The sequence below is a fragment of the Anabrus simplex genome, chromosome 4, assembly GCF_040414725.1.
Source record: "Anabrus simplex isolate iqAnaSimp1 chromosome 4, ASM4041472v1, whole genome shotgun sequence".
Classification (NCBI taxonomy): domain Eukaryota; kingdom Metazoa; phylum Arthropoda; class Insecta; order Orthoptera; family Tettigoniidae; genus Anabrus; species Anabrus simplex.
In genome coordinates, this window is record NC_090268.1 from 185,088,535 (window position 1) to 185,160,623 (window position 72,089).

Sequence of the window (72,089 nt, forward strand, 5' to 3'; positions counted from 1 at the left end):
GCTGCACTGAGTGGTAGCTGGCGCCCTTCAAATAACGTATGTGTAAGTAAGCAGGTAAGGAGTAAGTGTGAATCCAGGGCTCGACGATTGTGTATTTTATTTAATGAATATTAATTGTCATAATTTCCAATATAAATGCAGATATTTCAGAATTTCATATTTTTCATGTTAAATGCAGATTTATATGTTTCAAAAGATAGTCAGCGAGTCACGAAGATGTTTACAATGTGTCGACGCAACGTGGGACTCGAATAAATTCAGAATTTGTTCGGAATGACAGCATACCATAGGTTCATTTTGGGAAGAGTATGCACATTTAAGCCGACGCAATTATTACCGGTAAATGTCAGGAGTGTAATTTTGTGATATATATTTGTATTTTGGGGATATGTCAAGGAATTTGAAGAGGGAAATTAATTTGAGATCGCGTACTATCACTAGTGAACCAAAGATGGACAAGGGAGACAATAACAAGTCATGTGACGACGAGGTTGTTGCTTCTGCGGACATCCAAGGTGAAATTCAGAGTAGGGAGCAGGTGAATACGATGGAAGCTTCTGAGGTAATTCAGGAAAGTGCAGAAATTGAGAAGCACACTGAAACTCAGAAGGAAATCGCGGGGGGGATGAACCAAGATACTCTAAATTTGCTGATGGCCAAATTTACCGAGTTCAGTAGTAGAATGGAGGAAAAGATTGATACTAATAATGAAAATAGTAATGAACGGATGGAAAAAATGACCGAGCTCAGTGAAAAGAACAGTGAAAATAATAAGAAAGAGATGAAAGAATTTTTTAGTAGTAGTAGTAGTGAAAATAATAAAGAGATGAAAGAATTAATTAGTACTAATAATGAAAATTGTAATAAACAGATTAACTCTCTAAGTAGTAAAATCGAAGAATTGATTAATGGTAACAGTGCGATTAATGATAAAATAGATGGGCTAAGTGAATCACTAATTCACTAAATTCTAAAATAGATACTAAGATAGTAGAGGTAACTAGTCAAATATCTAAGTTTGAAAATAAGGTAAATAAAGTGTGTGTTAACCTTAGAGGAGAAATGGAGTCGAGTCGGAGCGATCTTCATACTCAAATTGAGCATGTCAAAGGAACTTATACAGAGAATATCAAAGAGTTAAGTAATAAAATTTCTAGTAATCGGGAAGAAATTCACGAGATTGTAGACAAAGGACTAGACAAGATCCATAATGCAGTGGGGCAAGATATGAGGGAATGTGTCAGTAAGGTAGAAACGTTTGAAAAAGAGCTTGGGCAGGTCAGAGAACTAAAGAATAAACAAGAAACTTTGTCGCAGAAGGTTACAGAGAAAGAGGAAAAACTACAGGAAGAATTGAGAATAATGAAAGAGAATGCGGAGAGAGTGGCGGAAGAAAAAGTTTTGAATTGCCAGAGGGTACTACGGCAAGAAATGAGAGGAGGTCAGATTACAAGAGAAATAGTAGTAACGAGTGGTTTATACAATAGGTACCAAGATTTGCCTAAGTTTACTGGAAAACAATTTAATCCTATGGAATTTGTAACATTAGTTGATAAAAGATTTGCAAATAAGTTGAGGGATAATATTATCGAATGGGAATACGTGTTAGAGATCTTGTCTAATTCCTTCATCGGTGAAAGTAAAACCTGGTTTCAAGTGTACCGTAATAATATGTCTAATTTGGAAGAATTTAAAGAGAAGTTTATTAATAAGTTATGGGATGAGAATGTCCAGGGTCGTGAGAGAGAACGGATTATGCTTGGTAAATATAGACAACAGCAGGGAGTGTCTATGACAGAATACTTTCTGGCACACGTGCTTATCTGGAAAAATCTTAATAGTATTGGTTCAGAAGTTGATATCGTAAGGATTATGTTAAAACATTATTGTGATAGGATTAGGGAAGCTGCGTGTATGCAGAAAGTTAGTACTATCAAAGAAATGGAGGTATTGTTAGATAGTTTTGATTCTCTGAATAGTAGCATAGGTGGTAATTGACCGCAAAGTAGAACTGTAGAGGGAGCGGGAAACAGGTCAGATAATTATCAGAGGAGAGGTAACAATTATGATCAGACGAGGGTTAATAGGAATTTCAATAGTGATAGAGGTCAACAGAGTTACCCGAGGCAATCCGACAATGGGAGGCGTGGGGATTTGAGTCATAAAGATGAAAATAGGCCTAACACGAATGTTATTCAGGATCCATCATTGAGCCAGCGCACTTTAAACTCCCAGCGGACTGCATAAACAGGTTACGAGAACAGTCCGAAGGTAAGAGTTGTCAAAAACAGGTAGGTAGTGTAGATAGTTATGTAGTGAAAGTAGATTTAAGAGTACAGTGTGATTGTGACATAAGTTGTGTTAAGTGAGGTATTTAAGTAATGACGTAGTCGTAGGTAATGAAGTAATTAATAGTATTAGTAAGGTAGACGTAAGAAGTGTTCTGTTAAGTGATGTAAGTACTTACAATACTGAGAATATGATGTAAGTAGTGAAGTAGTAACTCCGATGATAGAAACTGTGATATGAAGAAGGTAAGTGAAGGTACTATTAGATATTATAACAGCCGTTGGGTAAGTCATAGTGAGCAAAGAAGGTGATAGCGGTACCAATCAAGATTAAGATAATTGTAAGTTTCAGTTATGCCTTGTTGTACCAAAACGTGTGTATTCAGTTGCTTTAGGGGCTGACTTGGTTGCAAATCATGGAAGTAGAATAGACTTCGATTTAGGTAGTGTGTGTTTGTTCTATGAGGAAACTAGCAAAGAAGTGCGCATTAATTATGATGGTCTGAGGTAAGTGTTTGGTAACGTGTGTTCTTTAAAGATATATAAGAGGTAAGTGAAGGTGTTCCTAGTGAGAAGACATGTGTTGAAGTGTGTTACGTGTCTATTGTCGTGTGTCTTCGCGCTCCTCGCTCTGCGCCGCCTGCTCCGCGCACGCAACAGCCTGGATTGTTCTCGACTCTACGAGACGTCTGCACTGCGCTTGCCTGTTACATCAGCCAGCTATATAAAGGCGCTGCCTTCCAGCCACAAGCGAGGACTTACCAGTGCCCAGCACCAGATTACGCCGAATGTCGAACACGGAGGCTATCCCTCTTAAAAAGGTGTCTCGAATAGGTGGAATGATTCTGAGTGTTTGAGGTTTCACCTCGGGTTACTGCCTCCGCTCCCGTTTCCTGCAGCCACGTCGAGCCCGATAACAGTATTCCCTCAGTCCCACCTAGGCTCAAACCCATCAATTAGTATTCTACTAATTATGCATTTCAATGTCAGTTCCTGACAAGTTACAGAAACAACTAATATTCTATTAGTGCAAACTTTCGCTACTGTTTACACTTGTGACGGTATAGAGCAGATACTTTTCAACTATCAAGAACTCTAGCTTTTCAATGAACTTTCGCATCAAGATAGATTCATGTATATATGTGTATAAAGTGTACATTTTTTGGAATGTCAGTTGCGCTTTTCTCTCATTGACTTCATTTTAGTTTGTGTTGCGCATTTTAATATGTTATTTTAACCTCTAACGTAAATTATGTGTTAATATCTGTACTACTGGGCAATGCCTTATTCCTTCGATTTCCTGTACTTCCTCTTCTTTTAAGAGAACATAAAACATTGCGTATTAGATCCACTGATTGTTTTAATCTCACCCTCATTTTTCTTCATCACCACTCTTTTTTAACTCTAGTCAGTGGATACGTTTTAAAATTTTAACTTCATGTCTCATGTCATTCATGTCGTTCCATTAGGGGCCGATGACCTTCGATGTTAGGCACCTTAAAACAACAAGCATCATCATCATCAACCATCCATGTGTATGTAAAAACATTCTCTTTTGTCAACCTGACGTGCGAGGTACCCCTCACAATGGTAATATTATAGGTGTACAATTGGCGACTACAATATGCAATTTGATCTAGAACTTTTGGATTCACAAGATTCTTTTGGCAGTCGAATGAAAAGATTGCCATGCTGTCTCTTTCTTCTTGGACTTTTTGACACACACACAAAAAAAACTGCAGGCCTTAGTTCGTGTACTCTAAGTTCTAAGATTAAATCATTCTTCAGTGATACCTTCGAACTTTCAAGTTTAATTCTCTCCTTGAGCTCTAAGCACTTTGAGCAAGTGTCAGTAACTGGTGTTCCGAATCGTATGTTGTAGCAACGCGTAAAATTCTCACAGAAGAATCACCACTTCACCCTGAGTTTTTCAGGCGATTTGTTGTTATACATTTTGTATAGCTTCGCGATGCTTAAATTTCCGGGTAGATACTGTCTGACAGGTGACTTTCCGCGGCAATTGTGACTTTCACAACACTGCAAACTTTCAATGAAACGTTTCACAGAGTGCCTCTTTTCAGTGTACTCTGGTTTGATCCTAGCTCCTCCCCTCTTTTCTGTTGGAAGTTTCCCTGCCGTGAAGTGATTTCCAGCAATTCTCTGAACCCGATCTTTTCTGACATGCAATGCATTAAAGAATGTCTTTTGGCAGACTGAATGTGAAACTGTTCTGTATTAGCAAGTTTTATATAGTACTGACCACTGACATCATTTCTTGAACTTCGTTTCTTTACAGTTCTTTCTCTTTTGGGCTTCTGTACACTCAGATACTTTAAAATGAATGTATCTCGTTGAACCTTATTGTTACATTCATGAAAGTTTCCATCAAACTGCTGAATGTCAGTCATCCGCAATTTACGACATTTGAAGGTTTTGACTACATTGTGGGGTAGTCTGGAGGATTAGTAGGCCCATGCTTGCAATGAAAATGAATGATTTCTCATCAAGGTACTGTACATCGCAAAATTCCTGATGTTTAAGATTTCATAATACAATAGTATGCTACTTCTCATTACAGTGAAACCTCGTTCCTTCCTCATACGTTTTATTGCTTAGTATGATCACATTTTACGCGGTCCTGAAAGCATTCTTTGTCCATCCCTTGAGGAATGTGAACCTCCCTTGATCACTTGTCTAGGCCATAACACGGGCGAAGTTTGTGAGATAACAAGCAGGTAGCTTGACCTTGAAGCTCGTCGAGTTTGTGAATACTATAGACCTCGTGCGCTTGGGCGGTGCTACGCTCGGGCGGCAAGTCACGTAATCAGTCAGGGGGAGTCGCAGTCGAGTAGTGTTGGTTACTGAATGCATGATTCGAAGCAGTGTATCGATTAATTCAAGTGTCCGAGTGAATCGACTCACAGGAACGGCGAGCTCACGGCACACGATTCAGCTTACTCCCAGCGGACAGTGCTGAGTGGCGCACTCACGGCTCACTAGCAGGAGACTGGACGTTGGCGGGAGCCGAGCTTCCGCTGCAGCGAGACATACAGTGAGCCATAGCACACTGAAATAATCGTGAACGAGCACGGCTCACTGAGACACAAGATACACACGGCTCCTTATCGGCACACTGGACACTGGCGTAGGGTTGGGCAGACTGGAACATTCAGTTGTTCCGCAACATTAGGAGCTTGGAGGCGGAGCGTTTCGGTACAGAGTGCCGCCACATGGGACGCGGGACTGTAACTGCATAGTAGAGAGAGAGAGAGAGAGAGAGGGGCAACATGACATGCTCCGCGTCAGCTGGAACGTGCCTGTACCGAACGTGTTGTCGAAGGCCGCACTAGATAAACCAGTTGGCCTTGGCTGTGTGCAGTGGACACTTGGGACACGGGGCTGTTAACTGCGCAGTAGAGAGAACTTCGAGAGGCAACATTACATGCTCCGGGCCAGCGGGAATATGCCTGTATCGAACTTGCTGTGTGTAGTTCCTAGTTATGGCCATGGCCAGCATAAAGCTGCACGAAACGTGAACGAACAGTTGGAACACAAATTCGCGCCCAATAATCTCGTTTAAAGGCTGCGTTTAGGTTGAGATTTTTTCGGTCAATACGAAATACAGATAACACAGTTACAATGGCAGTACAGGTGTTTTAAAGTAACTAATCCAAGGATACTTCCACCAGTTGAATGTATCGGCAGGTATTGTAATTAGGGCCAGGATAAAACTCCACGGCACGTGAAAAACCAGTCGAAAATCTTAAATATACACCCGGAAATATCATGTATAAAATGTTTTTAGGATAAGAACGTTTTCATTCATTCTGAAATACACCTGTCATAATTACACTGGCAGTAGATGTGCTACAAATGTCACTATGTTATTTTCACTAATTAAACATATACTCGCACAATTGAAGAGATATTCGTCAGTACCGGTACTCTATTTATGTACACGATATTAAAGCAGAACACTAAAATGCAAATTAAACAGTATATACTGTACAAAGAGAAATGGAAATTAGAAAATTAAACACTATACTGTACACGGAGAACACGAAAAAAAAAATTAACACTATATACTATACAAGGAGAACACGAAAATAAAAATTAAACACTCTATTATACTGTACCAGGAGAACAAGAAAATAAAAATTAAACACTATGTAACGTTCCAGACGTTACAGTGTAATTATGTTAATTTTATTATGTGTAATTAATTCAGGAATTTAACGTCATGATATTTATTTGGTATGTAATTGTATTATAATTCATGTTTAATCATTTGCTCACTATCATTTCATTACTTTGTAACTACGACTTATAAACGAGGGCTGAATATCCTAATATTCACTTAGATTCTTGCGACAGTTGGTTAAAATTAACTTGCAGTAGATTTCAGTTATCTTGCCACATCACCGAGGATGAAGGAAGGATAAATTTAGACACCAAGTTCTGAGAAAAGCGAGCACGTGTTCACGCGTCCTAACGTAAGCTACCGTATTTCGACCAGAATTATTCGAACTGATCAACGCCTATATTTTCAAAGGAGCGTCATGTTGCCATGGATACTGAGTGAAAGGACGAATAGAAGAACAGTTGATATCATGGATATGGCCCGTCAACTCTAATTTCTAGAGTGGGGAGAGAAGTGTCATCTGATTGGACCACGTGTAGCGGCCTGTAATTAGCGCGAGAGAAGGTGATAAAAGGACGTGTTGGAGCTCCTGGAGGGTCTCTCTACAACGTCTTATTCGCTTCTGCGAGTCTCTCTACATTATTCTACGATCTTCTACGAGGCTTCTACTTGATTTTCTACTTGATTCTGCGTCTCGATACTTAGAAATTCTGAATGAGGGGTGTATAGCCACTCTCATGAGGAAGTACGTACAGCACGGCTACAAGACCGGTTTGAACCAGTCTAAGTCAATAGATAGTTTTAATCTAGATAGAAATGAAACTTCAGAGAACATTATCAGTAAAGTTGGAAGGATTCTTAATTGAGTATCCTCTCCATATAACCCAAGGTGGTTCTTCTAACTGTGACATAGGGCTTATCTCCAATCTATGGGATAAAGCATAATAGGGAGTGTTAGTTTTGAAGTCATCTTCCAATTAGTGGTGGGTGCAATTTGTAAGGCAGGAATGGTACTGAGCTGCAGATGAAGAGATATCAAAGACGACCGGTGATGTTCCAGCTGCAAGGATGGAAGCTTCCCAAGGACCAGCAGAACGAGACTAAATGGTGAGCAAGCGAGTTAAAGATATTGCAAGTTTTCGCGAAGTAGAGTCATTCAATTTTCTGTTAAATTCATTTTTTAATTTAAATTCAGTTCTCGTTAAACCGTCGTCATTTATAGTAAATATAATAAATAGTATTTCTCTAGTTCATTGTAGTCAATCTGCCTTACTTAGCCTTTTGATTTCTAATTCTCCTACTTAATGATTAGTGTACTATCACCTCACCCCTGTGATAAGAGTCTGTCCAAGCTTGATTATAAATTTTATCTTTAAGTCCTCAACTTAAAGATTGGCGCCCTTTGCTTGCTTGGTTGCATTTCTCGTTTGATGATTGTTCTCCGAGAGGGGAAGTCACAACTATATACTGTACAAGGAGAACACGAAAAAAATTATACACTATATAATGTATAAGGAGAACACTAAAATAAAAATTAAACACTATATACTGTACAAGGAGAACACGAAAATAAAAACTAAACACTATATACTGTTCAAGGAGAACACGAAAATAAAAATTAAACACTATATACTGTTCAAGGAGAACACGAAAATAAAAATTAAACACTATATACTGTACAAGGAGAACACGAAAATAAAAATTAAACACTGTATAATGTATAAGGAGAACACTAAAATACAAATTAAACACTATATACTGTACTAGGAGAACACGAAAATAAAAATTAAACACTATATATTGTACAAGGAGAACACGAAAATAAAAATTAAACACTGTATACTGTACAAGGAGAGCACGAAAATAAAAATTAAGTGAAACTACCGACAAATGTTAATCTTCCAATAGGGAACATGCATGATCCGGGGTTTTAATTAAAAATATGCTAATCTGATACAAAATTGCATGCAGAATTCAAAAATGTGATCAGAATGTACAAATAATAACTCCAAACATGATAAAAATCTACGAAAATGTCACGTCACGCAAGTACGCGATCTCATTGGCCTGACGTCATCGTACAGGTTGACTGAATTAGCAGACGAAATAACACGCAGTGTGCTGTGAGAAGCAGGATACACTTCGCGTATTTCTACTTTACGTTGGTGTCTAGTATGGTTAAATTCGAGGTCTATACATTGGATAATAATCTGAGTGGTATATTTTAGACTTAAAATGAATCCTGTGCAGACAGTGAGGCAGAAAACGTATAAATGGTGTAGAGTTCCGATGTGCAATAGCACATCGCATACCATCCCAAACAAATTGTTTATAAACGTTCCAAAGACGCTAAAACTAGGGAGAAATGGATTTTGGCGAGCTGCAGAAATGCTGGTGATATATCGGAAAAGTCTACAGTTTATTTTTTTGAAAATTTTAACGTAAGATGAATTTGTTTGAATTTTCAAATCACTTTTCCATGTCAGCTGTTCTAGTGGTAAAACTTTAAATTTTAATGTATGATGCTTTATTTAAATGCTTCAATTACATCTTGGAATATGAAAGTAATAAACGGTGCATTAAATAATGCTGATTATTAAAGTATTCTCCAAACCTAACCTATGTTTTGGGTGATCCATGTCAAGATAATAAATCAAAGGGGTTATGAACCATTTTGACAGCTCTAATTCTACCAATATATCTTGGCATGGGAGAGTTATGTATGTCTTTATTGAAGAGCTTAATTGGTAAAGAAATTCAGGCTATATCTAAATACCCTATAATGTAGCAAAGAATAGGCGTGTACATCATGAAAGGAAACGACGTGAATTTAACAAATGTATAACTCTACACAAAACCAATGCTTGTCTGTTGGAGTCTTATAAGTTAACAATGCTCAATTATAATAATTATCATAATATTAATGAAATAAATAACATAATTGCACACAGGTGAAAATAGTGATGTAGGTGTTTAAAATATAATCCAACTTAGCCTAAGTTTTAGGTTATACAAGCCAAGTCAATAAACCGAAGGGTAAAAATACCGCGCGAGTTGGCCGTGCGGTTAGGAGCGCGCAGCTGTGAGCTCGCATCCGGGAGATAGTGGGTTTTGAACCCCACTGCCGGCAGCCCTGAAGATGGTTTTCCGTGGTTTCCCATTTTCACACCAGGCAAATGTTGAGGCTGTACCTAAGGCCACGGCCGCTTTGTTCCCATTCCTAGGCCTTTCCTGTCCCATCGTCGCCATTATGTGACGGTGTGACGTAAAGCAAACAGAAAAAAAATTAAAGTCACAGCACCCAAAGACATTCCTGTATTGAACGACTAAAATGTCACCAGGACACTTTTCTTTCCTGATATGCTCAGCTTGTTAAAAGCCAAATGTAATTAATGTTATTGGCTTCACGCCCCGCTAGCTACTTCTACGATTTTCGGAGACGCCGATGTGCAGGAATTTAGTCCTGCAGGAGTTATTTTACGTGCCATTAAATCTACCGACACGAGGCTGACGTATTTGAGCACCTTCAACTACCACCGGACTGAACCAGGATCGAACCTGCCAAGTTGGGGTCAGAAGGCCAGCACCTCAACAGTCTGAACCACTCAGCCCGACTTGTGAAAACTAGATGAAGTCATATTTACCTTTATCATGTTTAACTTTTTCCCTCCACAAAGATATTTAATTCTATTTCATGGGCCCCGGAAGTGGGTAGGCCAGTTGTCCCAACCATAAATATATATTTTTTGGGGAATGATAGATTATAGCCCTATAGTACTATGATCTTTCTTTCTTTCCTTCTTTCTTTCTTTCTTAATCAGTTTATCCTTCAGGGTTGGTTTTCTCTCGGACTCAGCGAGGGATTTCACCTCTACCACTTCAAGGGCAGTGTCCTGGAACGTGAGACTTTGAGTATGGTGATGCAGCTGGTGAGGAGGGCCATTACCTCGCCCAGGAGGCCTCACCTGTTATGCTCAACAGGGGCCTTGTTGGAGGATGGGAGGATCGGAAGGGATAGACAAGGAAGAGGGAAGGAAACGGCTGTGGCCTTAGGTGCCTGGAGGAGAAGTAGGAAAATACGAAAAACCACTTCGAGGATGGCTGAGGTGGGATTCGAAACCCTTCTACTCAGTTGACCTCCCGAGGCTGAGTAGACCCCGTTCCAGCCCTCGTACTATTTGTTTTCAACTTTCATGGCAGAGCCGGGAATCGAAACCGGGCCTCCGGGAATGGCACACATTAACCACTACACCACAGAAGCGGACTAGTACTATAATGCTACCTATATGTTTATGTTAGTGCTGAAATCCGATTTCTTACTTTACTAATGCTGAAAGCCCGAAAATGTAATGTTATTCTTTAATAGGGGAATCAGTCTAGAAGGAAATGTTGAAAGTGATGTGATATCTATCCAGGTTCAGTTGTTATCCTAATACTATGGGTTACAGTACATTGCACGTATATAAAAGATGCCACTTACAAACTTGCTTTTTATCCGCGAAATTCTGCGGCCACAAAAGTCACTATTTTTCAAGAATGATGACATCTACACATGATAGATTGTCTGATTGTGCTGTTTTGAACCTTTCTTCTGTCATTCTGAAGTTATTCGCGATCATGAATAATAAACAATCGGCTTTAGCAACGGCTGATGCACAACGGCTGGTAGAGCTCCATGCGATACGGGATCGTGACGTCACAGCGCGCCGCTTACGTCAGAGGCCGTTTCACTCGCCTTGCGGAAAGGCACTATTAAATATTTTTTTAATGGTAGAAAACAAGGCAACATACCACAATGTAATACGTTTACGTACTATTTCATTGGTGTACTTTTCAAAAAAAAATATTTTTGAAAATGATGCATGTTCCCAATAGGCTACAACACTTTAAATGGTGCTCAAAAAAGTTCACGACATATTTGCATTCAGGAACATGATTTTAGAAACTTTGTCACTTTTTAGACGTGTACGGTTTCCTGTGATGGTCTGTCCCTGTTTTGAGAACACTCGTTGCCACGCTCCCCTCAGAAGGCGACCATCGGCCATCCACACAACTCCTTACATCAAACACTATCCGAATACTGGTCTACTTTTGACCCGGACCAACCTGACTATCCGCAGAACTACGAGAACTTCACTCCCACGGCGCCTATAATCCGAGATGACTGGATTATACCACGGGACTCCAGCCCATGGGATATTATGGACGACGATGGCCGCCCTTCATCCCCGCCGGATGAAGCCGGTTCTGACGATCCCATCTCTCAGACCACACCAGAGGACGAAGACGACGACAGCGAGGACTACGACACTTGGGAGGACGGAGGAAGTTTCTACCGACCACCCAAGCAGCCCCTCCTACCGCCGGATCCAGCTTGGCCTCCTTTGGACCACCTACCAGACTTCCAGCCAGTACGCCGGAAACCCAGCTCATATCGGTCCGTCGCTGTCCCTCTAGCAGCACCAGTCCCTTATATGGACAATGCTATCGGACGATACGCCGAGCACATTCTGGAGCACGGAGTTAGTCTTCCTCGGCCGGCCTCTGCTCCACACATCTTTGCCCCTACTAGGCCCTCGCCCTTGATGGACATGGTTATCTCGGACTTACGGCGACATCAGATCCTGATCGATGCGGACATCACCGAGGCGCATCCTTTGTTCCTTGTGTCAAAACCCGACGGCAACGCCAGAGTGATTCACGACTTGAGTGCCTGGACAGCGCATTACACCATTCCAAAGTTCTCGCTGGCCACACCGGCTCAAGCACTACGTCACATTCCTCCAAACTCCCTACTCATCAAAATTGATTTGAAGTCGGGATTCTACCAGATACCCATCGATCCACGCCACCGACATCTATATGGAGTTTACTACCGCCGGCAGAAGCTCGCCTTCACACGCCTCCCAATGGGGCATACACTTGCCCCATCAGTGATGCAGCGATGGGCCATCGCCGCTACCCAAGTGCTTTGTGATCAGTTTTCCGTACATGCAGTGTGTTATTTCGATGATTGGTTGTTCTATGGGGAGGACATTCCAGTGGACGACATCCTATTGTATATGGATCTTGTTCTTGGTATTACAATTAACCCCTCCAAATCAGTGTTACAACCTACAACTAGTTTAACTTACTTGGGAGTGAACATCGACACTCAACGACAACAGCTCACGCTAACACCAGCAGTACAACAACATTTGTTATGCTTTTGTGGGCTTTTAGGCCTAAGTGTATAGTCCAAAGTAAATAATTAACCATGTGAACCTCTCTTAGGGGAGGACTTTCTAAGGTGGAATTGTAAAATTTAAATATGATTAATAAAAGCACTGGCAGGTCACTCTTTTAGGGCCTGTCGCTTTTGCCTTCGCTGGCTCGCGGGCTGCGCCCAGTGCTCCTCAAATTACACGCGATACCCGCTCAGGCTATAAAAGCCGGGGGGTACAGGAGCTCTGGGACAGTCATGAGCCAGGGAAGGCAGAGGCAACAAATGTTAATCTTCCAATCTTCCAATAGGCTACAACACTTTAAATGGTGCTCAAAAAAGTTCACGACATATTTGCATTCAGGAACATGATTTTAGAAACTTTGTCACTTTTTAGACGTGTACGGTTTCCTGTGATGGTCTGTCCCTGTTTTGAGAACACTCGTTCACAGTGAACTGATGTCGCCATAATGCAAAGTCTCTTGTTCATTAAGTCGTCGAGGGCTGGCAAGGTATCTTTGTTGTCATTCCACCATTGAAGAGGACTCTCTAGCCTATGCAGAAGAGGCATATTTAAATACTTGTCCATCTGTATGATACTTGCTGCTTTTGGATTAACAGTTGGCTCTTTAACGAGCTCTTCAACGGCTGCATCAAAGTTTTTCCATAGTATGCTCGAAAATGATACTGTAGACCCATATGCCTGATTCTCATTTGATGAGGCCTCTTGTGTTCCACTTGATGTGTTAACAGCTGTCTGTTGGTGTGCAGTGCCAATAACGGTAGCGGCATCATTAATAAGTTTTCCTTTATTTAAGTTTGCTTTCATCCTTCATAAAACCATACGTCTTAAATCGTGGATCTAAAAGTGTTGCTTCCCACAATATATTTATATTGCGGTACTTGTTGCAAATTTTACTTGCCAGTTCTTCATATATCTTGCCAAGGAGTCGAGAAATGGCCGGACTGTCATATTCCATCTCTCGCAGCTGTTGGTAATGAGTTCGAAGGTTCCTACTCATCAATCCAATTTTTGAAAGGGTAACGTGCTTTTCACTGCTGACTTCCCTCGTCATTTCATCGAAGCACCGTAGAATTTCAACTGATTTCTCAATTATGTACCAGTCTTCATTGTTTAAAACTTCCACAGAATTATTGTCCATTATTGCAAGAGTACTTTGTAGCAGTGGCGGTTCGTGACATTTTACTCTGACAGGGCTGTGCGTCATCTCCTCCCCCCCACCCCTTCCTCTCCAACGGCTCAGTTTTCACTGGCCAGCGCTACGATAATTGTAGATGAAATATAATAATGGTAATAATAAAAATAATAATAATAATAATAATTCCTAGTGAACGACTTAATCCTTTTCAGCGTACAGAAGCACCTTTCATTTTCTGACGTTGTCATCGGAATTGTACAAACATTAGCCGGTTAACAGCTACTGCAATCACGGCTACTCCTGTTTCACTGATCACAAACGACAATGACATTCACGAGAACAATGCACGCCCGAGTTCCTGTCGGCTCCCTCAAATCTCAAAGCAATGTGACCAACGTACAAATAGTGCCATCACCTTATGATTAGATTTTAAATCTTTATTTTAGCTTATTTTTAGAACGGAATTGTTTAAATAGTCAGTCTAATGGAATTCATTGTTTTGTAAACAGTTTTGGAATTAACCTCTAACAACAGTTAACGTAAGACGTGTGGGAAAAGGCCTAGGTACATTGTAAAGTGGTTGGCGGCGTTGCTACGGGCTCTGCCGGACAGACCAAGTATTAAATGCTCTAAGCATACACGCCCCCTGCACTCTTCCTTCCCCTGACAAGCCCAAATCGTCTTCCAAGGCTCCTCCCGCACCCCTCGCTCTTGTTAAACTCTAGGAACTTACTGGGGGCTCTCCTGCCAGCACCCGACCGCCTAATGTCTAAAGAGAAAACATCGTGTTGGACCAAAATGAAAACATCGTGCTTGCTGAACGGATGCCACGGTCAGACAGCCTTTGCCATGTCTTTGAAAATAAAAAAGTGAAACGTTTACAGCCAAAACAATAAAGATAACATTGACTAACTGAATAACGCACTACCATAAGTTAGACTTTGCTACATTTGTCCATCTCTTTATATAATCAGCTACGGAGTGAAATTATGTTACGTGTTTCAGTAAAGGCGGCGGGGCGGCGCCGAAAAACCCTTCATGCACGAACCGCCACTGCTTTGTAGTGGTTCTTTCGTCTGTATGACTCTATTCATCATCTCGTATGTAGAGTTCCACCGTGTTGGACAGTCCTGCTTTAGAGTCAGAACAGGATAGCCCATCTGTTTTTGAGTGCTGTGAAGTTTCTCCAGGGATTGTGGGCTCCCTTTAAAGAATTCGACAACACGTTTTACCTTCTCTCTCGTTGGCTTTATTTCTTCCAGGCTTGATTGTGCTACTAGATTCAAACTATGCGCCAAACACGGTATGTGCCACCAGTTGCACTTCTGAACCGCACTAACCATATTTGAAGCATTATCTGTTGTGCACGCCACGATTTTGTCCTGAAGATCCCATTCTATTACCACTTTCTCGAGTTCTTCGGCAATGTTGTCAGCTGTGTGTCTTCCTACAAACTTCGAGCAGGACAGAAGCTTTGAAGTGAGTGTGCCATCCCTTTTTCACATGAAATGAGCGGTAACTGCTATATAGTTTTCATTTTTCAATGAAGTCCACCCATGTGTTGTGAGGGCTACATATGAAGCATTTTCTGACATGTTAGCCTTGACATTTTGCGATGTTGTGTCATAGAGTTTATTCAAGAGACTATTCGAAAGTGTTCTACGGCTTGGGATACTATAATTAGGATTCAACATCGATAAAAACTTCTGAAACTCCCCAGCCTCAACTGTATTGAAAGGTAAAAAATCTTTTGCAATCCATTTCAACAACTGTTCGTCAAGTTTCTCTTTCTTAGTTGTTGACATAGTGTACCTTCCCTCTGCTTAATGTGCGTAACTCGAGTGTATGATCGGACGTACCTATAATAGTAGTAGTAGTGTTGGTGGTAGATGGTGATGAAACAGATTCCATTAGCGGCACAGGATGATGGGTTTGTCCAGTTATTACTTGAACAGATGTGGCAGGCACAGGACTTGAAGCTTCAGTTGTTGCCTTTTCGTCTTCTTAGTTGATGCACCGATACGCACCCACTTTGATAAATGTCTGTAGTGGGATGTTTAAGTCTGAAATGTCTCGTCATTGTGCCGGTTGAAGATCCTTTTGCGCACAAAATAGAAAAACATATATTGCATTTCACTCTGTCGGGTTTTATTCTAGTAAAAGAAGTCCCAAACGGGACTCCGGTGCGACATAATGGAAAGTTCACCGTCTTTTGTACGGTATATATTCCGAAGCTTCAATGAAAACACTCTTATAGAACAGTTGAACACAAAACAGAACACACTAAGTTATTCGCATGTACCGATTTACTATCGAAGGCCAGTGGCCGGCGCAACGGAACTCACAGAACAAAGAGGATATGACAGAACACGGAACACTCCAACACGAGCAGCACGTGGCAGGACTGGCGGCGGCACGGGCACACTGCACTTCCGTCTAGCGCCTGACATTCAGGAGCCGTCATCGGCTATATTCGCTGTCGCTCGGCTCATGGTGCCGAACGCATCCTGTCGTCACAAGTCACGCTTACCTTTGATTACTTGCGAGTCTTGAAGTGAAACCAATTAAACTAGTGTATTATTTAATTGTAAAATAGCCAAGAATAACTTCGTGGGCCCAGTATGTTCTACCCGTACTTCCTTTTATTATTGTACCGGGCGGTACACCTCCACGCCGCTAATTTAAAATTTGCGCCTGTTGAAACTCCTCTGCTGGAGGAAGTCTGAACTTTATCTACGCTATTAATTCTCTACTTTCTCAGAAGATGTCACCACGTGGAAAATTTTGAGTTTTTGAACTGTGTCATTTTTGATGTGTTTTTGTTTCGCTTGAAGTAAGAAGTGTGAACTTTCTCTTCTAGAGGACACTACTGAAGATCAACAATAGTGCACCCTAGTGCGAAGTCAAAGAACTATTTTGTTGGAGAAATTTTTATTTCAAATGTTTGTCTTTGCTAATTTTTTTTCAGTCATTGGTTAAGTTGGCAAAATTAACCCCTCCTTTCCCCTTGTTTTAAATCTAGCCTATCCCGAATTTCTTAAACTAATTTTCCACCAATTATGTGTTTCTTCTTAGTATTGTGTAGGGGGTTTATTGATGAACCAATAAAATCCTCGTGGGAGGGTGTTCTCATTCCCCTAACGCATAGAACCTTCCGCGAGAGTATATAAACTGCTGATTTTTGGGTCTCCGGGCCACTTCTGTTCCATCTTTCAGTGTATTAAGTACATAGCAGGAGGCGGGAAGCGCCTCTCTCCTCGGCAGCGGTCAGCAACAAGGTAATGGCCAATTAATAACTTCTTTCTTGGCTAGCTCAGCAGTTTAACTCTCGGGGCGGGTTCTAAGCGTTCCCCACGAACCTGCTACGCAGGCGTAGCAGGGGGAGAGGTGATACTCCCACGTGGCGCGTCCCAGGTGGCGGATAGGGGGGTCCTAACCGGCTTGCCGGCGGACTTGAGGGAAATAAAATACCTCTCGCGGACCAAACACACTACCCCCTGCGGGTGGGGGACGCACATGTAGAATACACCCGCGGTATCCCCTGCCTGTCGTAACAGGCGACTAAAAGGGGCGACCAAGGGATGAATGAATTAGAACCATGAAACTACTCTTGATTCGTACCATCCTGCGGGGAACACCATGGGTTGCATGTACTTGCGAGTAGTATCACTAGCATGGTACGAAATATGTTTGTGATTCGTTGCAGTAAAAAGCCTGGCCGGGTGGATTCCAGTACCCGTGTGTTGTACCCATGTGGGCAACACCGCGGGTCTGGGCGTAGCCTGTGAGTTGTACCACTATGTGAGCGACACCGTGGGTCTGCGTTGCCTGTGATTAGTACTCACTATGTGTGGAACACCACGGGGCCCTTGGGACCGGCACCCGTGACTAGTACCCTAGGTGAGGAAACTCATCGGTTTGCGTTGGCTGTAAGTGGCGCCATTGTGTGCGAAACACCATAGGTCTGCGTTACCTGTACGACGTACAATACTTGTGAGTAGTACCATCTTTTGTGGAACACCGTGAGTCTTCGCTACTTCTGATTAATACCCCAACATGACACATACCATGGTTCTATTTTACTCGCGACATGTACCATTCTGTGGGGCCTTAGACGTTGATTTTGCACCCCCTTTAGACACCAAGCATCTTTGTGCTTTATAAGTGGTTCCTTGGTCGGTAATAATGTTATTTTCGTTCTCTATTGAATCCGATCCACTGGTTTTTGTTTTTGTTTGTTTGTTTTGTGTTTTGTTGGGTTCCTGTCCATCCATTCATTCTTCATGACATTTTTTATTTTTATTTTGGTCAGTGGATGCCTTTGTAATTTTTGTTCTTTCATTTCGTACCATTAGGGGCCGATGACCTTCGATGTTAGGCCCCTGAAAACAACAAGCATCATCATCATCATCTAAGCGTCCGACTCGTTGGCTGAATGGTCAGCATACTGGCCTTCGGTTCAGAGGGTCCCGGGTTCGATTCCCGGCCGGGTCGGGGATTTTAACCTTAATTGGTTAATTCCAGTGGCCCGGGGGCTGGGTGTTTGTGCTGTCCCCAACATCCCTGCAACTCACACACCACACATAACACTATCCTCCACCACAATAACACGCAGTTACCTACAAATGGCAGATGCCGCCCACCCTCATCGGAGGGTCTGCCTTACAAGGGCTGCACTCGGCTAGAACTAGCCACACGAAATTATTATTATCATCTAAGCGTTCCACCATGTAATCTTTTCCTAAATGTAACTTCTCCTTTCATATATTCTCTTTTAAAGCTACATACTGGGATAGAGAGTGCTAACCCTCTCGAGCTCCCACTCATATTGTTTTTGAGGTGAACTTATTTTTCTCAACCTATTCTTCGTTAACGTAAAACAAATTGTTCTCTTCTAAAGTCACCTCTTTAGTATGGGATTAGCCCTTGAATTAACGGCCTAGTGCCAAGTAGGTCTTAATCAAAGTGTATTAGGAGGGCAAGTTCGCCTCCTCTCAAATTGTTACCTTAGAGGTCATTTAATTAACCTTCTTTTCATTTAATAGACCTCAGTAGATTGGGTATTTTACCCCTGTGTTTATGTCCGTTGAGGACAACTTGAAGGTGGAGTTTGGTGTGGCCTGGGAGAGGCTTAAATTTGAGAGCGAGTGGCTCTTTTGAAAATTGAGTGTTGTATGCCTCGTGGAGGCTTTTCAGTGTAATTTGGAGCTAGGGCTCCTAGGCATGAATGGGGTTTTCTGCCCCTCTGTTGAAACTTGTGTTTGGAGGTAAAACTGAGCTGATTGCCCAAGCATTGTGTTTTCAGGGCTCGAAGCCCAAATCCTGTAAATATTGTAACTACCCTTGGACTTGCTACTTTGTACCTGCCATGCTTGTTATTTCTTTGTTTTTGAAAAGAAAATATAACCTGGTTAAATTTTAAATTAATTTTACTTTCGTAGTTTGAGACCCGTTCACACCCGCACCTTCTTTCACGCATAACTACCACAAAAACACGGTAACAATTATACACAAGACTTTCTTTTCTTTCTTATAGTGTACGCATTCTCGAAGATCCCGCGCCAAAAGATGCTTTCAGTCAGTAATCTTTAGCTTGCGGTAATGAGGTGAAGTTTGTTAAAACGTGGACTTGAGTTTCTTTCTTTGAGAATTTTCAGTGAAATTATTACTTAAGCTAGTGTATTATTTAATTCTCAAGTAGTTGTGAATAACTTGGTGGGCTCAGTATGTCAGAATGTCCTTTAATTATAGGAAAACTAAAATCGTTATTTTAAGACGAAACATTCAGGTGAAGAAGTGATATTTATAAGTCACTTTTCCACCTACAATATGACATGGTCCTCCACCATAACGATATAAATATGATAATATTTGTAAGTAGATGTAAGAATTTCATAATCACATTAGCGACTTAGGTTCTCTTTAAGGAGTTAGAATAATGAATGTTTACCAAGTAGCATTAGAACCGATAACAAATTGAGCACGCGATAGCATTGTGAGCGTTCAGTTATATCAGAGCCTGTAATTCTGTTCACAATACACTCTGAACTCGAGGAAAGTAAAAATCATAATTTCTGAAAAGTTCAAGCAGAGGGAGAGTGTGGTGGTTAAATATCCTGCTACGACGATCATGCACGAACTTAGCCGATAAAAATGAAATGGGGGTATGGCTTTTAGTGCCGCGAGATCCCAGGACGGGTTCGGCTCGCCAGGTGCATATCTTTTGATTTGACTCCCGTAGGCGACCTGCGCGTCGTGATGAGGATGAAATTATGATGAAGACAACACATACAACCAGCCCCCGTGCCAAAGAAATTAACCAAAGACCCTGCCGGGAATCGAACCCGGGACCCCTGTGACCAAAGGCCAGCACGCTAACTTAGCCGATGACAGCTCCTGAGTGTCAGGCGCTAGAACAAAGTGCACACTGCCGGTATCGACAGTCAGCTAGTAGGCGAAGGGGAAGGACAGTGCGTAATGGCGCTCCTGACGGGATAGCAAGTCAATATCTCGGTCTTAATTGAGAATGTTTCGGAGCAATTGACACTCCGTGTTCCGGAACAGCGAAACATAACTGTGCACCGGCACAGTGTCCCGAAACAGGAACATAGTGCCCAACCCTACACTGGCGGAGAGCCGAGCTTCCGCTGCAGCGAGGCATACAGTGAGCCATGGCACACCGAAAGAATCGTGAACGAGCACGGCTCAGTGAGACACAAGATACACACTGCTCCTTATCGACACACTGGACACTGGCGGAGAGCCGGGCTTCCTCTGAAGCAATACACACATAGCCATCGTACACTGAAAGAATCGTACGCTAAATGGACCCCCGAGCTCAGCTCATTTGAAAATAATACCCACTTGCATTCACTGTCCTCTTCTTACAGGGAGGTTTAAATAATAGATGGATTTATTTTCAGTGTTAAAAATGTAGTCAAAACATAATTCTAAAGTAGCTAGTAAGTAGGTAGGCTATTAGGTTATACTATTCGTTAGTTTAACCTCTTCTTGCATGAATTAACTTCCGTTCACAAAAAAAAAAAAAAGAAAAAAAACTTTTCGTGACATCTTGCTCTGAGAGCCCTATAAAATTACAAGATAATAACGTTTTCATTATAAGGGCCCACATAAGGACCTGTGGATCCTGGCATCATTTGATGCCATTATGCATCTGATAACCAATATCTGAGTTAACAATGAAGGTATCACGTATGAAAAATTATTGACATTTTAAAGACATTAAATAGGTATGTTATTTTTATGTAAGATAATTTCTTTATACACTTATCACATTACTACACTAGGTATTCTCAATATTGAAAATCCAAGATCAACAAACAATGTTTTTCATTGATAATGAAATCTGTCCATACATTCTGGCCATACAGTTTCCTCACATTTCTTACAGACGTATCTGGTACGTTTCTTGCAGAATTTATCATGGCATCTTGGCGCTTGTTTTGTTGTTACTTTCTTTGGATAGTGTCCTCGGCCATCATACCATACCTGTCCGTCAGCTCTTTTCACTGGTTACTTCTTCTTGGCAACTGGTTCATCTTCTCCCTCAGAATAAGAGATGTAGCAACAGCAGCCTTAAATGTAAGCACAGTGTTCTTTCCAACTTTTTCCCTGTAACACAGCCATGAATTCACAATAGCCATATTTAGGAGGTGAAAAAATAGTCTTAGATACCATTTTTTTTAAACCCATGGAGATAGTCGGCAAACATTCTGTCCATCAAGTCTCCACCACCCATGAATTTATTGTGCTCTCCAACAGCAAAAGGTCTTGCAATGGATACAGTTCTTTTCTCCTTCCTGCCCCATCTTTCCACTTCATCCTCTGGTTGTGCACCAGCATATGTTGAGAGTAAGTGCACCTCCCTCGTGTGTTTCCGGCGTACAACAGTCATGTTGTCACCGGATGTTGCAATTGAGCATGATCCTCTTGGAAGCTGCTTCCCATCCACAAGTTTTGTCTGAATGTTGGGAATTCTATTCAAACGCACAGTTTCTACAACATAAATCTCTTGCGATTTCAAGTGCTCCAGCAAAGGGACTGATGTAAATATATTGTCTATGAATAATTTGTGATTCTTCCTTTCAGTTCAATGGCAGAGCTTAACAACAGTGTCTTCAATAGGTCCTAGTGCACTCCTATCTTGTTGCTCTTGGCTCCTTCATAAAGTTCAAAACAGTGAACATAACCATCCACACTAGCGCTTACCCAAATTTTGAAGCCCCACTTTTTTGGCTTGTCCTTCAAATATTGTTTCAAATGACTCCTGCCTTTGAAAGGTACCAACATTTCATCCACACTCTGATATTCTTTAGGATTAACAGCTTCATGGAAAGTTTGGTGCAAGGTGGAAACAATTGGACGTACTTTCCAGAATATATCAGGCATCTGATCATCTTTATCGTCATTATTTACAAAGTGGATGCAACGTTTTATTTCCTCAAATCTATTGACTGACATGCTGTCTGCAATTAGATCCATTCGAAGACCTTTCACTGATGACCAATACATCCTTGATTGCGGATATTTAATGTAAGTCATTATAATATACATTCCCAGGAAGATTTTCAGTTCATTTTCTGTAACCCTGAATGACATTTTCCCATTCTGAAACGCATAACGGTTAGTCTCGTATACTATATCAGCAAATAATATCTCTGGAAACAGATGAATGAAAAAATCGTATGGATCATTTCCATCTATTTGTATACTGTAGGTATCAAGGAACTGAGGGATTCGGTTGGTGTAGTCATTGTCCTTCCCTGAGAACCATAGTTCAGGTCTTTGCTTTACCTTATCAGCGGTGGATAATGGAGTGACCTTGGTTCCTTGGGTGTTAGTTTTAGAACAACTAGGTTCGGGAGCTAGTGATAAATGACTAGTTCCAGATTCGAGGTTACGTCGTCCCTGTGGTTAGTACACTCGGTGAGGAGCCTTCTCGGTTTGCGTTGGCTCTGAGCGGCACCGTGGGTCAGCGTTGCCTGTGATTGGTCCCTATTATGTTGAGGAACACCACGGGATAATGCTAGTCCCTGTGGTTAGTACACTCGGTGAGGAACCTTATCAGTTTGCGTTGGCTATGAGTGGCGCCATTGTGTTAGGAACAACATAGGTCTGCGTTACCTGTACGAGGTACAATACTTGTGAGTAGTACCATCTTGTGCGGAACACCGTGAGTCTTCGCTACTTTTGATTAGTACTCCAAAATGACAAATACCACGGTTCTACTTTACTCGTGACATGTACCATTCTGTGGGGCCTTAGAGATGGATTTTGGACCCCTTTAGACATCAAGCATCCTCGATTCAGGATTATGCTTTATATGTGGTCCCTTGGTCAGTAATACTATTTTTTCTGATCCTTTTTGCGTTGGATCCACTGTTTTTTGTTTGTGTATTTATTGTTTTTTGGTTTTCCTTTTGGGTTCATGTCCATCCATTCATTCTTCATGCCATTTTCTTATTTTGGTCAGTGGATGATTTTGATAGTTTTTTTTGTTGCCATTTCATTTCGTGCCATTAGGGGCCGATGACCTCGATGTTAGGCCCCTTTAAACTACAAGCATCATCATCATCATCGAGGTTACGTGTTCCAGTATCAATAAATGGAGGCAGTTGTGTAGAATTTTGGTCATTTTGTAGCTGTGGAACATTATCATCGTTATCACTATCTAGAAATATGTGATCACGAATGCTTCTTTGAATGACTTCATTATCGTCATCACTACTCGAAAAGCTGGCATCAGAATCTAGGGGCAGAGAATCTTCCAACAAGTGTTCCTTGATTTCATCTGGATCCAGAAAGTCAGCCATTACGAATCTCTTCTGAAATAATGGGCTCATTAGTCATTTTTAACAATCATCACATTATAGGCGGCATAGTCTTATTATAGGCTGCTGTATATAATAACCTAGGAAGAACGGCATCTAAAATTAAATTGAAAGCAACATCGGCGTAGTAAGAAATATTTCTGGACCACTTACATCATACTTCGTAAATTAACAATAATATAAACTCGAATTTCGACCTAAATCAAATGTTTTTTTTTGCTACCATAACCGACCAAGACTTGGAGATTATGTGTAACATTCTGCATACTGGCATCATATGATGCCACATGTGTTACGGTTTCGAGTACTACTCCGAATTATTATATGTATTTTTTCATACTATTGTATAAAGCATTCAATACTGCATATCCCAGTATTTTACTTACTTTGGAAACCAATACTGATGCGTACACGAAGGGATTATATTCCTAGCGCAAGCGGACTTGAGAACACATGTGCACTGGCGGGAACAAGCAGTTGCAACTCAACTGCGAATGCTACTGCTACCTGTCTGCAAGTACAATAACTTACCTCCCCTGATGCCACCATGCACGTTAGGTACCTAGGATGATTTTTGTAACCAAGCAACGGACGAATAGTTATCCGGCATCATGTGTTACCTCTATGCGAGAAGAGGTTAATGAATCTTAGTATTATAACTAGGGCCCGGATTTTTAGGTTTTAAACTATTTTATTCCTTGCTAGTTAACTGCAGTATTTTAACTTACTTATCCATTTCATTACCATTGGAGTAAATTACGCGAATCTTATAAAACCTAAAAATAACTAAATATTAATGAAATTGAATGATTTTTTAAAAAATAAACATTATGCACGAGTTTTTGAAATGACTTCATGGTTTGGAACTGGAAGTGGTTTGTAAGTATAACTAGTGCGAGCGAAACAACGTGATACGATACTATTCCACTAGCGTACAGCACAAATCAAGAGACAACCCCCTGGCGTTCACTGACCTGTATCTAGCAGGTACAAGCCCGCCTAACTTGCCAGCTTCAGTGCATCTCTCATTGTGTACGGTCGACTACCGCCAGCTACGGCGCTCTTCACTGTTTAGCTCTATATACATTATTATGCGACAGACTAAAATTAATTTTCCCTATAAATCAATTTATTATTGAAGGCAGTTTAAGAAGCTTACGCATCCACGAACCTGCTACGCAGGCGTAGCAGGGGGAGAGGTGATACTCCCACGTGGCGCGTCCCAGGTGGCGGATAGGGGGGGTCCTAACCGGCTTGCCGGCGGACTTGAGGGAAATAAAATACCTCTCGCGGACCAAACACACTACCCCCTGCGGGTGGGGGACGCACATGTAGAATACACCCGCGGTACCCCCTGCCTGTCGTATGAGTCGACTAAAAGGGGCGACCTAGGCGCGGACATGGATTGCGGTTTGGTATAACGTGTTGGACCTCCTGTGGATGGGAGGGGTCGAGTACATTCACAGGTAATCCCTGCCTGTCGTAGAAGGCGACTTAAAGGGTTATGTGGCCATGGTCCCCTCTTTATTTTATTATTATTTTTCCGAGGGTCAGATGTAGTCCATTCCAAATTTTGATGTGCGTGCTGCCCGGAGATGGGCCTCTTACGTGTGCGATTACGCCCAAAAGCCCGCAACTGTCCACCCAGGACCATTGCGTGGTGGGAGCGCCATGTACCTTGGCAGTGGTATCCGCCTGACAACACAGGTCCCCGCACAGCCGAATGCCAGAAGGACATATTATTATTAATTATTTTTATTTTTTCTCTATATTTAGTGCTCTGTAAACGCTATGGGGTACATGCTATTGCGGGTGACTGGAGGAAGGGAGTCTTAGTACTCATTGCCTCAGTCATGCCGTATTAGGCATCGTCCAACATCGGACCCCGGGCAATACCTGCTACGACCAGGTGGGTATTGCCTTGGCTGCTTGGTTCGGCTACAGAGACCCCTGATCGGAGTGGGTGGGATTCGGGGAGGATGCTATCGGGCATGGCTTCCAAACGAAGTCGGCTCTCACAAGGTGGTCGCCCACCTAAGTCTTTAACTTTTGCTTCCCTGAGAGGTTCAACTCCCTGGGAACATGCGCAGCGTGAAGGAATGGGATCCAGCTTCCCTAGGTTTCTGGTCGCTACCAGAACCGATGGGCACGATTTTAAGCTGGTGAAGTCGATCCTTTTTAGTCGGCACATCGAAGGCGTCTATGGCGAACTGGAGGAACTGAAGAAAACGCGCAACGGTAGTTTGCTTCTAAAGACTCGTACAGCACTGCAAGCTGATCAGTTGCTTAAGTGCGAGCACTTTGGCGAAATCCCCGTCAAAGTGGAGGAGCATAAATCCTTGAACCTGGTTCGCGGAGTCATCTTTCACCGCGACCTTATTTTGAACACTGACGACGAGTTGATGGAAGACATGAAGAACCGTGGCGTGACACACGTCCGGCGCATTACGCGCAAGGTCAACGGTGAAGACGTTGCCACTGGTGTCTTCATTGTCTCTTTCAAGTTGTCAGTGTTACCAGAGAAAGTCAAGGTAACAACTTATCGTTGCGATGTGAGGCCGTACATCCCGCCTCCTATGCGATGCTATCAATGCCAGCGATTCGGACATATGGTATCTCGCTGTTCGAATCAGGCTGTATGTGGTACATGTGGACGAGTAGCTCACGGCGCGGAGGAGTGCACAACTCCATACAAGTGCACTAACTGCTCCGGTTTTCATTCTCCTCGGGATCGGAACTGTCCGACATACCTGAGTGAGAAGAAGATCCAGGAGATCAAGACCCTGGATGGTCTTTCCTATCAGGAAGCGCGCCGTAAGTTTAATTCTACGAATACACCTGCCCGTACACTAGACTATAGGTTGATAGCTCAGAGTCTTCCAGGTTCGTCATTCACAACCTCGACACCTGTCCAGACCGCTGCGCCCAAGGCGACTGTTGCTGCTCCCAGCAACGTCGCGAATAGTCAAAGCTCGAAGGGGGGGACCACCCCACCTTCGACCAACCAGAAGTCTGTGCCGGCTGGCAGTTCCCAGCCGGCACAGCAAGGGGGGAAGACTAAGTCTCCCCCCCCTAGGAGGTCGACGAAAGTCGTGCCCCAGCCGGCGGAGGCGGCATCGTCGACCAGGGCTGGGAAACCATCTCCCAGCCCGTCTAAACTCGAAAAAAAGAAGGGGAAGAAGAGCGCCCGTCCTGAGCGCTCTCGGACTTCCCCTGCGAAGGAGAAGTCATGCTCCCCATCTGGGGGATATGAGTCTGCGCCAGGAGGCACTCCTGCTCCAAAACCGGCGCGCTCTCCTCGTAGGGGACCCCCTCGCGCCCGAAAAGCGTCGAAGTTCTGGGCGACACCCCTGCCATCTTTCGATGACGGAATGGATGTCGCACTGTCCTCTACATCTACGGATGTAGAACTAAATAGTGTTTAGGCTTACGAGCACTTTTTCGCTCATAACCTAACACTCCTTTTATAGTCCACACTATGGCACTGTTACAGTGGAATTGTAACGGTTATGACAGGCATCTTGCTGAGTTACGTCAGCTTATTAGTGAGTACGCAGCGAGTATAGTCTGTCTTCAGGAGACCAATTTCAGACCTGGTCATCATACGGTCTTGAGGCATTTCAAACTATACTCGACAGAACGATACTATGCTCACCGGGCTTCCGGAGGCGTTGGCATTTTTGTACGTTCTGATAGCTACAGCGAAGAGGTTCCATTAAGAACCCCTCTTGAGGCTGTAGCTGTTCGCATCTCGCTGCCTGTCATAGCAACAGTGTGTAATGTGTATCTTCCACCTGGCCAGCATCTGAACATCAATGATGTCGCTGATCTTATAGATCAGCTTCCACCACCCTTCCTCTTATTGGGCGATTTTAACGCCCATCACCCCATATGGGGCTCTGAAACACCTTGCCCACGAGGAAGAGAGCTGGGAACACTTCTAACAGATCTGGATTTATGTATTTTGAACACAGGGGAACCAACTCACTTTAGTGTACGTTACGGCACATACTCTCGCATAAACGTAAGTCTATGCAGCCGTACGTTGGTTCCACTGTTTCGGTGGAATGCACACGATGATCTCTGTGACAGTGACCATTTTCCCATCATTCTTACTTTGTTGAAACATAAACCCGTCGAGGCTCCCCCTCGATGGATTCTTAAACATGCTGATTGGCCAAAGTACACATCACTAGCTGTCTTTACCGATGATGTCAGGCGGACCGTCGGCGAGGAAATAACTTACGTCACCCAAGTTATTCTTGCTGCTGCTGAGGAGTCCATTCCGTTTTTCTCGGGGGCTCCTCGCCGAAAACACGTTCCTTGGTGGAGCGATGAAATAGCAGCAGCCATCAAAGAACGCCGTCGCGCTCATAAACGTTACCGTCGACAGCCTACTGTGGCCAACTTGGTAACATTTAAGAAACTCCGCGCTAAGGCCCGAGTTCTTATTCGACAAAGTAAGAAGGCTTCATGGGAGAGATATGTGTCGTCCATGACGTCACATACTCCATCATCTCAAGTGTGGACGAAACTTCGACGAATTTCGGGTATTCAAGGATCATCTGCTGTACCGGGAATTTCCATTGCAGGCAGTGTCGCCACTGATCCCCTCGCGATTGCTAATCATCTCGCTAGTCATTTCGCGGATGTCTCTGGCTCCGGGAATTACAATCCTGATTTCCTCCCTCTGAAGCGGGAGGCAGAACGTCATCACCTTAGTTTTGCCACCCATGATTCAGAGGACTACAACGTGCCCTTTACGGAGTGGGAACTCCGCAGCGCCTTAGCGCTTTGCAAGGACACGTCTCCTGGACCGGACAACATCCATAACCAGATGTTGAAACACCTTAGTGATGATAGTTTACTATATCTCCTTCGTGTGTTCAACCGAATCTGGACAGAGGGTGCTTTTCCGTCTCAGTGGCGAGAGGGCATAGTCATCCCTGTCCTCAAGCCTGACAAAGATCCTAAGTATGCAGGAAGTTACAGACCGATTTGTCTTACAAATTGCCTGTGTAAGCTATTTGAGAGGATGGTAAATCGCAGACTCGTGTGGTGTCTGGAGAAACATGGACTTTTGTCCGAGTACCAATGTGGATTTCGAGCCGCTCGATCCACCACAGACCACTTGGTACGCCTGGAGAGCTCTATCCAGGATGCGTTTCTCCGCAAACAGCACTTGGTAGCTGTCTTCTTTGACTTGGAGAAGGCCTACGACACCACCTGGCGATATGGCATCCTTTCAGTCCTGCATCAATGGAGATTCCGAGGTAACTTGCCGGTATTTATTGCGAATTTTTTGTCCCTTCGTCTATTCCGTGTCCGAGTAGGGAGGACATATTCGCAATACCACGTTCAAGAAAACGGAGTCCCACAGGGATCGGTTCTTAGTGTCACTCTGTTCGCGATTGCCATAAACGGTATTGTCGCTGCTGCTGGTCCAGCCGTAATACCGTCCCTATATGTGGATGATTTTGCTCTGCACTATAGCTCGTGCAGTATGGCAGTCGCAGAGCGACAGTTACAGCAAGCTATTAGGAGAGTGGAGAAGTGGACCTTAGAACATGGCTTTCGGTTTTCTGCCGCAAAGACCTCCGTTGTCCACTTTTGTCGTCAACGTACTCTTCACCCTCATCCTGAGCTTTATCTAGGAAATGTCGTTCTTCCAGTTGTTGACACCTACCGATTTCTTGGGCTCCTTTTTGACAGTAAATTATCGTGGGAGCCACACGTGCGGGAGCTAAAAGTGCAATGCACCAAGAGGCTTAACCTCTTGAAGTTTCTTAGCAGCACTAATTGGGGGGCTGACCGCGTGGTGCTCCTGCGATTCTATCGGGCACACATTTTATCCCGGTTAGACTACGGCAGTGCAGCATATGGCTCCGCAAGACCAAGCGTTCTTGCGAAGCTGAACAGTATCCACCACAGCGGGGTTAGGTTGGCAACGGGAGCTTTTCGTACTAGCCCCATCGCTAGCCTGCTCGCTGAGTCTGGTGTGCCGCCTCTACACCTGAGGCGCCAGCAACTACTACTTACATATGCTGCAAATTTGCGACAGATGCCACTTCATCCGAGCTATCCCTGCGTGTTCAACAATGGCAAACGCTTGTTGTACGTTGCTCATCCACGTGCGACGCGGCCGGTTGGGATACGCTTGGATAGCAGTTATGAATTGTTTGACGTACCTTCGATTCCTTGCCTTGTCAGACAACCAAGTGGGGTACCTCCGTGGGTTGTGCGACGACCTGAAATCATCCTGGATTTGCACACTGGCCCGAAAGGAGACACGGACCCTTCGATTTATCGGAGGATCTACCTGTCCGTTCTTGGCCGCTATCCAGGTTCAGTCGTCGTTTACACGGATGGTTCACGGACAGATACGAAGGTGGGCTGTGCGTTCGTTGTCGACAATGATCGGTTTCTTTTTGCTCTCCCGGATACCTGTAGTGTGTACACGGCAGAGCTCTATGCTATCTGTGAGGCTCTGCGGTACGCACTAGACAATGAGCGCCGACACTTTCTTGTGTGTTCTGACTCCTTGAGTTCGCTTCAGTCTATTGATACCTGTTTCCCTCGACACCCTCTGGTGCAGCGGATCCAGGACCTGCTGGCCGGGTGTTCGGATGCCGGCACCAGAATTACGTTTGTGTGGCTCCCCAGCCACATGGGCATAGAGGGAAACGAGTTAGCAGATGAGGCTGCCAAGGAGGCAGTTACACTGCCCCCGTTGCCTTTCAAGGTTCCAGCAAGTGATATTCGCTCTCAGCTGAGACATCTGGTTATGTCTCATTGGGAGATGGAGTGGCAGGCCATCCCACTTCCCAATAAGCTGAGAGCGATAAAAGGAACAACGAAGGTATGGAGGACTTCCCTGCGGGCTTCGCGGAGGGAAGCCGTGGTATTATGTCGCCTTCGGATCGGCCACGGTATCTTGACGCACTCCCATCTACTGAAAGGAGAACCCCCTCCGGTGTGTACCTGCGGCGACCATCTTACCGTGGTACACATCCTTACGGAGTGCGTGGACCTGGTCGATCTGCGCCGTAGTATTAACCTTCCGAGTACTATCTCCCTTATCTTGCGCGATGACGAGCAGTCAGCAGACCTCGTCATCTGCTTTATGAGGGATAGCGGTCTGTTTTATCGTGTGTGATGTTGTCCTTTGTCCTAGTGTTGTTTATGTCAGTTGCGCTTTTATTTCATTGACTTCATTTTATTTTGTGTTGCGCATTTTAATGTGTTATTTGAACGTCTAACGTAAATTATGTGTTAATATCTGTATTACTGGGCAATGCCTTATTCCTTCAATTTCCTGTACTTTCTCTTATTTTAATAGAACATAAGGCATTGCGTATTAGATCCACTGACTGTTTTAATCTCACCCCCATTTTTCTTCATCACCATTCTTTTTTAACTCTAGTCAGTGGATACTTTTTAAAATTTTAACTTCATGTCTCATGTCATTCATTTCGTTCCATTAGGGGCCGATGACCTTCGATGTTTGGCCCCTTAAAACAACAAGCATCAATCATCAATCAAGCTTACGCATCTCAGAAGTCGCGATGCCTAAAGGCAAGTCATCTCGAAGTTCGTTGATTCGCCAGTGGATTGGTAACGATCCGAACTTTACTACAGATGGCAAAATTATATTTTCTCAAGTCTGTTTTTTTGCTATTTGCTTTACGTCGCACCGACACAGATATGTCTTACGGCGACGATGGGATAGGAAAGGCCTAGGAATTGAAAGGAAGCGGCCGTCCCTTAATTAAGGTACAGCCCCGGCATTTGCCTGGTCTGAAAATGGGAAACCACGGAAAAATTATCTTCAGGGCTGCCGAGAGTGGGGTTTGAACCCACTATTCCCCGATTACTGGATACTGTCCGCACTTAAGTGACTGCAGCTATCGAGCTCGGTAATATCCGTTTATGTGAAGTGCTGGTTTCCGCAAACGTGCCGTGGAATTCGCTGATCATAGCTTGCACAGTGCGAGATGCTCTTCGCATTCTTTGGCCAAGAGAAAAACAGGATGGCAAGTTTTTACTTCTTTTGAGTGATAGTGCGGCATATATGATCAAAGCTGGTGAAGTTTTGAAGAGTTTCTACCCTAACATGCTGCATGTAACTTTCATAGCCCATAGCTTACACAGATTGGCTGAAGAGGTTAGAAACAATTTTCCATGAGTAAACAGTATTGTTTCTTCTGTGAGAAAGTTGTTTCTTAAAGCTCCTAGCTGCATTCTCACATTCAAGGAAATGTTGCCTCAACCTCCTCTTCCTCCCAAACCCATCATCACTCATTGGAGGACATGGCTCAATGCAGCCCTATACTACGCCAATCACTTTGAAGACATTACAAATGTTATAAATTCTTTCGATGTCGATGATGCACTCTGCATAGCGAAGGCTAAAACAACTGTCACGAACAAGAACGCTGTTTCACTTGCCTTCATTAGGGCACACTTTGCTGATCTTCCTGCAGCTATTGAGCGCGTTGAATCGGCATCCTTGCCATTAAAAGATGCAATAGAAGTTGTGGACTCCATTTCGAAGAAGGAAATACCAGGGCCAGTGGGTGCAGCCTATTCACTCAAGCTCACCAAAATTCTACAGCGGAACCCTGGATTTTCAACAATGAACAGTGTGTCTGCAATACAGTACTTCAGGGAGAAGAAATTACTGACGAGGTACCATGGCGACCGAGAGCTATTGCTTCAATGACGCTTGCTCCAATGACTTCTTGTTGTGTGGAGCGTACATTTTCCTGCTATAAGAATATTTTGAGAGATAACCGAAAAAGTTTTACTCTGAAAAATCTGGAAATGCATTTAGTAGTACAATGTAACAGCAAGTGAAAACTGTGTTATATGCTTCTGAAAATGTTTCTTGAATGTATAATATAACTATTTAAAATAGTTTATTTAATCCGCCTTCATCAATACACTAATTAAATGAAAGAAAAACTATTTATTAAACCAAACATGTTTCGGGAAATCTCAACCATTCCCTTCCTCAGTGGTAAAAATTCTAAATCTATTAAACAATTTCTTTGCCGGCTGGCATTTAGACTAGTCAATACGGACCAAACACAATATTAACCTATCATGGTTAAGTTTATTAACAAAGTTTTTTGATGCACTGGAAGTGACAAAAATTTAACCTACATGAACCATTTATTGTATTTGCGCATAAATATTCTTTGTTATTTTTAATTTCAGTTGGTATGATGTGTTTGAAGTGCTTTCATTAAGCCATTCTGTCCCATATTTTGAAATGAGTGGTATAGTTTTGTACTAGAGAGGCGTGAAGGTTACAATAAAGTACAAAAAATTGGAATGAATAGTATAACTTTAATAATGATTGAAATGATCATTAAAAACTATTTCAAGAGGATAAAAACTTAAAAAAACTATTTTGAGCTATTAAAAAACTAAAACGTGGTTTTTAAGAACCTAAAAATCCGGGCCCTAATTATAACTTAGTTGACATTTGACAATTAAACTCGACTCTAGCCTGCCCTATGACTATGAGTCATGCTCATGACCACTCAAAAGTACCTGTTTTATATTGGGAAGAACGACTCAGTATCCTCTCAGTTCGTATGTCACATCGTTCCACAAGACTTCAATAATATGTGGACAGTAAGTGAGCCGACTGACGCAATAACTTAACCAACAGTATGTTGAATCAGAAAACTAGTGGGCTACTGTATATCTCGGGTAGCCTATACAAAATATGACGATTTTAAAAAATCCTCTGCTCATAGAAAAATACATATTTTCAAAAACGACTGAGCTATGCGCTTGCAATCGGGGGATGGTGGGCTCGAATCCCACCGTCGGCAGCCGTTAAGATGGTTTTCCGTAGTTTCTCCTTTTTCACACCAGGAAATGCTGGGACTGTACCTTAATTAAGGCCATGGCTGCTACCTTCCTAATCCCAGATCTTTCCCATCCTGCGTCGCCGGAAACCTTCGAATGTATTAGAGTGACTAGCATTTTTTTCTAATGAAAGTGACAAAACTTTGTCATTAGTCCCGAACTGGATTCCTGAATAGGTAGGCCGATACACGACCTTTCGCCCAGTCTGGCACCCCTACTTCAGGCCTGCATCCATAGAGCGTATTCAAGTGACCAATGCCGGAGCTGCTATTGGTTTGAACTTCTACAGATTGCTATTGGTGGAAACTTCAGAAGGGATTCCCCGTGCTTCGAAATTGATACTGTTTACTCTCATTCAGTACTAAGGACAGTTCATGAATTTCAGTGAGAGTGAAGCATCTTTCCGCCTGTGAGTGTCGTAAGTGTATCATGGCAAATTTAAGAAGTCCGGTGTGGGATTATTTCGTACGATCAGAGAACGATGAAGTAAAGTGCAATGTTTGTTCGTTAATACTTTCGATTAAAGGCATTTGCGGCTCAAACATCCTGCTATAAATCCAAATGAAAGTCGTTTAAACCCACTAAAAGGAGCTGGAGATGATTCTGAACGACCTCCTGGAACCGAGTGTATTGTGGCTTCTGCGTCTGCTGCCAGTTCAGTTGCTCCAACTCAACAAGAGCGTGTTGTGGCTTCAACCTCTACACTGAACCCAATACAGACCAAAATTACCGGGTATGCAACAAAACCTGTCTATTCACACAAACGTAAACAAATTGATGTGCAAATGTTTAAGGTAATAGTTAAAGAATAACTTCCATTTAGCGTAGTTGAGGGAAGAGAATTCAGATAATTTTTCAATATGATCATTCCAAATTATGAACTTTCTAGCAGAAAAACGCTTTTGTTATTCCATGCTAAATGCCATGTATGATGAAACAGCTGATAAAACCCGATCCTCCCTCTCAGAGGAAGCCTCATGCATTTGTATAACCACAGATGGATGGACATCCGTAAAGAATGAAAACTATCTCGCCATCACAGTACATTTTATAGATGAACACTGCATTCTGCAGTCTTTCTTACTGTCGTGCAGTAAATTTGTGGGAATCATTCTTCAGAGAATATAGCATCTGAACTCAAGGGAATCGTGACAGAATGTGGTATAAGCGAAACAATTGCTGCATGTGTGACCGATAAGGCAAGCAATATGGTCAAGGCCGTGTGCAGATCCAATGTAGCCCGCCTAGGACGAGGCCACAGCGTGTTTTACAAGGTTGCCAAGACTATTTTTACAAGACCAGGCTAGCGAAAAGACCGTTGATCTGGATTGGTGAGGTCCGGTTAGTAACAGTTGTGCTTGTCGGGGGGAGGGGGGGGGGGGGGGGAAGGAAAGAGAGTCTGAGGGGCGTAAGCTCCCAGGTTAACAAGCCTCTAGAGCAGGGATGGCGAACCTTTTCCAACTAGTGTGCCATTTTAGGTCTGGATTATTATTCTCAACTCTTTACTGTGCCACTTGTTATTTTCGTTTGTAATGGATACAACCCCCGCCCCTACTCACCACCGCCACCGCCGACTTCCATTCCTCATTCCAAATACCAAATACATGTGATAGCATTTTCATGGTCGTATTTTGCGAATACCGCAAAAATACTTAGTAGTTTCGTCATTTATGTTAGGGTCATAACTTGTTTTCACAACCTTCACTGTAGAAAATATTTGCTTGCAGGCGTATGATGACCCAAACAAAGTAAGTAGCGCTGTAGCAAGTTTCTTCATGGCCGAAAACATTTGTGGGAGACTGTTCAAGTATTAAGTTCTCCGGCTTCTGGAGAGAGTATTCACCATCCACAGCACACTCGATTTTCACTAATGCTTCATCAAGTTGTGCGAACTTTTTCACCCACACATGCTTTCTTAAAATTCAGTCAATTCCATTTCTAAACTGTCAATATCGAACCACTCAAAAAAGACTCATTTGTGCAATATTGGTTTTGAAGTAAAGTGCAATACTTTTTCCATATCTCGATATTGGGATAATTTCTTGGCAACTATTTGTCTCACAAAATTCACAAAAATAAACAGTTACTCACTAAGAATAATTACGCGATGCTGGCAACCACACACAAGCCAAACTTTACTAATTCACTTGACTTCCGGACCCAGGGGTGTTGTAGTGTTGCCATAATGCACGTTCGAATGGGACCAGAATTTAGATATTCGGTATTTATTTCTTAAACCTGAAACGTACATAAAAATTTTAATATGTGCATGTGGTGTGCCACCGAAATCGTGTTCGCGTGTCACCTAATGACACGCGTGGCATAGGTTCGCCATCCCTGCTCTAGAGTCTTACTAAATTGTGAAAAAAATAAGGTTATGGGCGCATGTCACGAAAATTTCAAATGACGCGGTTTCTAATTTTCAACGAGGATGGCGGCCTTGTGGGCACACACGATGGAGTATTTATTGCAGGCAACACAGAAAATAGTCTTCATGATACCTGACCTGGCTGACCAATGCTAGTGAATAGAAATAAAATGTTCACAAATCTGAGATTTGAAGTGCCTCCGTTTTCTCTCTTCTTTTTCTTCTTCTTCTTCTTCTTGTTTCCGAATTTAGCCGCCTATGGACCCCATGGAACCGAAGGCTTTCTCTTCTTCTTCTTATTCTTACTATTCTCCTCCCAGAACCTCTTCATCCTTTCACTCCTAATCGTCCATTTTTTCTCAGATATGACCAATTTGGGTCTACATTTTGGTGGTTTCTCCTAGAATGTTTTGATGCTGTACACTCGGCTTCTAAATTCTTTTCTGTTGTGAATCATATCCATTGTAATTCCACTTTCTATTGCATCTTTTTTTTTTTTTACCTCTTCTACCCACTTCGTCGAAGCTTTTAGTCCAGTGATGTACTTGAATATTTTCTTAGTTAGCCGTTTCTCATCCATTCTTCCTAGATGGCTACTGAATTTTAGCCTTCGCTTTTGCATGGTGACAGTGATGTTTTCGGTGTATTTGTAGAGATCATCATTTTTTCTATTCCTCCAATCCCCATCAGCATTTTTCTGTGGTCCAAAAAATTTTCGTTAAGATTCTCCTCTCCTTTTTTTTTTTTTTCGAGATCTTGAAGCTCAGTCTTTTTATTCATTGTCAGGCTCTCTGAAGCTTTACCACTGTGCTGTAGTGTCTAAGTTGTGCTTTCATTCTTCTATATAAGTAAGAATACTGCTAGGGCGAGCTTGGTGGGTCCTTGGCAAGCATAAAGGACGGATCTCTCCTCTACGCTACTCCGGTATCATTTCACGTCTTTTTAATTATAAATCTTTCACCCGGTGAACTCGACACGATACTGCCAAATTATAACTGAAAATCCTTGAAGACATATTTCCATGTAAATTACTAATTCCCTTTTTCCTACTTTGTTTTGTACTTCTAGAAACATCACCTCTTATAGTCTTTTTTATGAAAAAAATGCATGATACATACTAAGCATTATTGGCAATTAGCTCATCGTTAGAAATTTAAGATATAGGGACAATGTAATTTATGTCAATTTTATTATTTTTCAGATCAAATGTGAGAAAAATACCACATAGATGAACTTAGAAATACTGCGATGCATCTGATACGAGTAAAGAAATCTGTATCAACGCAGCCTTTCTACCAGTCCACTTTGGGCAGCGACCAACAACCATATTCTTTAGACCTATGCACTGCAATGTTGGGAGCTAATATGCCCCTGCGTAAACCGGAGCATCTTCAGATTTCAACAAGCTGCCGGGAGCAATCACCAGGTTGGAGAAGAGTGTCATGTCCCTGGTGGAGTCCTTTAGGATTGTGGAAGAAGTCAGGGGAAGTTTTGTCCGAACCTCTGGGAAGGCATCCGCTGTCAGCGAAATAAAACCAGATGAAGTGACTTCACTGAAGTTTTGTCCAATCACTTCATGTGATGTTGAGAGATCTTTCTCTCAGTACAAAAACACTACGCATGAGAGGAGAACAAGATTGTTACCGGAAAACATTGAAACGTTACTTGTATATTCCGTTTATAGTAATTGTGTGTGTTATTAAATTATAGGCAAATTTTTCATGCCTATTTTGTTGCCTATTTTGTTGCCTATTTTACACGTTAGTGCCTATTTAAATGCCTATTTTGTCTAATTTAAGAGCCTAATTGCCTGCCTATTTTAACTGTTTTTAGTGCCTATAATTCTCGTCTCTGATTATAACTGATGGATTCTAAATTGTGAGTAAGAGTTCGTCACAAAGTTACCGGTGTTTGTATAGTTTAGTTTCAACAAAGAGTGTACACGACCGGCCGAGTTGGCCGTGCGGTTAGGGGCGCGCGGCTGTGAGCTTGCATCCGGGAGATAGTGGGTTCCAATCCCACTGTCGGCAGCCCTGAATATGGTTTTCGGTGGTTTCCCATTTTCACACCTTAATTAAAGCCACGGCCGCTTCCTTCCCACTCCTAGGCCTTTCGTATCCCATCGTCGCCATAAGACCTATCTGTGTCGTGCGACGTAAAGCCACTAGCAAAGAATAAAAAAAGAGAGTATACGTTTTTGGACAAACTGAAACTACGCCATGAACTATCGTCCATCTATTTAGCACAAGAATTCAGATCATTGTCGGGTGCTGTTAATCTAGCAGAGTTTATATTAACCAACAACCTAGAGAGGACGTTCACTGAACTGAGTGCTTGAAACTGCTGAAGTTAATTCTTACAATCCCTATGACGTCTGTCGAAGCAGAAATATGTTTTTGTACTTTGAATAGAATAAAATCTTTCTTAAGGAACTCTATGACCCAGGAAAGATTATTGGTCTTGGGAATGCTTTCTATAGAAAGACATCTGGTGATGGAAATCGCAGACTTCAATCAACGGGTGACTGACAAGTTTGCATCAATGAAAAACAGGAGGGTGAATTTTCAATTCACGTGAGGTAAGAATAACTGTAATTCCCCCTGGACTGATGACCTAACAGACATACTCTTATTTATTGTGTTTTAATTGCTGGATATATTTCATTTTTAATATGAATGCAGTTCATTACATACGGATACTAGGGATTCTTGTTATGTGTACAAGATTCTCATTTAAAATTGCAACATTGAAAATTTTGGTGCAAAACCCAGCTTCAGATACCACCAGCTGCCACTAATAAACAGATTGTGGTATTCACGTGGACTTCGTTGACACCATACATTTCAAGGATACAGGTCAGTGAAAGACAACGAACAGAATCTTCTTGAAATAGCAGGTGTTAAGTTTGCAGTGTTTCATATCCTGTTATCCTCTGTTCATCAGAATTGTACATTTACTAAAGAAAACGTGCTGCTTCTATTGCGAATGAAATGTAAACACGGTATTAGTTTCACCGCTCTAGGCGTAATTTTTGTCCTACGACTACAGCATCTGCTTTTTTAAAATTCGCTCTCCATCATATTTTTGAGAAAACAAAGGAGTGGATTTTCTGGCCACAACGATCCACTATAAAAAGCACAATGCCTAATGCTTTTAAAAAACACTATGAAAATTGCACATCCATTATAGATTGCAGTGATGTGCCCTGTTTCGTCAAAGAATTTCAATGTTTCCTCATTATAAGAATTCATTTACAGTAAAATTTCTTGTTTCCACTACTGCATCAGGTTACATTTCTTTTATATCCAAATGCTATGGTGGAAGAGCTACGGACAGCTGTGATGTAGCTAATTCCGGTATATTAACACTAGGACCGCGGCTTAGTTCTTTCTTCCCTATCTTCTTTGTGTCTCTACCTGGAGTGCTAGATTTTTATGACTTTTCATATATAAGGGACCTAAACAACCACACATAATTTTAGTTTTCAGGGGGCAACCCCCTGTTTAAAAAATCCAGATATACCGAGAACTGCGGCTGGGTGTATTTGACCCGTCATTGATAATTATGTTTAGCATCTGTTCTTCCATTTAGCCTCTGAAACTTTTAGTCCGTGTCACCGGAATTCTCCAAGCATATGTACTGTGCCCAAGCCGCAACATCGCATTGGCTGCGGAGGAAGGGAGAGGTGCGAAACCGTTTAGTCACATCGGAACAATCGTGCGGTAAGGACACTACTCACGCTTTGTTGTACAATAGGTTGTTAGTTTTGCCGTATCGGTGTGTAGATAGTGTGTGAATAGTTGTAGGTGACAGTGGCCTCACGTCAACGACTTACTACTGAAGAAAATATTATTGATGCCATAAATGACATTTCCGATGAGGAATCTGAAGGGGAACCCATAGATTTTTCGTTTGATGAAGGATCATAGCTGATGATGTCTTGCCATTTGAAGTAGAGATGTGTCGTTCCTGACTGAACTGGATTCTTTACAGTAGCGTCCCCGATAAGAGCGAAGTCCCAGATAAGAGCGTTAAGGCCCGCTCCCACCTAGAGGAATGGAATCGAATCGAACCGAACAAAATTTGTTTTTAACATGTGTTTAAATGGGAGATAGAGCTGGCGATCGCCACGAGTCGAATCGAATCGAACCGGACGGAACAGGATTCTCTGCCAAGAATATTTTTCGACTAGCGGAGTGGAATCGAACAGAATTATCAAGATTCGTGCAACTTCGTAGACGGTCGGGTCAAGATCTTTCGGACGAACATTTGGCGGCAAATGTGTATCACCTTCAGCTGGAAAGTCAGTGTTTCTTGGATACGGTCGGAAACGTTCTATTTTGTGTTAGTTAATTTAATTTATTAATACAAGACACGGAAATACCAGTTTAATTCAAAAATATCATTTCCTCTACTACAAGACCCACGAGCATTACTACAACAACGTAAAAATAATGCCTTGGAGGAAATAAGCAAGGCTATGAAAAACCAAACTTACTAGAATATTAAATTTTGTGGTAGGTTACTGTAGTCTATATACAATTTATTTCATAATTTTTGTTGACTTCCTCACAAAATCATGTTATGCTGGAGTCCACATACGGTATATCAGTACGATAATTAATACCACATCCCATATGGGATTTATATTTAAGAGTTTATTATATTTACAGTGAACGATTTCTAAGTCGCATTCCCTAGGTTTCAAACTGTCGTATATGTGTTCCTAACAAAAAGTAGGCTACTGTATACTAAATTGCTCTGTTGTGGACAATTACTACACTTCACTGTCTTTAATTAATGTTACAGAGAGTTGGCCGTGCGGTTAGGGTGGCGTAGATGTGAGTTTTCATTCGGGAGATAGTGAGTTCGTAAACCACTGTCGGCAGCCCCGAAAATGGTTTTCCGTGGTTTCCCCATTTTTCACACCAGGCAAATGCTCGGCCCGTACCTTAATTAAGCCACGGTCCTAGCCCTTTCCTACCCCATCGTCGCCGTAAGACCTATCTGTGTCGGTACGACGCAAAGCAGATTGTAAAAAAATAATGGTGAAGGTACCTCGATTAATGATTTCATCCTACCACAGAACACAATCTGGTATATTAAAGTTGTTTCAAAAATGATCGCGGACTCCCATTGCATCTGAGGTAGCATTTCCTCCTGTAAAATTGAACTTTTCTGTTAAATTCTGCTATCTGAAATAGTTATTGAAATTGCAATGCAATAATTCTGAGGTACCGTCGAGACTTAGCTTCATCGCGCAATAAACATTCAAAGAAGTTTGAATAGTCTTCTTTCGGCTCTCTTGTTAATTTCATGCACCCAGAAAATTCTCCGATCTCTGCCTCCTCACTCCTTCTATCAGGCCTTCCATTGCAAGCCTGAAGTTTCCCGTAGAATCCCGTTCGATTCTGTTCCGCTAGATGTGAGCGGTTGAGTGGAAATTTTGGGTGTTCGGTTCGATTCCACTAGGTGGGAGCGAGCCTTTAACAGCCTCTCCAACTTCGGCATAGCTATACTCGAGAATATTTTCCCAGATTGCACATAAACGAAAGTCGTAGTACGCGGTTTCAACCGAACTTCCAGATAAATGTCCAAACTGCCAAATAAATTTATACCGCACTTTTATCTGGCTGTCGTAGTACAGGCCCTTAGTATGTCTACGCTTTGTCTGCATCATTTCTTCATTGTTAAATTTAAGTATATAAAACAACCTTACTGTTAGACATATCTTCAAAACAATTAATTTAGTCCCTTCACAACATTCAGCTGGGAATTCTGTTACTTTTATCAGTAATTCTACCAATGACTCTCCACACTTCACTCTATGAGCATACTCTTGAAAATAAACTAGGAACTTATTTTCAAATTTTTCTAGGAATGCATATGCTTATTTGCTACACACAGTTAATCCTTCATCTTCACTTACAGAATCATAACTCTCGAAATTACTATAAATCTTATTACTATCATCAAGAAGTCCATTACTTTCAGTTAGAGCTGATTTACATGCCACACAGCTATGTTTCCTAAGTAACTTCTTCACTAAAAATCCAAACACATACCGCATACTATTCTCTTCAGCCAGGTTTCTTGGCAAGCACATATTTTGCATTGAAAGTACAGGTTCTACATGCTGATCATTATTGTTACAAAATGAACTGGAAAACTTAATGTTTTTTCATGCTTCATGTCTAAGTTGACTCCAGTCAACAACTTCACAGTTACTACTTACATTATTGATACAACTGAAAAGTTTACATAATACAGAATTATTGAAAGCAGACATAAACTGCCTTGGGGATGGATCGTTACAAAATCCTCCTTTATGGCGCATAAGTGAGAAAAATTAATCAAGATGGTCTAGATAATTTTTCTCATCATTAGATATTTATCCGTACCCGCTACCAGTTCAGCATGAAGCAGTTCAAGAGCAACAATATTCATTTTCCATCCACTCACACATTTCACTCTCTTTGTGCAATTCTTACCATTGCAATCTATAAACTGCCATGATTCAATCCATTCTTTAAGACCAGACAGCTCTGTTAGATGATCTGATATAGCTGTTATGGCATTTCTTAATTTTACAGGTCCCTTCAAATTACAGCAATTAAATATATCAAATAGGTCATTCATATTTTGACAAAACTGTGAAGTACGTACAACCGAAGATGGAAACTCACCACTAGCTACAAGAGTATCTATTGCTACAGCAACTGTACGGCTTAAAACCTGAGCAGCAGAGCTTACTTTCATTTTTGAAAATGCTGGCAGTTTGACAGATTTTTTGTTACTTTAGGGGCCAATTTAAACTGTCTTTTGCAATCACTTTAATACAATTTTGAAATAAAATTCCAAGTAGCAGTTTTTAGTTCCTTACTTTCGTGCTTATACACAATATCATATTTAAACAAATTATTACGTATACTTTTTACCAAATGAGGACTATCGTAAAAGAAGACAATTTTTTCTTCGTCAGTAACAAAGTAAGGATGTGCTGCAGTAATCCCCATACTATTTCTCAATTCCATGAAATTTGAACCTTGTTCACAAACACAAGTTTTGCAGCCCAATTTCTTTTAGTTTACCAACAACGCAAAAGAATATTTCTTTAAGTTCACCAGGCTTCACTCCATTGCATGTAAAAAAATATGCTAATGTCTGACTGAAATTAAAGAATAGACCATTCAAATGAAATACAAGTACACTGTTTGCTACTTTTGCTGTACGCTTATAGCCTAAATCCTCAAAACGATCACTAGCAGTATCATATGACATATTACACATACTGGACATTTCATCAATTGACAGATTCACAATCTTGGCATGCTCAGGAAGGGTTCGAACTTTTTCTTTTAAAAGTTGAAACAAATTTTCATTTATTCCACATTGAAGCCTGATTCCCTCTGCATATTTTTGTGGGGTACGCACTGATGGCAGTTGAAAATACTGAGATAAAAATTTGTCTGTGGACTGTAATACAGATTTCTTAGAGCAAATAATTTAATGTCGTCGTTCCATCTTGTACCTAATTTACTTCTGTCAGTTTCTTTAATTTGACTCTCAATCAGATTAACAGCTTCCTTTGTCATGTATTTAGACGCTATATACTTAAGTTTTTGTTTATCTGCCTCCACGGCTTTCTTGCGACCTAATTTACTTACGATCTGTTTGCAATTACGAACACACGAACACTTTTTAAGTTCTCTACACTTTCGCCGTAAACGCACAATTTCTGCTGACTTAATTTTACACTGTCGACGTAAATTATCAATTATTTTATACAATTTATTTAATCCAACTTCTGGAATTTCTGCTATATTAGGCCTACCTGTTGGGTATGTAGATGGACCGTCTGTGCTGCATGTAGGAACGGGATCAACACTATCTATACACTTCGGTACTTTACGTTTTTTGGAAATCGGTGCATCAACTCTTGTCGGAAGTTTCCTTTTCAGTGTTGTCCGAGGTGGTTTGTTGGGCACATCAAATACAGTAGGAATTGCATTCCACACCAGTTTCTTCTTCTCAGCGTTCATAAACTAGATATCTTCAAAGTGAAGGGAACATAATCTTATATTTTCATATGAATACTGCACATCCTTAGTAGAAAGATCATCTCTTCTACTATTTATTAGTCATTTTCTGCTCCTGAAAGTAAGAATATACAAGTTATGTATTTGTGTAGGTAACCTATGGTTATTGACAATCACAATTAGCTTCATAATAATAAAATTCACATGCAGTTGCTTAGACTTACCTGTCTGGATCTTTAGGAAATCTAAAGAAAGACAATCCCGGTGAATTCTTCCGGTTATTGGAGCAATTTATAGCACCACACGCGTTTCCATATGTTGACTGCATTTTAATCAGTACAGTGGATCCGCTTTAGATACTGAGAACACGAACACTGTTGACGTAGTGAATAATTTATTATTATGTGCTATTAGTATTACCCTGCAACTAACAAAAGAACCTGCGCAAAGCTCACTTCCCTGTGCATTCTCTCCGAGTGGATGTCTGACATCATACGGAGTAGTGGAGGGGGTCACATGCTGTCTGACCACCGTACTGTGCACACTGTGAAGCGCGGTTACACAAGAGTTTCGCTGTCACTTCTGTATCCGTTTTAGCGCTCTTGTTGTTTTGTCAGTTTTATTCACATTTCTTTCTTTAGTTGTAGTAATTGTAGTCCTATAATTCCTTCGCGTGTAGCGTGTACTGTATTGGTAAATGTTTTATGTATATAGTGTTGAACAGTGTTACCTAGCGACCTTCAAGGGTCATTACTCATTACGGAGCACATAAACCAGGTGAATAAACTAAATTCTTGACTGTGTAAAAAAACAGAATTACAAGTATCGGCAGTTGCGCTACTGGTATGCCAAAACACACACACCTAAAGCCGTTCAGCAGCGAAATAATTGACGGCAGCCCAGTCTTTCAACTATATAGTGTTATGTACTATGTTATTCTACTGAGAGTGTCATTTGAATGCACAATAGTTATGGCTGCTATTTCGAAGTCTGGTAGCAAATCTGGACGGCCTGTAAGGGGATAAGCCAGAGAAATAGTATATAACGTAGCTGCTCACTTACAAGAACAGAAAACAGTTCATAAACTGAATTATAATGTAGTAGCTTCAACACGTGAAACAACAGGGATTCAAAGTCACTGGTGAAACGTATTTTAGCGGAAGGGAAGACGTCTATGGGCAAGGGTCGTTTGCATTTTTCTACACCTGATGGCAAGAAAACAGTCCACAAGAAAAGGATCGAAACAGACGACTTCACAAAAGATGTGATACATCGGAAAATAAGCGAATTTTACGTGATGAAAAAAACTGTACCTACACTGGACAAATTGAAGCGTATGTTAAAATCGGAAAAGATACTTGACTGTAGCAGAGAGTGTCTTCGACGGTTATTTTGTGTTGTTTATATTATGTACTCTGTGTGTACGCTTATTGGAACAGTATATTTTTATTTTTTTTAATGTGGTTTACAGCTTGGGTATTATAAGTTGTTCCATTTAACTTAATGTTTAATACTTTTGGCCACTTTACATTTACTTTCGTTCTTTTAATTGCATTGCGTTTCCGGCTTTAATGAAAGAATAACCTCAATCGAAGAGCCTGACTGCAGCTACTTGCAGTATGTGTTAACGCCAGCTTGATAGCCGTCCTTTCAGCCAGCTGCTCGTGTGCTTGTCCTTGATTCGTCGGGTAACATCAGGATGAGCCGAAACAAGCTGCGCGAACCGAAGTAGCCGAGGTTTTTTTTGTTTGTTGTCGGTTAATAATAGCCGGCCTGAGTAGCAACGCAGATGGTAGAGCGTTGGCCTTCTTAGCCCAACTTGGCAGGTTCCATGTCGGTCGGTCGGTCATTTGCTTTCTTGGCTTACGCTGCGTGTACCGTCAACGACAGACCCCAAGTGTAAGCGTACGAATTATAGAGCATAGAAACCTCTACAAATAACTCCGCGATGGCATATACCTATTTCCAACCGGTTGCCCTGTAGAAGCGATTATATGTTATAGTCCGCGGTAAAAAAAACTCCTTAAGGTTAAATATTTCGGTATTATCCTGGAACTCCTCATCGAAATAAATTGTTTGACCTCCTCCACTATTTCATAAGGATTACAGTAACCTTGTCAGGACATTATTTGCATGAATCGTACAGGAGTTATGACCATTTTAGACTGTAGTGGTAATTCGTTCCCTGTTGTCTGCTAGCAAGTTGCCTCTACCTCGCCGCTAGAGGTGCTAGTCTCTCTTCAGCTGTCAAATGGATGAACCAAGACCAACTACAATATTATCAGACCTGAAGGCACATATCGATACGTCACAAAATGGCCGCCGCATTGGGCTACGCGTATCCGGCATGTAGGGCCATGTTTACATTCAGTTTGGTGTAAGCTCAGCACGTGTCTAGTTCGTTGAGGTTATCTTGCTACTGGAATTCGCAAATTAATTATCCACCAAATATGTTTGTGTGTTAAGTAATGTTTCAGTGTCCTTTTATTTGTTATCTAGTTATTTTTTAAAGTGCTAGTGATGTTTTTAGTTGTATTCAGAGGTTATTACGGCCGTATGTAATGTGTTGGTGATTCAGTGAGTTTGATCTGGTGGAGTGGAATTAGTTTTAGTATTTTAGAGGTTATTAGTGCCGTATATTATTTGCTGCTGCTTCGGTGAGTTTGGTCTGGTGGAGTGTATAAATGTGTTAGATAAGTACAATGGGTCGTAAATGTTCTGTGCCTGGTTGTCGATCAAATTATGGGTCTTCCAATACTACAACTTTTAGGTTTCCTAAGGACAAAGTTTTACGAGACAAATGGGTTAGGAATATTCATCGTGACCATTTTGAGGTTACTGATAATACTTCGGTATGCATTAAACATTTTGACCCTAAGTTTATTATAAGTGAAGATGTTTTTCCTGTGCTCAACGGTGATCCCATTAGAGTGCCCAGAAAAATACCAAAACTGACTTCTGATGCATACCCCACTATATTTCCTAATCAGCCCTCTTATCACACTGTTAGTGTTTCAAAACAAAGGACAAATCCCGAAGACAGGGTCCAAGAGCTTATTAGGAGAGATGAGGAGAATTTTAATAAGTGGTGCGAAAATGACAAAATTACTGATTTTAACACATTCATCTGTGAAGTCGAGAAAAAATGTGTTAAACCATTCACTGCAATAGTGAAGGAAGATTACGTGTTGTTTGTGAAGGTGGATGATGAGTCATTTACTAACGTTCCATTCATTTCAGTGAGCTTTAAGGTTTCCAGTTCTTTTACAGTTCAAGTGTTTTACAAAAATGTGTGTTTGCCGACAGAGCATTTTAGATTTATATTGAAATCTGATGGTTGTGAAGACCTGAAGTGTGACAGATGGACAAAGTTTGACACTTTGGTAAGTCACCTCGCAAGTTATTCTGATGATAATATTGGTTTCACTGATAAACTTTCTTTTTTGATGAAGCTTGTGAAAAATGCACTTGAGTTAGACTGTGAGTTTAGTAAAGAGAGAACTAGTAAAATACAATTTGTCTTGGAACAATTAGAGCTCTCTATAAACAATCAAATACGATACTCCCCAGAACTACTGATATGGGCTGCGACTTTCTCTTATTCGTACCCTGGTGCATACAATTTTTTGCGTAAAACAAATGTAATGACATTGCCTCATCGTGTATATTTAAGACAGTTTTTATCAAAAATAGGCCCCAGCAGTCCAGGAATACGTCCTGCACAGGTAGCTTTTTTGAGAGAAAAAAGCAAACTTTTGAAGGAGAATGAAAAGGTTGTGTCAGTAATGCTTGACGAGGTTCATGTAAACTCAAAAATCTCATATAAAGCTGGTAAATTAGTAGGAATGGCTGAAAATAGTTCAGAGTATGATGCAGCATCTACCATGCAAGTATTTATGGCTTCATCATTGCATTCTGGTAATAAAGATGTAATTGGTCTTTTTCCGGTGAAGAATATGAACTCTGAAACACTGCATGATCTCACACTTAAGGTTTTAAACGTCATGGTTGAATTAGGTTTTGATGTTGTCTGCTTGATTGCTGATAACCATCGCACCAACAGGAAAATGTTTGAACTTTTATGTGGTAGTAATAACTTGAAACCTTGTATTCAAAATCCAGCAGATCCATGTAAGTCCTTGTTTCTTCTTTTTGACAGTGTACATATTCTAAAGTGCATTAGAAATAATTGGTTGAACAGATCAGATGAAACCTTCATTATACCAAACGTTGATGAGACATTTGCTGTTTTAAGTGAAATGGTGAACGTTGATGTTGGTACAGAGTCAGTCTGTAAATTTACAACTACTGAGGCCAAATTTTCAGACCTCAGAGAGTTGTTTCACTCAGAGAAGAGATTGTTGTTAAAAATGGCTCCAAATTTATCTAGAAAGGCTCTGTATCCAACACCAATAGAGAGACAAAATGTATCGTTAGCAGTAAAAATCTTTGATCCTAAGAATATTGCTGCTTTGGAATTGCTTAAAAGTCAAGGTGTGGATGTTTCTGATGGCACAATCCAGTTTGTAAAATTAATTCAAAAGTGGTGGTCAATCTGTAATGTACAGCATCCCATGAAAGGTACATATACCAGGAATGAAGAGGCCAGTCCAATTATTGGGCCTGATGACAAGAAACTTTCATTCCTTACATGTTTAAAAACATACATAGACATATGGCACATGTCACAAACAGAAGGAAGATTAACAAGTGAAACGTATACTGCTTTGACACATACTCTTACCACAGTGGTAGAACTGTGTAAATATATTTTCAGGAAGTACCACTGGTCTTATGTGCTTACTGCCAAATTGCAGACAGACAGTTTAGAGGGAAGATTTGGTGCCTACAGAAGATTGAGTGGTTGCACTTATAATGTTTCTGTGGAACAAATTCTTGAGTCTGAAAGAAAGCTCAAAGTGTTAGGAGTATTGAAGATGAGGTCTGCAAAACTTGGTGAATTTTCTTTGAAAGACTTTGCCCATAATGTCCATAACAATAGCCATGATGGAATTATTGATAATTTAGATGCATTAGAGTCTGCATTAGAAGAAGTAGTTCACATCACGGTTCCCCTTGAAACACTGCGGATTTTAGTGTGCATTGCTAGCTACACCAGTTTGCAAGTGATTGAAATATTGTGTAAAAAGTGTGATGACTGCATTAAAATGTTGCAGAGTGAAAATGAATTACTTGTGGATAGTGACAGGGAAGTGATGATGTATTTTAATCTAGTGAACAGAGGTGGTTTGAAGTGTCCATCGTCTATGGTCATGTCATTGTGTTGTAACATTTTCAGACTTTTCCAGGCATTAATTAGTGACAGTTACGAACCAGAATTTCTTAAGTTACACAATCAAAGAGAGGCACTGGTAGTGTTAGGATTTCAGTTAATTGAGAGTAGTGTGTGCAACCTTGATGATGAGTGTCAGTGTGGTATGAAGTTGAAAACAATGATTAAAAAGTGCATTCATGTGATAGGAAATGTTTTCATCAATAATTATGGTAAAGCCCTTGAGGAAAGAAGTGTCTCAAAAGAACTGGCAAAGAAACTTCAATCTAAAAATTTCAAGAGAAGTACCTGTGATGCTGCAAATGCAGAACCAAGTCAAAAAGCTAAGCAACGCAAAGTGTTGAAACTTAGCAGTAAATGATCGTCTTCAGAAGATAACGTGTCAGTTTAATTTGTTAAGAAGGAAGCCCTATTTTCCAGTATTGACTCATTCACACTTGTTACATTAGCGCTTAACGAACCCCACAGGAGGTAATCTCTGACTTAAACGCCTGGAATGTGGGTTAGGATATTCTTATCTATAGTAGGTTCTGTGAACTTACGTACTGCCCTCGCCACTTGAGATGATCCTTGAATTGATTATCATTTATCACTAAAAATAACATCTTACAAGGACTCTCTAATTAAAAATGTTCTGGTATAATAGGCAGACCATTAAATGCTCATTAAGAACCCTTGCGTAGTTTTAAAAAAATAATTGTAATATAAGAAATAATAATGATAGCAACTACAATGAATAGTATTACTATGAACATACTAGAGGTAAAGCACCTGAAGGAGGAGTGCAGCAAGTCATTGACCTGACCAGGTGGGACAGAGATGTAATAAAGAGCAGAGGACTTGTAGCTGTTGGGATTTGAGCCATTGAAGGAGTAACAGTTTTGCAGACGCCTCACAATGTATGGTGGAGCTGGAGAAGGCACGACTTTATTAACGTAAGTTCCAGATTTCAAATTCATAGGTGTTTGGACAAAGTAAACAAATATTTAAAAATATTGAATGTGACTTGATAGAATCTGATGTTCTTTTAAGAATGAAGCATGTCATTCTTTGTTTAATAATTTGTTTTTTACAGGTATCATATAGTGTAATATTTAGCCTATATTTAACTTGTGTGCTCGACAAATTGAAAAGCTTTTTTAAATGTATCAGTTAAGTTTGTCTCTAATCTCGATTAGTGTCATTGAAAATAACCTGATGTTCTTATAAACATACCTTTAATTCCATATTTAAAGTACAATATAGCTGGTGAATGTGTATTTGTAGAGCATGTTATTTCACTGTCCTGGTTAATTTGTATTTTTCATGTAATATGCCTTTGCTGGCAAGACCTAGTGTTCTCAGTGCACAATGTCTTCTGGTATGGACTAGAGCAATTTTGTTACTTCCATTAACCTGTCTCAGTCTCATCCTTGGCTTTGACAACATGAAAGTGATATAGATGTCGATTCCCATAGGGAACATGATGGCCTGGCAGGCATCAATTTTTGAAAATGAGACAAAGTCTCTCATAGTGCATTGGCACTGCCGGTGGCTCCAGTAGCCTACGCAGTGACCTCCACGGTATGCACTAGCCATGCGTCTTGGTAGGTATGCTATTCACCAACTGGTGAGCCCAACTAAGCACACTGGGGCGAAACGTTGGCAACCAGGAATCAGTTAGCTGCAGAATTTATTATGTCCTATAACAGACCAAGAATATTGGTATTAACATGAAAGTGACCGAGGTATGAGTGATGCTAGCAATGCCATTTCTTATGCAGCCAGTCTATGTGATGGACGGTGTGAAAATATTGCTCATAGGGTCAGTCGGTGCGTTCATTTTAGTGGGCTTGGCAGACTGATATATAATAGCAACTTTTGGCTCAACGAGGAAAGCAACGGAGAGCTACTTCACTTTCCCTAATATGCCTCTTCAGTGACACCTAGGCCACCTCTGACAGCTGATGGTGGAACTGGGAGGATCAAACCAGCCTCCAGTTCTGAGCACTTAACATACGTACGTGTTGTGTATTGATGTGATTTACCAACAAATGCTGCTTTAATTCTGTCATTTACCCCCTGCGGGTGGGGGACACACATGCAGAATACACCCGCGGTATAACCCTGCCTGTCGTAAGAGGCGACAAAAAGGGGCGACCTTGGCGCGGACATGGATTGCGGTTTGGTATAATGTGATGGACCTCCTGTGGATGGGAGAGGCTGAATACATCCATAGGTAATCCCTGCCTGTCGTAGAAGGCGACTTAAAGGGTCATGTGGCCATGGTCCCCTCTTTATTTTTTTATTATTTTTCCGAGGGTCAGATGTAGACCATTCAAAATTTGATGTGCGTGCTGCCCGGCGATGGAGCTCCTATGTGTGCGACTACGCTCGAAAGCCCATGCCAGCAACCACCCAGGACGCGGCGGGTGGGAGTATCATGTACCCGGGCAGTGGTATCCGCCTGACAACGCAGGTCCCCGCACAGCCGAATGCCAGAAGGACATATTATTATTAATTATTTTTATTTTTTTCTCTATATTTAGTGCTCTGTAAACGCTATGGGGTACATGCTATTGCGGGTGGCTGGAGGAAGGGAGTCTTAGTGCTCATTGCCTCAGTCATGCCGTATTAGGCATCGTCCAACATCGGACCCCGGGCAGTACCTGCTATGACCAGGTGGGTATTGCCTTGGCTGCTTGGTTCGGCTACAGAGACCCCTGATCGGAGTGGGTGGCATTCGGGGAGGATGCTATCGGGCATGGCTTCCAAACGAAGTCTGCTCTCTCAAGGTGGTCGCCCACCTAAGTCTTTAACTTTTGCTTCCCTGAGAGGTTCAACTCCCTGGGAACATGCGCAGCGTGAAGGAATGGGATCCAGCTTCCCTAGGTTTCTGGTCGCTACCAGAACCGATGGGAACGATTTTAAGCTGGTGAAGTCGGTCCTTTTTAGTCGGCACATCGAAGGCGTCTATGGCGAACTGGAGGAACTTAAGAAAATGCGCAACGGTAGTTTGCTTCTCAAGACTCGTACAGCACTGCAAGCTGATCAGTTGCTTAAGTGCGAGCACTTTGGCGAAATCCCCGTCAAAGTGGAGGAGCATAAGTCCTTGAACCTGGTTCGCGGAGTCATCTTTCACCGCGACCTTATTTTGAACACTGACGACGAGTTGATGGAAGACATGAAGAACCGTGGCGTGACACACGTCCGGCGCATTACGCGCAAGGTCAACGGTGAAGACGTTGCCACTGGTGCCTTCATTGTCTCTTTCAAGTTGTCAGTGTTACCAGAGAAAGTCAAGGTAACCACTTATCGTTGCGATGTGAGGCCGTACATCCCGCCTCCTATGCGATGCTATCAATGCCAGCGATTCGGACATATGGTATCTCGCTGTTCGAATCAGGCTGTATGTGGTACATGTGGACGAGTAGCTCACGGCGCGGAGGAGTGCACAACTCCATACAAGTGCACTAACTGCTCCGGTTTTCATTCTCCTCGGGATCGGAATTGTCCGACATACCTGAGTGAGAAGAAGATCCAGGAGATCAAGACCCTGGATGGTCTTTCCTACCAGGAAGCGCGCCGTAAGTTTCATTCTATGAATACACCTGCCCGTACACTCGACTATAGCTTGATAGCTCAGAGTCTTCCAGGTTCGTCATTTACGACCAAGACACCTGTCCAGACCGCTGCGCCCAAGGCGACTATTGCTGCTCCCAGCAACGTCGCAAATAGTCAAAGCTCGAAGGGGGGGACCACCCCACCTTCGACCAACCAGAAGTCTGTGCCGGCTGGCAGTTGCCAGCCGGCACAGCAAGGGGGGAAGACTAAGTCTCCCCCCCCTAGGAGGTCGACGAAAGTCGTGCCCCAGCCGGCGGAGGCGGCTTCGTTGACCAGGGCTGGGAAACCATCTCCCAGCCCGTCTAAACCTGAAAAAAAGAAGGGGAAGAAGAGCGCCCGTTCTGAGCGCTCTCGGCCTTCCCCTGCGAAGGAGAAGTCATGCCCCCCATCTGGAGGGTATGAGTCTGCGCCAGGAGGCACTCCTGCTCCCAAACCTGCGCGCTCTCCTCGTAGGGGACCCCCTCGCGCCCGAAATTTGTCGAAGTTCTGGGCGGCACCCCTGCCATCTTTTGATGACGGGATGGATGTCGCGCTGTCCTCTACACCTACGGATGTAGAATTAGATAGTGTTTAGGCTAACGAGCATTTTCCGCTCATAACCTAACACTCCTTTTACAGTCCACACTATGACACTGTTACAGTGGAATTGTAATGGTTATGACAGGCATCTTGCTGAGTTACGTCAGCTTATTAGTGAGTACGCAGCGAGTATAGTCTGTATTCAGGAGACCAATTTCAGACCTGGTCATCATACGGTCTTGAGGAATTTCAAACTATACTCGACAGAACGATACTATGCTCACCGGGCTTCCGGAGGCGTTGGCATTTTTGTACGTTCTGATAGCTACAGCGAAGAGGTTCCATTACGAACCCCTCTAGAGGCTGTAGCTGTTCGCGTCTCGCTGCCTGTCATAGCAACAGTGTGTAATGTTTATCTTCCACCCGGCCAGCATCTGAACATCAATGATGTCGCTGATCTTATAGATCAGCTTCCACCACCCTTCCTCTTATTGGGCGATTTTAACGCCCATCACCCCATATGGGGCTCTGAGACGCCTTGTCCCCGAGGAAGAGAGTTGGAAACACTTATAACAGATCTGGATTTATGTATTTTGAACACAGGGGAACCAACTCACTTTAGTGTACGTTACGGCACATATTCTCGCATAGACGTAAGTCTATGCAGCCGAACGTTGGTTCCACTGTTTCGGTGGAATGCACACGATGATCTCTGTGACAGTGACCATTTTCCCATTATTCTTACTTTGTTGAAACATAAACCCGTCGAGGCTCCCCCTCGATGGATTCTTAAACATGCTGATTGGCCAAAGTACACATCACTAGCTGTCATTCACGATGATGTCAGGCGGACCGTCGGCGAGGAAATAACTTACGTCACCCAAGTTATTCTTGCTGCTGCTGAGGAGTCCATTCCGTTTTTCTCGGGGGCTCCTCGCCGAAAACTCGTTCCTTGGTGGAACGATGAAATAGCAGCAGCCATCAAAGAACGCCGTCGCGCTCATAAACGTTACCGTCGACAGCCTACTGTGGCCAACTTGGTAACATTTAAGAAACTCCGCGCTAAGGCGCGAGTTCTTATTCGACAAAGTAAGAAGGCTTCATGGGAGAGATATGTGTCGTCCATGACGTCGCATACTCCATCATCTCAAGTGTGGACGAAACTTCGACGACTTTCGGGTATTCAAGGATCATCTGCTGTACCGGGAATTTCCATTGCAGGCAGTGTCGCCACTGATCCCCTTGCGATTGCTAATCATCTCGCTAGTCATTTCGCGGATGTCTCTGGCTCCGGGAATTACAATCCTGCTTTCCTCCCTCTGAAGCGGGAGGCTGAACGTCATCACCTTAGTTTTGCCACCCAAGCTTCAGAGGACTATAACGTGCCCTTTACGGAGTGGGAACTCCGCAGCGCATTAGCGCTTTGCAAGGACACGTCTCCTGGACCGGACAACATCCATAACCAGATGTTGAAACACCTTAGTGATGATAGTTTACTATATCTCCTTCGTGTGTTCAACCGAATCTGGACAGAGGGTGATTTTCCGTCTCAGTGGCGAGAGGGCATAGTCATCCCTGTCCTCAAGCCTGACAAAGATCCTAAGTATGCAGGAAGTTACAGACCGATTTGTCTTACAAATTGCCTGTGTAAGCTCTTTGAGAGGATGGTAAATCGCAGACTCGTGTGGTGTCTGGAGAAACAAGGACTCTTGTCCGAGTACCAATGTGGATTTCGAGCCGCTCGATCCACCACAGACCACTTGGTACGCCTGGAGAGCTCTAGCCAGGATGCGTTTCTCCGCAAACAGCATTTGGTAGCTGTCTTCTTTGACTTGGAGAAGGCCTACGACACCACCTGGCGATATGGCATCCTTTCAGTCCTGCATCAATGGAGATTCCGAGGTAACTTGCCGGTATTTATTGCGAATTTTTTGTCCCTCCGTCTATTCCGTGTCCGAGTAGGGAGGACATATTCGCAATACCACGTTCAAGAAAATGGAGTACCACAGGGATCGGTTCTTAGTGTCACTCTGTTCGCGATTGCCATAAACGGTATTGTCGCGGCTGCTGGTCCAGCCGTCATACCGTCCCTATATGTGGATGATCTTGCTCTGCACTATAGCTCGTGCAGTATGGCAGTCGCAGAGCGACAGTTACAGCAAGCTATTAGGAGGGTGGAGAAGTGGACCTTAGAACATGGCTTTCGGTTTTCTGCCGCAAAGACCTCCGTTGTCCACTTTTGTCGTCAACGTACATTATCTAGGTAATGTCGTTCTTCCAGTTGTTGACACCTACCGATTTCTTGGGCTCCTTTTTGACAGTAAATTATCGTGGGAGCCACACGTGCGGCAGTTAAAAGTGCAATGCACTAGGAAGCTTAATATCCTTAAGTTTCTTAGCAGCACTTCTTGGGGGGCTGACCGCGCGGTGCTCCTGCGATTCTATCGGGCACACATTTTATCCCGGTTAGACTACGGCAGTGCAGCATATGGCTCCGCAAGACCAAGCGTTCTTGCGAAGCTGAACAGTATCCACCACAGCGGGGTTAGGTTGGCGACGGGAGCTTTTCGTACAAGCCCCATCGCTAGCCTGCTCGCTGGGTCTGGTGTGCCGCCTTTACACCTGAGGCGCCAGCAACTTCTACTTACATATGCTGCAAATTTGCGACAGATGCCACTTCATCCCAGCTACCCTTGCGTGTTCAACAATGGCAACCGTTTGCTGTACGCTGCTCGTCCTCGAGCGACGCGGCCGGTTGGGATACGCTTGGATAACATTTCCGAATTGTTTGACGTACCTTCGGTTCCTTGCCTTGTCAGACAACCAAGTGGGGTACCTCCGTGGGTCGTACGACGACCTGAAGTAATCCTGGATCTGCACACTGGTCCAAAGGAAAACACGGACCCTTCGATTTATCGGAGGCTCTTCCTGTCCGTTGTTGGCCGCTATCCAGGTTCAGTCGTCGTCTACACGGATGGTTCAAGGTCAGATACGAAGGTGGGCTGTGCGTTCGTTGTTAACAATGATAGGTTCCTTTTTGCTCTTCCGGCAACCTGTAGTGTGTACACAGCAGAGCTCTATGCTATCTATGAGGCTCTGCGGTACGCACTGTACAATGAGCGCCGACACTTTCTTCTGTGTACCGACTCCTTGAGTTCGCTCCAGTCTATAGATACCTGTTTCCCTCGGCACCCTCTGGTGCAGCTAATCCAGGACCTGCTGGCCGGGTGTTGGGATGCTGGCACCAGAATCACATTTCTGTGGCTCCCAAGCCACATGGGCATAGAGGGAAACGAGTTAGTAGATCAGGCTGCCAAGGAGGCAGTTACACTGCCCACGTTGCCTTTCCAGGTTCCAGTAAGTGATATTCGCTCCCAGCTGAGACATCTTGTTATGTCCCATTGGGAGATGGAGTGGCAGGCCACTCCACTTCCCAATAAGCTGAGAGCGATAAAAGGAACAACGAAGGTATGGAGGACTTCCCTTCGGGCTTCGCGGAGGGAAGCCGTGGTATTATGTCGTCTTCGGATCGGCCACGGTATCTTGACTCACTCGCATCTTTTGAAAGGAGAACCCCCTCCGGTGTGTACCTGCGGTGACCACCTTACCGTGGTGCACATCCTTACGGAGTGTGTGGACCTGGTCGATCTGCGCCGTAGTCTTAACCTTCCGAGTACTATCTCCCTTATCTTGCGTGATGACGAGCAGTCAGCAGACCTCGTCATCCGCTTTATGAGGGATAGTGGACTGTTTTCTCGTGTGTAATGCTGTCCTTTGTCCTAGTGTGTTTTGTGTCACTTTCGCTTTTATCCTATTGACTTAATTTTAGTTTGTTTTGCGTATTTTAATGTGTTATTTTAACGTCTCTCGTAAATTATGTACTACCAGGCAATGCCTTATTCTTTTGTTTTCCTGTAATTTCTCTTATTTTATTAGAAAATAAGGCATTGCGTATTAGATCCACTGATTGTTTTAATCTCACCCTCATTTTTCTCCATCATTTTTTAAACTCTAGTCAGTGGATATGTTTTTAAAATTTTAACATCATCTCTCATGTCGTTTATCACATTCCATTAGGGGCCGATGACCTTCGATGTTAGGCCCCTTTAAACAACAAGCATCATCATCATCATCAATTCTGTCATTTTCAAGTGTACTGGCTGTAGGGTTATGTTAGTGAGTCATGTGAGTATTTAAAGTAGACTTGGTTGCTGAATTTCTTATTTTCTGAGTACGGTACACTATTTCAGTGCTATGAGTTTTTTTCTCTTGTAATGTGTTGCGTGTGCACTGTTGTGTTTTACCAAGAAATATTTATTAAATGTTGTCAATTTCAAGTGTCAAGTGTCGCAGGGTTATGTTACTGAGTCGTGTGATATTTAAAGTTGACCTGGTTGCTAAATATCTTATTTACTAAGCACAGTGTGTCATTTCACTCTCATGAAGTTTTTTGTAATGTGTTGTGCGTGGTTGTTTTACCAACAAATATTAATTACGGTACTTACATTTTGTCATTGTAGGGTTATGTAAGTTGGTTGAATACTTATTTCGATTTTGGTATATTATTTTAAACCGTTTCGTATTTTATAACTATGGAAACATGATTTATATTTCATGTACTAATTCTTCTTTACGATTATGATTTATGAACGTTATCGGCGTTAATTATATTAGTTAGGAATTAATGCCTAGCTGCTTCCCACAGCAGACAGTGAGCCCAATGTTTCCGCCATGTTGGATTCTGCATTAAGGTCTGATAGGTTGTTGTTGGTCTTGGATGAACCTACCTCTTATTAGAGCTTCGCGACTATATGTATTAGACTGTGGTTGTAGTTCTTTAAGTCCCAACCGACCAATAGGATGCTTGCATTCGATATGAGTGGGACATGGTGGAACTAAGAGTAAGAGTAAGACTAATCAGAACAGAAAGTTGGCCAGTGGTTAGTGAAATGTAAATGTACTTGTGTAGATTGATTGCATTCTGTAAACCATAATCTTTTAGATTTTCGTGTCGGGAGACTAGCTACAGAGCTATAGTTCTTTTAGTCCCAACCGACCAATGAGAGGATTATATGCGATGTGAGCGGGACGTGATTGGACTAGGAGTAGGAGTGTGCGGAGAGAACTATCTAGTGAAATGTAAATAACTTGGCCTAAATTTATGTATCCACACACTTTTTTTTACATTTTTGTGTTCGGATGTGTAGTACTGAAAGCTAAAATAGGCTTAATACAAACGCACGTTATGCGATATTTACAGAGTTTGAAAACATAACCCAAATTGGAGAGAATCAAGGGAATGATAGGAGAAGCGGTAAAAACAAACACCGGAGAGGTATTGGTTAATGAATTAAAAAAGGAACAAGCCAAGGGTTTTGAAGATATAAAATCCTGGTTCAAGGAGCAGTGGGGTGCCACGGAATAAAGAATAGAGGAGAATGACAGGACAACGAGTACGCTAAAAGAGCAGGTTAAAAATATGGAAAAGGAACTGAAGTTTCTAAAGAATGAGCTAGGCCGCGTCAACCAACAATGAAGGAAGAAATGTATATACATCTATGGGTTACAGGAGGAACGAAACGAAGATAAGGTGAAGCTTATTTATAAAGTTGTGGACCTCATACAAAATAAGCTTAAACTTAACTTCAGTGATATTGACGATATCGAAAGAATACGAAAAGTGAAAGGTAGGAGACCTGTGAAAGTGAGGATGATGTCCACGATAATGGCGGACATAGTATTAAAAAACGCAAAGAACTTACAGGGGGAAAGGATTTGGATTAACAAAGACTTAGGAAAAGAAGGGATCGAGAACAACAGAATCCTACGGAAACATTTAGGAAGAGCCAAACATCAGGGCCTGAAAGCATTTATAAAAGACCAAAGGCTAGTAGTCACAAATGGGGTATGGTGGCGCGTGTGGTCAGTTACAAAACTAAAAAAGATGAAGAGCTGAAACAGAAAGAGGAAAGAGCGAAACGGCCCAGAGAGAGACAGGTGCACACTCAAGAGGAGAGAGGAAATGTGGTAACCACAGTTGAAACGCCACGAACCTGCTACGAAGGCGTAGCAGGGGGAGAGGTGATACTCCCACGTGGCGCGTCCCAGGTGGCGGATAGGGGGGTCCTAACCGGCTTGCCGGCGGACTTGAGGGAAATAAAATACCTCTCGCGGACCAAACACACTACCCCCTGCGGGTGGGGGACGCACATGTAGAATACACCCGCGGTATCCCCTGCCTGTCGTGAGAGGCGACTAAAAGGGGCGACCAAGGGCTGACTGAATAGAACCATGAAACTAATTTTGAATCGTACCATCACGCGGGGAACACCATAGGTTGCCTGTACTTGCGAGTAGTACCACTAAATTCGGTACGAAATAGGTTTGTGATTAGTATCAGTAAAAGCCTGGCCTGGTGGATTCCAGTACCCGTGCGTCGTACCCATGTGTGCAACACCGCGGGTCTGGGCGTAGCCTGTGAGTTGTACCACTATATGAGCAGCACCGTGGGTCTGCGTTGCCTGTGATTAGTACCCACTATGTGAGGAACACCACGGGAATACCGGCGCCCGTGTTTAGTACACCTAGGTGGGGAACCTTCTCGGTTTGCGTTGACTCTGAGTTGGGCCATTGTGTGAGACACACCATAGGTCTGCGTTACTTGTACGTATTGCAATACTTGTGAGTAGTACCATCTTTTGTGGAACACCGTGAGTCTTCGCTACTTCTGATTAATACCCCAACATGACACATACCATGGTTCTATTTTACTCGCGACATGTACCATTCTATGGGGCCTTAGACGTGGATTTTGCACCCCCTTTAGACACCAAGCATCATTGTGCTTTATAAGTGGTTCCTTGGTCGGTAAAAATGTTATTTTCAATCTGTACCCCTTTAGACACCAAGCATCAGTGTGCTTTATAAGTGGTTCCTTGGTCGGTAAAAATGTTATTTTCGATCTGTGTTGGGTCCGATCCACTGGTTTTTGTTTGTTTGTTTTGTATTTTGTTGAGTTCCTGTCCATCCATTCATTCTTCATGCCATATTTTATTTTTATTTTGGTCAGTGGATGCCTTTGCAATTTTTGTTCTTTCATTTCGTACCATTGGGGGCCGATGACCTTTGATGTTAGGCCCCTTAAAACAACAAGCATCATCATCATCATCACAGTTGAAACGTCGAGGCAGGTAATCAATACAGTGGAAGATAGTGTGAGCGATAAAGTGGAGCAAAGTGAAGTGAAAGGTGCAAGTGAAGACAACAGAAAGCAGGACAAGGACTCATCCTCACCGAACAAAAGTAATGCAGAAAATAAAATGGAAAGAAGACAGGTACTAAATAAGGAAAGATCATTGAGTTTGAACGATTTATGGGGAAAGAAAAAATGCGTAGGCACGGAGAAAGGGAAGGAGGAAGAGAGGAAGGAAGAAGGGGTTAGAGAGGGAGAAGACTTGCAAGAAAGAGTGACTAGGAGTAAGGGTGGAAGTGGGGAAGTACAGAAACAGAGAGGGGGAGGTAAAAAATAACTAGAGATGACGATAGGGTTGTGGAATATTGAGGGGTTGTTAGGGAAGCTAGGAAATAAAGAAATAGAGAAATTAGTCAAAGAGTTTGAGATAATAGCCTTTGTAGATACTTGGATAGGGAAGGGGATAGAAATTGATTGGGAAGGGTATAGAGTAATTAATGTCACAAAGAAAAAAATAGGAAGGATGGGAAGGAACCCTGGAGGAATAACAGTCTTAATAAAAATGAGGTAGTAGGGAGAGTGGAAAGAGTACAGAATGAGGTAGAAGGGTTGGTATGGTATAGAGTTAAGATGGGAAGTGAAGAGAAGGAGGCAATTTGTCTAGCTCTTTGTACAATCATCCTAAAGATTCACTGTATGCGAATAACATTTTTTTTTTAAGATCTGATGGAAGAAATAAATAAAATTAAGGGTACATATATGGAAGATGGTATGATATTAATAGGAGATTGGAACGCAAGAGTGAGCAATAGGGTACCAAATTATGGAAGGGAGGATACTGAAGTGAGGGGTTACAGAAGAAGCAGTAAAGACAAAGAGATAAATAGTAATGGTCTTAAATTGCTAGAGCTATGTGCTACAGAAAAATTATATATTTTAAATGGTTGGATGGAGGGAGACAGTACAGGAGAACTGACGTTCATCACATCGAAGGGAGGGAGTGTGGTAGATATAGGAGTAAGCTCGGAAACAGCTTCAAGGAAAATAATTTTTGAAGTGGTAGAATGTGGGTCAACGGATCACATGCCCATCAGGATAAAATTAAGAGAGGAAAATGGCGAAAAAAAGAGAGGGTTAGGTAATAGGATGAAGCATAAAGAGAGATGGAAGTATATTTGGAATGAAGCTACGATCGAGAAATTGAGAATTGATCCAAGTGTGAGAGGTGATAGTATAAGAGTAGAAGCGGAAAGGGTGCTGGAAGAAGAGAACATAGATAAAGCGTTCAAAATAATAGAACGCCCGGTATGGGAGGTGGGAAAGAAAGTGAAGGTAAGAGAGGAGAGAGAGAGACAAAAGCAGGGTAACGGGATGGTTTGATGAAGACTGTAGTAGGGAACGTAAGATAGTTATGACAGCACTAGCAGAATTTAAAAAAGGAGGGAAACAAGAGAAAAGTGAGGAATATTGTAAATTAAGAAGAGAATATAAGAATTTACTGAAAGAGAAAAAGAAATGCTGGAAGGAGACGGAAGCGGAAAGAGTTAATAGATATTGCAAAGAGAAAAAAAATTGAGAATATGGGAAAACATTAACAATCTTAAGAGAGCTAGGTATACGGGGAAGGGAATAAACATAGAAGAAAAGGAGTGGGTAGGATACTTTACAGGTCTTTTGAGTGGAGGAGGAGATTGGTAAGAGGAAAGAAGTATGAAATTTATCCGAAGGGAGTTACAAGTTGGAGTACAGTTATTAGATGGAGAAATAACAATTGAAGAAGAAGTTAGTGTGTTAAGTAAAATAAAACGAAAGCAGCGGGCGGGGCGAATGGTATAAACAACAGAGTTTGGAAGGAAGTAGGAACAAACAAATCGATGCTGAAGGCGAAATGAGAAAAGGAGTATTATGTCCGATATACAAGAATAAAGGGAGTCGAAGTGATCCTAATAACTACAGAGGAATTACACTCCTGGACTCGCTATCGAAGGCGTATACAGGGATTTTAGCCAATAGGATCATAAATTGGTCAGAGAAGTATGGAAGGATTTCGGAATTTCAAAATGGGTTCAGAAAAGAGAGAAATACGGTGGATAATATATGGATTTTGGATACCCTATTCACGAAATATGTCAAGATAGCAGGGATGAGATTATATGTAGCAGCAATAGATTTGGAGAAAGCCTTCGATGCAGTAAATAGGGAGGCGTTGTTTACTAGGTTAAGGGATATTGGGTTATCAAAGAAAATAAGGATGGCAATAGAAGGGATATATGAGGAAGTAATGATTATGATTAGATTACAAGGGGGTGGATTGAGTAATGACATAGAATCCAAGAGGGGTGTAAGACAAGGATGTAAACTGTCACCGATTTTATTTTTATTGTTTATAAACAATATATTAGACGGTCATGGAGGCGAGGGCTGGCAATGTCCTTGGATAAGGAAACAGGAAATACCGGGTCTGCTTTTTGCGGACGATTTATTGATTTTGTCGCTAACAGCAAGGGGGTTGAGAAAAGGGCTAGAAGAGGTGGTGGAATATACTAGAAGATGGGCACTTAGAATAAATGTGCAGAAGACACAGATAATGGTATGCAGGAAAAGGAAAGACAAGAAAGAAAAGAAATTTTGGTTAGTAGAACAGGAAGAAATCAGAACAAAAAATAAAATTGAGTATTCAGGAGCGATAATTAGCAGCAATGGAACATGGAATAACAGACCAAAAGAGCTTTATTAAAAGGGAGAGGAGTACTTGCAGTAGTGGGGGTTTTAGAGAATAAATTCCCGGAAATTAAATATAAAATTCAGAGAATGGTGTTTCAATCAATGGTTAAAGGAAAATTGCTATATGGAGCAGAAGTGTGGAGATTGGAAGAGAATAGAAAGGAATTAAACCGGATGGTGGCAAAATTTAGTAAGATTATGATGGGGTTCCTAACTGTACAGCTAACGAGGCATCTAGATTAGTATGTAAAGAATCGTTAGATATTACTACAGCAAAGAAGATAATGAAGTACTGGATGAGATTGGAAGAAGGAAAGGGAGGGTATTTAGTTCAAGAGGTGTATAGGTTCCAGAAAAGTATGGAAAACGAGGAATACTGGGTGAATAAGTGTAAAAAAATATTACGAAGGATAGAGTTAGGAGAATGAGCTGAAGGTTGGGGAGAGAGGAAAGAATGGGTATTGAGTAAGGTGGTAAAGAGAGTGGCTGATATAGAAAGACAATGTTTAATAATGGTATGTAGGGAACGAAACTCATTATCAATATTAAACAAATTAGTAGAAATTACACACCAAAGAACTGAATTTGAGGGCAGGAGGGATAAAAGAGGTTTATACTGGTGGGTTATGGGAATTCCAAAAAATATAGGATGGATACGTCGAGAAAATAAGCATAGATGTATTCTATGTGGAGAGGGATGGTCGGATATGCATATATTTTCCAAATGTAGTGAATTAGAAGAGATGAGAAAGAAAGTGTTAAATAAGAAAGAGATAAAGTAGAAAAGAGTTATAAGATGACGACATGGCTATGCAGAGGAAAGAGGATCTGGGAAAGAGGATCTAAATATATCAAAATATTTAAATTTGGTTAGAGCTAGGTTTATAAAGAAATTAAGTGAACGATAGAAAAATGTCATATGCCAGAAAATGGGTGTCAGAAGGAAAGTTTGTAGAATTAAAATAGAAATGAGTAGTGTTTTTTATATCTTTAAGACTAAGAGAGGCAAATAGGACGAAAGATCGGTGAGGAACAAAGAAACTGTAGAACTATTGACAGTTTGTGTGATAAATGGTGTATAAAATATGAACTTCAAGTTATAATGTTGTCAATATAGTGGTTAAGTTATGTATAAGTATTATAAGATAGTTGGATAGGTGTAGGTATAGAAGGGAGTTGGAAAGATGTGGAAAAGGGAGGGAGGAGGGATATAAGAGGGAAGGATGGGGTGAGAAAGACCCATCCCTAGATGAGGTAAGCAAACATGTCCGCGTATAAATTGAGAGTCATGATGGGAGTAGGCAATGTGTAATAAGACGACGCAGACTAGTAGATGGGAGGGAACACATTGCGATAGAGGTTTAGGTGGGTATGTCATCTGACCCACGGCTGTGGCTGATAGCGGCATCATGGGTGGAAGGGGTTCCCTCGTTACCAGGGGATGACGTGATCAGCCAGTTGCTTTCCTTTTTCCTTTTGTTTTTAGATGTTTCTTTATGTATGTAGTATATATAACTTTAGATTTAGCGAAGGGTGGTGCAGCTTATGGTTCGGCTTTCCGCCTCTGCTGCGCCACCAAATTAGAGTAGTGAAGGGTGGTGCTGCTTATGGTCTGGCTAACCGCCTCTGCAGCGCCTCCAAATTAGTTAGAGTACTGGAGTTAGTGGTTTTATAGAAGATATGGTTTGTTTAGTGTAGGGTGGCGTTGCCCATGGTATGGTTATCCGCCTGGGTGACGCCACTAAATTAGAAGGGCATGTAGTTAGTAGTTTAAGGGGCGTAGATTCGCGATTGTTTGTCTAAAGTTTTTTTTTTGTTTCTGTGTATTTTTTAGTATTTATTGCCTGTGAGTGTTTATCTAAAGTTTTGTTTTTTTGTTGCTGTGTATTTTGTAGTATGTATTGCCTGTAAGCCGATGGCGGAAACTAGGTTGGGCAATAAATAAATAAATAAATAAATAAATAAATAAATAAATAAATAAATAAATAAATAAATAAATAAATATCCCAAATTGTGTAATCAAAATATTAATACTGTGGAATCACCGAACTCATAGTTTATCACCGACCGCTGTAGCGTGACTTTAAGCACTGCTTGCTTGTAACCCGGACTCGGGAGCGCTGTGGGTTCGAATCTCTCATCAGCTGTTCTTTAAGGCGATTCACGTAGTTTTCCATTTTCCCTCCAGGAACATGCTAGAACAGTACCTTCTTCCAAAGCCATGGCCGATTCCTTCCAAATCCTTTTCCAAACCCCCACTTTGGGGAAAAATACCTTTAAGAATGAGTGGACTCTACAAATAGATTTCCAATTTTTTTTCCGCCGTTTATTGCGAAAAAGAAATAAGTAGGGGCCTAACTTTTTCATACGTTTCAAAGCTTAGACCTTTATTTTTTTTATTTTTTTTTGTCACAGGTGAAGATGTCCAACCGAAGAAGTGCTGCGTGGCTTCATTTCAGCTATACAGAAAACAAAGGCATATGTCGATACTGCAAAGCGGAAATTAGTGTGAAAGGATGAAATATTAGTAATATGTCAAGACACCTAAAAAATAAATACCTAACAATCCACAACAGTGCATATATTACAAATAACTGTTCGCGCTCAAAACCTCAACGTACCCATGTGCTGGTCACGTGCCATTGTCGGCAGTCCAGACGCCTGGGGACTCTTGCGAGCGAAATTACTGATTGAGAAGAGTAGGAAGAAAAGGAACTGCTCCCAAAGAACTATTCATTTCAGGGACTGATCAGTTCTGACACTAGTCCTTCAATCTATCAACAATGGTTCGTGATAGATTCATGCCCGGTTTCTGGAATGGCGAGATATCTTTCCGACAGCTGTTGACTCGATAAATCTTCGCTGCGTTGCACAGCGTAATAGCAGCTAACTTATCGAACTGTCAACTATTGGCTCGTTGATCATGTTTCATAACTACTCACTAGATGCCTCCGCTAGTACTGCCTTGTTTTTATGCATAACATGAGCAGAATCCAAAAGGCAGTGATTCACAGTCTTGACTATTATCCAGCTGCTCCAGTCATCTTCACAAATACGTCATACGGTACAATACGTTGTATAATATTGTCTTGCTAAATTCTGCAGAAGGCAACATCATGGATAGCAAAAGGGCAAAAAACTTCACTGAACAAGATAAAAATATATTGATAGATATTGTAGAGCAGTTCATAAGTGTTATAGGAAACAAAAGGACTGATGCAACGAGTGTGAAAGAGAAGAATACAGCTTGGGAGGAAATAACCAAATTGTACAATGCCAATTGTCAATCAGGACCCAGGCTCCCGAAACAGCTGCACTATTTGTACGACATATTGAAGAGGAAGGCTCGGCAGCATATTACAGATGATAAGGTAAGATTCTTCAATAAGAATGTTTCTATCTATACCTGCTATATTATAGGTTAGGCTATCCATATAAACCTTACATCAGAAATGCCTACGAGTGAGTTCGCTACGCAGTTTGTTACGTAGCTGCCAGCTTGCATTCAGGAGATAGTGGGTTGGAACCTCTCTGTCAACAGCCCTGATGATGGTTTCCCATTTTCACATCAGGCAAATGCTGGGGTTATACCTCAATTAAGGCCACAGTTGCTTCCTTACCAGTCGTACACGTTTCTATCCCATCAGCATAAGAATTATCTGACACTGTGATGTAAAACAAATAGCAAAACAGTAAGAGGAAGAAAGAAAGAAATTCCTAGACTTAGGGCCATTTCCTCCAAATGAGTTTAAACTTGCATTTATTTGAAACTGCTGCAGTTTAGCATTGCTGGGTGGTGATTATTGTTTTAAGAGGAAGTACAGCTGGACAACCATCCTCCCAAAAATAGTTAATTCTGAGTTTAAACTAAACCCATTTTCCCCCAGTTTGTATTAATGTATCTGGGAATTTCCTAGTAAAAATGTTACCATAGATTTGAATAACAAGCTGCTGATCTATTTACTCAAACACTACACTTTTTAACACAGCTAAAAGGTAGGTCTATTGGCATCAGAAAACGAATTAATTGAAATTATTGATGAGATAGAAGATAGGCTAATGATTCAATGTACAACTGAGGTTAAGAAAGCATACCTCCAGTTTGAAGTCACTAACACACTGCACAGTTTTCCTCAAGGAATGAACAATCACCCAAATATAGCAGAAAATGATATCAGGCAAACCAACTTATCCACCAGTATTTTTATGATTTGTTGGTGAACCAACGAAGGAAGAGATTAAAGTTAACATAAAAGAAGCATTTGTTTTCGTACTTACCTCCCAGTCCCTCTCTTAAGTGGTGACATGAGGTTTAGCAGTCCACTTGAGAACTTCAACAGAATGTAGGGAGCTAACCAAGGCTACTTAAATATTCCTGAAGGGTGTGATGTGTGTTGACACAGATAAGAAGGTAACATAAACAACAGCTCTCAGCAAGATTTTTAATTAAAGAGGTCCAGATGTTTTATGTTTCTTGGGAGTCAAGGTGAAGTCAGGTCACCACAAATTTCATTGAAATTATCAGCTGGTTGTTTCTAGGCTTGTTCTTTGCCTTTGAAAGATAAGTGCTTCCTCTTCAAACAGTAATCACCACCACCACATTGAAAGATACACAGACTATTTTCTCACATTCGAAAATAGCTTTCTTTGCACTAACTAAAGAAAAAAATACGGTAAGTTAATTTCTATGTGATTAAAATCTTACTTCTTTTCCCTGAATTCTCCATGAAGAGCTGATGACAATATTGGGCCTGGAGGAAATAATAATAATAATAATAATAATAATAATAATAATAATAATAATAATAATAATAATTGTACCGGGTGGTACACCTCCACGCCGCTAATTCAAATATTGCGCCAGTTGAAACTCCTCTACGGGAGAAAGCCTGAACTTTAACAAACTGTATTAACTCAACGGTTTCTCGGAAGATGTCACTATTGTAAATTTGGCAATTTGGAAGTGTTCTGAACTGTGTCTATTTCGATTTGTGTTTGTTTGCTCCGTATCTAGAAATTTGGACATTCTCTAACAGATGTCTCCACCAAAACTATGATAACGCACTCTGGTGTAAAGGAATGTACTTTCTTGAAGAAATTTTGTACTCGTAAGTTTTGTCTTAACTAAATTTTGCTCTGTCAGTTGTAGGTTGGCAATATAATCCTTTCTTGCCGCCTGTTTTGAATGTAGCCAATCAGGAATTTCTGTAATTAATTTTCCACCAATAAGGTGTTTCTTCCTCGTCTTGTGTATTAGCTTTTGCTGTTATCCAATAAAATTTTGTGGGCGGGTTGTAATCATTCATGACACGTCTCGAATTTTCCGCGAGGGTATAAAAACTGCTGATTTTCTGGTCTCCTGGCCACTTCATCGACATCTTGCGTAGTGTGTGATTATGTAGCAGGGGCGGGTAGCGCCTTTTTCTTCGGGCAGCACTTCATCAACAAGGTAATGGCCGTTTAATAACTTTATTTCTTGCTAGCTCAGCAGTTTAACCCTCGGGGCAGGTTCGAAACTTTTCTCATGTAACCTACCTTTAAAATGTAAAAAACATTTGGTGAAAATTCCGTCTCTTTAACTACAAATTGGGATAGAGAGTGCCTAACCCTCTCGAGCTCCCACTCATATTGTTTTGAGGTGACTACGTTTTCATAACCGTTTTCCTTCTCTTCTTAATGTGATAAAGTTTTCTTATACGTGTCACCTCCTTAGTATGGGATTAGCCCTTGCGTAAGCGGCCTAGTGCCAAGTAGGTTTTAAAAGTGTATTAGGAGTGCAAGCTTCGCCTCCATTCAATTTTGTATTATGGGCCAGTAACTTAACCTGATGTTTTATTTTCCTCATGCAAAGGCCCTGTAGGTTGGGTATCAAATACCCCTGTTTCTTAGTGTGCCTTGAGGGCAGGTAGAAGTAAAGTTGTTTGTGCTTATAAAATTGAGAGCAGGTCAGCTCTTTCTGGTATCTTTGGAAAGTGCCTCTTTGAGGCTTGATACTACTTTTTTTTTTTTTTTTTTTGCTAGTTGCTTTACGTCGCACCGACACAGATAGGTCTTATGGCGACGATGGGACAGGGAAGGGCTAGGAGTGGGAAGGAAGCGGCCGTGGCCTTAATTAAGGTACAGCCCCAGCATTTGCCTGGTGTGAAAATGGGAAACCACGGAAAACCATTTTCAGGGCTGCCGACAGTGGGGTTCGAACCTACTATCTCCCGAATACTGGATACTGACCGCACTTAAGCGACTGCAGCTATCGAGCTCGGTGCTTGATACTACTAAGCGGGAGCAAGAGCTCCATGTAATTAAGGGTCTTGTGCCCTTTGATATTTGTGGTTGTGAGTCGAGAACTCAGACTTTGGGGCTCGTAGCCCAGAATTTGTAAATTTGCATTGTACCTGAGTGTTCTTTGTTATTTCACCTAGTGAGAATTGTTAACCGTTGTTATCTGTTGATTTTGAAAAGAAAATATAACCTTGTTAAAGTTTTAAATTAACTTTAATTTTGTAGTTGAGACCTATTCCAGCCCGCACCTTCCTTCACCTCTGCAAATCCACAAAATTCCGTAGTAATAATAATAATAATAATAATAATAATAATAATAATAATAGAAGGCCTAATCTGATCATGCAGTCAAAATGATATTGTTACAAACAGTAGCAAGACAATAAGAAAATGAAATGCAAGTGCAGTAGTTACATTTGAATACGAACTATAACTTGTTCTTATCATGCAGTCGTTACATTTGAATACGAACTAGAACTTGTTTTGTCGAAATTTAGGCAACTAATCTTAAGATACATGGAAGGTACTGAGTAGGCCTATATTTTCATGACACAGGAAAGTATCATGGTTGCTAGTAATTGAATAATACAATAATTATCAGTTAAGGATCTTTAATCTTAATTATTGTTAATATACCAGTAATGAAATAATGATGCAACATGTGGATAACTATTGTAAATATTATATAATTAGGACTACGTTAGTGTATATACAAGGCTAGAATAAAATAATACTTCTCTTCTAGTTTTATCCTCAGTGGTCTGTCTGTTAGATATGAGGTTTGCTGGTTTGCTTTGCTATTATGTGAATTACATTAGGATTCAATGAGATTTATTGTTTCATGATTATTGGTAAACATGCATGTATTTATTATTTCAGGTGGAGCATTACAAAACAGGAGGTGGAACATTTACTCCAAAAACAGATAACATAGATGAGAGATTCATAGCAACGTTGAAACCTCAGCTTGAGCCTCTGAAGAATTGTTATCATTCATGTGGTCCGGCTCCATGGCTAAATGGTTAGCGTGCTGGCCTTTGGTCACAGGGGTCCCGGGTTCGATTCCCGGCAGGGTCGGGAATTTTAACCTTAATTGGTTAATTTCTCTGGCACGGGGGCTGGGTGTATGTGGTCGTCTTCACCATCATTTCATCCTCATCACGACGCGCAGGTCACCTACGGGTGTCAAATCAAAAGACCTGCATCTGGCAAGCCGAACATGTCCTCGGACACTCCCGGCACTAAAAGCCATACGCCATTTCATTTCATCATTCATGTGCTGAATATCTTGGAGGTGATTATCTGTTATCTTCCTTTCTGTCATATAATTTATTAATTAAATATTTTGTTGGAGTAAGTAATAAAACTTAACTATGACCGGCTTTTAGTTTATATTAATAAATACTATTATTTTTCCTTTCCAGATGTTGTACTAGATGTGATTGATGATGATTATGATCATCTGCAAAAGTCACCAGAAGTGGTCACCCAAACAGCCCTTGAAGTTCAAATTCAAAAGTCACCAGAAGCCGTCCCCCAAACAGCCCCTATAGTCCATAAGGTGCCAGAAGTTGTCACCCAGGCAGTCCCTGATGTCCAAAGGGCAGCAGAAGTGGTCACCCCAACGCCCACAGTCGATCAGCTGCAATAAACAGTGACGAAACTTCTGGTAATGTTATAAGAAGGAAGAGGGCAGCAGAGTGTATGGCAGACAGGGTAATAAACAGAAAAAACACTAAAGACAGATATGAAGATGAAATTCATGAAAAAAATTGAAAGTAATGACTACTGAGGAGGCAATAAAAGCAAGGGAGGAGGAAACCAGTATTTTAGTGGTGGACCATGTGAAAAGATGCCGTAAACTAACTGAAAGTAAACTTGATATAGAACTGGAGAGTGCAAGATTGGAAAGACAAGTTAAATTAAACTAGTTAGAGAATATTAAGATAGAAAATGAACTTAAAACCTTAGATCTAAAATAAAGCAAGCACAGTATCAGCAATTAAAGTGCAACATTGATATTTGGAAGCAGGGCAACAACAAAGTTACATAATTTTTTTTTCTACTGCAGTGTGTTATATTTTTCATTAAAATGTAGTGTTGTACAATTTTATTTTTTAAATAATATTTCAGTCTTACCTGAAAAAGGTGGTAACCGGTGTTCTTCTCAGAGCATTTCCAGACACATTGTCTGGCAGAGGTGGGTCATTGTTATTTTCTTCAGAAATAGCTTCATTGTCAAACTCTTGTCCATGTTCATCTATTGCTAGGTTATGTAAAACAGCAGTAGCCACAATTACAGCAAGTGCTGTTTCCAATTTAAGCCTCAGGCCTAAAGATAAACAAGCAAATCTCCTTTTCCAGACACCAACTGTATGTTCCACTGACACTCTAATTCTAATATGAGCATGATTATATCCTACTTCGCCTACAGTATTAGGATTGAGAAATGGAGTCATGAGATACGGACGACATGGGTAAGCACTGTCACTAAATAAAGTGACATCAAACTCCTGAGCTTCAAACCTAGTCCTGATATGGGAACTGT